Below are 72089 nucleotides of genomic sequence, written 5' to 3'. Positions count from 1 at the left end.
TTTTACAGGAGAAGCAAAAAACGTTATAGATTAAAGACTACTTAAAGCTAAATATCCAAATTGTAGATTTAAGCTTAGAAAACAAAGACGGATTTGTTTCTGAAAACCAAATTAATGGGAAAAAAGCAGTTTTTAAGAAATGTTAGTTACGGCCTTTTGCACTCTATTTTTCTGAAACCAAAAAGCCGTAACTACTTGAAAAAAATTGTGTATAAAATGAAAGCAATGGTTTAAATAAGAGAATGTGCTTTTAGGCTGTAACTAAAAAAAGTTTTTAACAAGTTATGTCTTTTTGTATCTATTTATTGTAAGTATTTTAACACAAAAGAAATTATTTAATTAGTACATTTAATTCGAGAAAATAAAACTAAATTAAACTGGTTAAGAAAAACAAAATAATTCATTTGAAAACAACAAAACCTGCAATACAAATAGTAAATTAGAATAGGTTTACCCTTCTGCTATGTTAGGAAAAAATTACACACATAGTGTTTTGGGTCAATTTGACCCACTTATAAAAACTCCACTAATAACACTATTTTATTGAAAGAGTTCATATATTTTTATTTGAATCAACTTAAGTGTATGTTAATTGTAGAAAATAGTTGAGATATGTATGTTTTAACGGCAATTTTCATAAACTAAGCTGCTGTGTTCCTTGCAAACAAATTTTTGGCACGTACTACAAACAGCTGAATATTTGTTCGAATTTTTTGTATGATAACAGAAGAAACATCCCTGTCGTTTTTGGGTGGATTCATTTCTGGCAGAGCATAGAGCTGGGCAAAAATATACTCGATTTCCGATAACTAGCTTTCTTTGTCGGCGTTTTTGATCGAGTGATGTAATAATAAACGGCAAAATGTTTCAAAATACTAGGTGGGTCAAATTGACCCAACAACGTAATAAGTGTAATGAAATTACATTTGGCATCCTCCAGCAACATAAAAAACAGATATTATTATAATTTTCATATTTATCTATTCCATTTACTTCAGTTAACAAATATAAGAAGAATCAATACAATACGACTAGACTAACAAGCGAATTTCGACGAGTTTTACTGAAAATTGGCTCAAATTGACCCAAACATAGCAGAAGGGTTAAGATGTAAAGGGTATATTATCATAAAAGCTGTGGCAGTCAGCCGGAAGTAAAAATTTAAGTTCCTGCAGGTGTTTCCATTTCTTTTTGGATATTGATATTCTTTCGGTATGTAACTGTGAAGGTTCGATGTCCCTAAATTTTTGTTGTGGACGTTGTGGCAAAACGTTATAATCGCCGTTGATATTTGTTTTATAATAAATTATTCCAGATGGATCATATGCCAAGGCACGGATCATATTAACAGTTGGCTCTCCGGATTTTTTGCCTGTATTGAAGAAAGACAAAACACAATAACACAATTTGATAAAGAATGAAAGATAATGAAAACAACTGTAATTACGGATAACACAATGTGTCACATTGAAATTGAATCAAAGAGAATGAAAAAAGGGTAGTTACGGCTTTTTGGTTTATGAAATTGTTCAAGTTGTAGTTGCGGCCTTCTGATTCTCGCCTATAAAGTCGTTATTTTTGGACATATGCATGTAAAATTTGCTGTGTATACGTGTTTCGGTTAAGTACTTCATAATCAATCAAAAAGTCAATTTTGAATTTTTTGTTAGTTACGGCCTTTTGCATTTTAGGTGACGATATGACGATTTTCGTTATTCTATTAAACTTTATGCCGAATTTATGTGTGTTATCTTAATATAATTACTTCAATAAATTGCGAGAGTATGAAATGTTCGGTTGCACCTGAACTTAGCGTTTCCTTACTTGTTGTTTAATAACTTCGTGCAATCGACGTTGCATTGATTTTTTTCGTAAGTTTTTGGGATAACTTCTTGCACTTGCTTTGCAATGCTTTTTGAAGTTGTTTCCAGCCCCTAATATTGTAAATTTTAAACCCTTTCTTAACGATAGACCATCAATTTTCAATTGGGTTTATATCTGGGCCTTGCGGTGTTGTTTTTAGGTAAAATGGACAGAAGTACAAGTACCAAAGATGGTATGTTTGGGGTTATTTTCTTGGTGAAACAGATATCGACCCCCCAATCCAATGTTATCTGCATTTTGTGGAAAAAATTTATATAAAAATCAACACATTTGTCATTCTGCAGTAATTTTTCATCCAAATCTAGTTTTTGTTTGGTTTCAAAATGTCTATTTTCGCTGAAAAAATAGGGTGTACGAATACTGATTTTGCATACTGTATATGAATCCCTTCTCTACATATTAAGTTGGCTACGCTGCAAGACGGCTAGAGTTACTTACTACACAAAACAATCAAATTTTTCCAGCTGTTTACAGATACAATTACAACATTTACTTTTGTTTACAATTTCCAATAGAATTGGAGAATACTTTAGTTAGAACTAGAGAACATATCGCTACTCTAAGCATATTTATATGATAACATGTTAAAAGAAGAAAGAATAATACACTTGTTTTTCTTGTATTTTCAAGAAATCCCTCGTTGTAGCAAATAGACATTTTGTTAAAAAATTTGGCGTGTAAGCAGGTAATCGGCATTTTTGGGAATTGTTATTTAAAAAAAAAATAATTTACTTTGTTTTATATATAGAAGTAGTACGATGGAAACGTTTCGAAAAAGTAAGTACCCCGATTTATATTGTATTTGTTATGTGTTTATATTACAATTAATATAGTTGCAGGCAAACTAATATCGAGGAGCTATATAATATGAAATTCAGATTAGTAATTTATTTTATATGGACATTATGTTAAATATACTAAATAGTGGAATATTTAAGAACATACATATGTATATATGCATATGCCTTTTAAAATCATTTACAGAACATTTCAGTGGCAACAGACTGGTCAACGTTCACATCGTTGATGGAAACCGTCTCTATAGTCAAAGCTTTTGGTACGTGCAAGCGTTTGTGCTAAATTTAGGAAATGCCACTATATTAAAAATATATGTTTCTTTATTTAATCAAATAATTTACTGCCAACAGTCAATGGCAAACGACGCTTCACAGCAGCTTTCGATATTACAAACATTGCCAACTCTTTCGTGCGCTGTCAATTATGCTAGTGGCGAGAGGTCACTGCTAAGTAAAGTCCTCTTTGGTCTTACTTGTCTTCATCTTTTTCACACTCTAGTCAAACTAATGTGGCGCGTGATAAGGAAGCGAAACGTTTGGGTCTGGTGGTGAACGAGGACAATATACCAAATATCTCCTGTCATCGAACAAACAGTCAGCACATTTGCGTCTTGGCTCCCACGTCACTGTTGACAGTCATAACTTTAAAGTTGTAAATAATTTCGAATACCTAGGCACCAGCATCAACACAGATAATAACGTCAGTCTTGAAATCCACCGCAGAATCACTCTTGCCAACAGGTGCTACTATGGACTGAGTAGGCAATTGAAAAGTAAAGTCCCCTCTCAACGAACAAAAACCAATATCAACAAGTCCCTCATCATTCCCGTCTTCCTTTATGGTGCAGAAGCGTGGACCATGTCAACATTCGATGAGGCGGCACTAGGAGTTTTCGAGAGAAAGGTTTTGCTGTAGATTTATGGTCCTTTAAACATTAGCAACGGCGAATACCGCAGAAGATGGAATATGTAATGTATGTGTTATTCGTCGAAATAGACATAGTCCAGCGAATATAAAGACAGCGGCTACGTTGGTTAGGTCATGTTGTTCGAATGGACGAAAGGGCTCCAAACTCTGAAAGTGTACAATGAGGGTACCCGCTGGTGAAAGCCGTGGAAGAGGGAGGCCTCCATTCCGATGGAAGGACCAGGTGGATAAGGACCTGTATTCACTGGGTATTACCAAACTGCCAAAAGGAGAGATGCGTGGCACGCTGTTGTGGACTCAGCTATAACCGCGTAAACAGTGTCTACGCTAGTCAAGAAAAATAATAATCTGTTTATATGAATAATCTGCCTTGAGTCGCTATTGTTGTACTATAGTTTGTTTCACTATTAAAAGTACTGCAAGTACTGCAGCTCGCTTTGCCTTCCAAGAACAATTTGCTGTAATTACATTCCTTTAAAATACGCTGCAGCTCCCAGTCAAACATAGTATAAATCTGTAAAAATGAAATTTACTATAAATATAAAATAATAATACAAATTATTAATACGCATTTACATCCACTTACTTGATCATTGTAGTACGTGCATATCTCTCTTATAGATTCAAAAACTAGGGTTAATGAATGTTCCCACTTACTACCGAGATCGCCATTTAACAACAAAAAGTTAGTACTTTGTATGTGTTGGTAAAACTGAAATTTTGTATGTGCAGTGGTGTATGAGTTAGGCCACACATTGTCGAATATCATTATTAATCCCTCTTCTACACATCAAATTTCACAGAAAATCGCCGTAACTGTTTAGGCTCTTACAGTTGACCTGACGCTTGGCATAGACAGACCGGCACGGCATAAGATTTAATTTTAATTGTATTCGGTATTTTTGTATAAGTTTAAATTAATAAAAAAACGCAGACTTTGTACCCTCAAAAAAACGGAAATTAATCGATATTTAATATTTAGCAATGGAAAAGTGTAACTTGTATTTGTAAACTATATTTGGGTAGCATTCAAAACCGCGTTATTAAAAGAAGGGAATGTTGAACCAACAGTTAAAGAGCGTTTGGCGGGAGACAATGTTATAGGTGCACCTTTCGAAATGCCTAAAATAGAGTAAGTGTTTTAAATGTACTCGGATGGGATAACAGGCAGCGCGTTGAAATGAGTCTCAGGATAGGATAAAGCCAGAAAAGGCTAACACTCTAGCAAGAAGCTAGAAGTCTGGTAAATGCTTCATATTTAAAATCTTGCCATTTTTTCAATATTTCTCTATTCATTGAATCTGCTCTTTGAAGCCTAACAATAAGTTATAAAATCTTAATTCTAAATAAATCTAGACAAGCTCAATGAAGTGATTGAGTTGTTTTGGTGAATCGTTGCTCTTTAGTGTGCAGGCATATCTCTTCTTTTTAGACCTGATTGATCGGAGGTCGGATACATATTTATTTCTGCTGTTCTTTACTTATTTCTTTACCATAATAATTCCCAGATCTTTATGGATTTCATTACGCATGTACCATGGTGCGCACGTTATTGTCCTGAGCATTTTTGATTGGAATATCTGTTTTAAATCGATATTGGTTGCACAGGTCGTACAACATATAAGTAAATATATAACATATCTTTGTTGTCTAGGCCAAGTTTTGAATTTTGTTTAAAAGCCAATTTAAATTTGCTGCTCTTATCTTCATGCATGTTATTTTGTTCGATATGTGTTTTCTCCACGTGAACCTTCTATCCAAGATATGTTACCTCAGTCGTTTCTTCTTCTTCTTGACTGGCGTAGACACCGCCTACGCGGTTATAGCCGAGTCCAAAACAGCGCGCCACGTATCCCTCCTTCTGGCAGATTGGCGCCAATTGGTTATACCAAGCGAAGCCAGGTCCCTCTCCACCTGGTCCTTCCATCGGAGTGGAGGTCTCCCTCTTCCTCTGCTTCCACCAGCGGGTACTGCATCAAATACTTTCAGAGCTGGAGCACTTTCATCCATTCGAACAACATGACCTAGCCAGCGTAGCCGCTGTCTTTTTATTCGCTGGACTATGTCTATGTCGTCGAATAACACATACAGCTCATCGTTCCACCGTCTGCGGAAAACCGCAAAACCTTTCTCTCGAAAACTCCTAGTGCCGTCTCTTCGGATGTTGACATCGTCCACGCTTCTGCACCGTAAAGTAGGACGGGAATGATGAGAGACTTGTAGAGTTTGGTTTTTGTTCGTCGAGAGAGGAATTTACTTTTCAATTGCCTACTTAGTCCATAGTAGCACCTGTTGGCAAGAGAGATTCTGCGTTGGATTTCCAGGCTGACATTATTATTGCTGTTAATGCTGGTTCCCAGTTAGATGAAATTATCTACAACTTCAAAGTTATGACTGTCAACAGTGACGTGGGAGCCAAGACGCGAATGCGCTGACTGTTTGTTTGACGACAGGAGATATTTCGTCTTGTCCTCGTTCACCACCAGACCCATACGCTTCGCTTCCTTATCCAGTCTGGAAAAAGCAGAACTGACGGCGCGGGTGTTGTTTCCAATGATATCGATATCATCGGCGTACGCCAGTAGCTGTACACTCTTATAGAATATTGTACCTTCTAATGTCAAAACATTACTAGCATATCTTCCACTGTATATATTATGTATAGAGTTGGCCCTAAAACACTGCCCTGCGGTACACCAACTCTTATTGGTCGTTCTCCAGCTATGAAGTCTCCTACTTTGACAATAAACTTTATATTTTTTTATGCATTTCTAGAGGTAAGCATTTTTTAATCTTATATAAAATTCCGTCATGTCACACTTTATCGAACGCCTGAGCCAAATCTAAAAATAAAGCAAAACACTAGTCTCTATACTCGAACGACCTTCTGATTTCGTAATTCTATTTACTTTTTCTACAGTGTCATGTTTTGCACGAAAACAGAATTGGTGCGTTGGTATTATCATTATTTTCATGAAGGAAAGGAGACATCTTTGATAGTAACGCCTTTTAAAACATTTTAGAAAGAGGGAGTAGACTGATTGGTCTGTATGAAGACGGCTTGGTCAAGTCTTTCCCTGGTTTGTCTACCATGAAGATCTGCGACTTTTCACATAAAATTAGTATCCGATGCTGAAACTAGCGTTAAAGAAAAAGGAGACTGTTAAAGCAATATTTGGTAACTCAATTAGCATTTTTGGAGTAATTTTATGTCCTGGCGAATTTTTTTTAATTCAGCTAAGTAATTTCAGAAGTTGATGTTTGTATAGACCCATGCGATTCGTTAGCGGTATTGGAGATGATTAGCAACTTAAAGATGTTCTTTTTTTATGTCTTTATTTATTGAATCTGCTTTATTTAAAGCCTAACAATAAGTATTAAAATCTTAAATCTATATACAACTAAGTAAGTTCAAGAAGGTGGTTGAGCTGTTTTGGTAGAGCGTTGCTCTTTAGGAGGCAGGTAGATCTCTTCTTTTTAAACGTGTTTGATTGCAGAAATGTACCAAGGCGTTTACCAATGGGTTTGGATGTTCACGAAGATTAGAAATATATTTCTTTCTGCTGTCCTCTATCCCCTTCTTTACCATAGGACTATCAAGATCTTTATGGATATTTTCGTTACGCATGTACCATGGTTAACCCGTTATTGTTCTAAGCATTTTAGATTGGAATCTCTGAATTATATCAATGTTGGTGGCACAGGTCGTACCCCACAGTTGAATACCATACATCCAAATCGGTTTTATGATTGCATTGTAAAACAGGACTTTGTTGTCTAGGCTAAGTTTAGAATTTTTGTTTAGAAGCTACTTTAAATTTGCTGCTCTTAACTTCATGCAAGTTACTTTACTCGCTTTATGTTTCCACCACGTAAGCCTTCGATCCAGGTGAATTTCAAGATAAGTTACTTCATTCGCTTGGGGTACTAGTACATTATTTATTTTAACTGTCTGACATGTTTCTGGTCTTAGAGAAAATGTAACATGCTTCCATTTTGCTCATTACGCCAGTTGGCTAGCCATTCTTCGAGAAAAGTTATGTGCTTCTCTAATACTCACTCTTGATGCTCTAATGGGGCATTTGTTACAGCTTACTAGAGCTGTGTCATCCGCAAAAGTGGATGTGAATACGTTATTAGCTATTGGAATGTCTACTGTATATATTATGTACAGAGTAGGGCCTAATACACTGCCCTGAGGTACACCAAACCTTATTGCTCGTTCTTCTGATATGAATCTGCTACTTTAACTGTAAATTTCCTATTTCTTAAATATGACTCCAATGTTTTATACAATTCTTAAAGTAAAACGTTTTTGATTTTCCATAACAAGCCTTCATGCCAGACCTTGTCGAACGCCGAGACATCGAGAATAATAGCTGAACTGTACTCTCTGTGCTCGAATGCTTTCCTGATTTCGTTTGTAATTCTATTCACTTGCTCTACAGTGCCATGTTTAGCACGAAACCCGAAGTGGTGGGTTGGTATTATATTATTTTCGTGGAGGAAAGGGACATTTTTGATAGTAAAACTTTTTCGAATATTTTGGAAAGACAGGGTAAGAGACTTATTCGTCTGTAGTCTTTTCCAGGTTTATCATGATCATGATTAGATAGTACCCGAAACCAAGAATTGCATTAAAGAGCAAAGAGTGCACTAATATAGCAATACTCGTATTTGGCAACTCAATTAACATTTTTGGATTAATATTATCGTGTCTCGAAGACTTTTTCGGACTTAGCTCTTTTAGGATCCTAGTAATTTCATAAGTAGACGTCCTAATAGACATGATTGATTCGTTTGCAGTATTGGGCAAAATTGGCAACCCGAAATTGTTTTTTGGGCCATTGGGTTGAAATACCTTTTCTAGGTGATTTGCAAAGCAATTTGACTTTTCCACATTACTACGCGCCCAATTAATATTCGACTTTCTTATAGGCATGTTGGAATCTACTGGTGGCTTAAAAGACTTTTGGGCTTTCCAAAGGGAGGTTTGCTTGCTAGAATTTGGACACAGTTGCTTGATATAATTTTCAGTATTGTATTTTTCATCGCGTTTTCTTTTAGGTGTTGCCAAGACAGCTGCATTTGTTATTACATCATTGAATTCCGTTACGCTTTCATCAATATCTCTTCCTGTACTTATTTTTAAATCGATATTAATGTGGCTACTGATATATTTTCTATATTTCAACCAGTTAGTTTTAAAAGATGTTAGAGATACTTTTGGCTCAACTATCATGGGCTGTTCGCATAACTTTATTAGTACAGGAGAATGATCTGAAGATAAGTCTGTACATGTATCTGCTGTTATTAGCGATCTATCTATATTTTTGACTACAGCAAAATCTATTAAGTCTGGTATTTTGTTTCTATCACTGGGCCAGTATGTCGGCTTACCTGGAGATATTATATCAAGGTTATTGTGCTTATCTATACTAATATTATAAAGCTGAAGAGTTTGTTTGTTTGAACGCGCTAATCTCCGAAACTACTGGTTCGAATTTAATAATCCTTTTTGTGTTGGGTAGTCCATTTATCGAGGAAGGCTATAGGCTATGCGACATGTAAATGAGTAACGGGGGAAATAATTTATCTTTGAGGGAAGTAGGTATTTTTTTGTTTTAGTATATTACTTTGTTTCTAATAGTTTCACAGTAATTAATACTTTTTTGTTTTCATATAGATTTTAATTCAATAAGTAGGTTAGTACAATATAAATTCAACTTTCTTTTATTTTCAAAACAAATAATTTCACGCATGACAACGACTGCGCGGTCAGCTAGTTTAGAAGCTGTGGTCCTTTCGGACGTGAGCCCCAGTACATGTATTTTGCATTGTAATCTCCACCTGCTAGAAATCTTGGACCTAGCGTTCTAAAAAGTCTTTAAATTCCCAGTCTGTAATTTTGAAACGAGGTGGACAGTATACAGCCGTCAGATTGAGGTCAGAGGCCTGTTTTCTCAATGACATTGTTGTAGTTTGAAACTGCGCTGTAGCATGCGTTTCTAAAGCAAAGTCTATATTCCAGTATAAATAAATTGTTTTTATTTGTTAAATGAGTTTCTGACAGCCGCGTAACATCTATGCTTTTTTCAGTAAGAGCACATTTTGATGGTGGGTGTAAATCACCACATACCACACAAACACCGCGTAGAGTGCAATAAGATTTGGTATGCCCATACTCTTGACAGTTAGCGTATTGTACCGGACCATTTCTTTTATGAGGTTCTTCAACGGTAATTCTACGATTGAGTAAATATTTTAAATTGTATATTGGGTGTGTTTCATTCTTTTTAATTGGATTAGAGTTTGGCAACAATTCGATTTTAAACATTGGTTGTGGTACTTTATTTCTATTGAAGATATTTAACACATTTTTAATTTCAAAGCCGCATTCTTCAAGGACTTCTTTCATTTTATTAGATTCTACCGAATACTCAATGGATTTTACAACAACAACAAGGCCTTTAAAGCTCGTTTGTTCCTACAACTTCACTTCGTTTATCAACAAGTGCATTTGAGCTACCCTCACGCAAATATATTGGCGGCGGCATGGCATTCACGACTGTGGTGGTTCTGCTGATCCCTTCTGCTGCTCGGCTGAACTCTTCGATGACTCATCTTTCTCACAGTTGGATTGTTTATTTGTGAGGGCAAATTTTGCAGGCTCAACAAAGCTGAAGTAGGCGTTCAGAGAATCCCACCGACTTGCTCTGCTGCGCAGCGCCCATGTTTGTTTTTTTTTTGTTCACTTTTAAATGTTTGTGTTTTAATTTTAATTTTCGGTAGCACAATTTATTGGTTGTTCTTTGGGCTCTACTTCAATCTAGTACCTTTTCTAGGTGATTTGTAAAACAATTTGCATTATACACGTCACTTCGTGCCCAGATTCCACCCAAGTCTCTTATAGGCAAGTTGGAGTCGACTGGTCTTCTTTGACTTTTGAGCTTTCCAAAGGGAATTTCGTTTGGTTGAATTTGGACACAGTTCCTTTATATAATTGTGAGTGTGGTATTCTTCCTCGCGTTTAAGCGCTGTTTTTAGTTTCCGTACAGCACATTTTAGTTGAAGCTGAGTAGAAGGGGAGCGATTTAACTGCCATGCATGTCTAGCTGCTTGCAGTTCGTTTTGTGAGATGTTAGACCCACTTTTGGCTCAACGAATATGGGTTGTTCACACAACTTTATTAGTACAGGTGAATGATCAGAAGATAAGTCTGTACATGTATCAACTGTCACAAGCGATCTATCTATATTTTTGGTTACAGCGAAATCAAGTAAATCTGGTATTTTGTTGCGATCACTGGGCCAGTATGTGGGCTTTCCAGGAGATATTATATCAAGGTTATTGTGGTTCATAATGGTTTGGTACGTGTACATATGTTTTGCATTATAATCTCCACCTGCACCTCATAGATATCTTATGACCTAGCGTTCCAAAAATAACCCCGATTTTTGAAGTGAAAACTTCTTATGGCGCGTTAGGCACTTTTGTGGGTGAGCATTTTCAGCCGTTTTCGCGACAAATGAGACTTTACACGATACACCAGATTGAGTACTAATGAAATTAGTGCACTAACTCATGAGCCAAACAAATTAGTGCAAATGAGTACTAAGGCTATTATCAAAAATGGCTAAGACTCATTTCGACGGAACCAAAAAAAAAACTCATAGTATTTTTACACTTATATGTGCCGTCAATTTATGACTCAAACGAGTGTATAGTAACAATTTGATTTTACTCACTTATTCATTGGTCACGATGAAATTAAACTTTAATGAGTTCGGTACACTGATCGGAACGAGTGGAATTGTGACTTCGTAGCTGAGCACGAAAGTTAAGATACCCAGTGAGAATTTTGTCACATTAAATTTTTCATTATTTCATTGAATATGCATTTTCGTGCGTCTTTATTCATTTTCAATATATTAATTTTAAAAGAAATATATTAGAACCTAAAAGTATTAACTTTACTGTCATTAAATAACTTAAAACATTAAATGTAATACACAATATCAACGAACAAAACACATTGTTAGTCAATTCCCACATGCCACTGTTGCCTAGCGGCGGCACAGACTTCGTCAGTTGTACTTTGATCATATTCGTATCACTTTATTCATTCAGATATACTCTTGATGTTTTTTGGTGGTATGGGTCATTTTGGTTTAGCTTGACTGAATTATTGTCTCATGAGACAATTGAGCACTTCAACGAAAAGTATCAAGAGAAACTTACTCATTATTCATACTCTCGCTTTGTGCGCTTTGTCAAAAACAAGCAAAAACCAAAAGAGATCTACAACTCATCGAGATGATTTATCCATCGAACTGAAACGATTACATCACAATAACTTACAAACTGTTACTAAAACATTTATTGATTTAATTTCTACAAAAAAAAAAGGGTTATCTAGTTTTGCATTCAATTGTCAAAGCTTACGACGACATGTACATGACCTATCAGTTGATGCTCTTGTTGAGAAAATGAGTGTGTTAATATTATCAGAAACTCATGTGAGTAACGAAGAAACCAATGACATTCCAAATTTGAACTTTATAACAAGTTTCAAAAGAGACAATCATCCAGCAGGTGGGGTGGCTATTTATCATCGGTCCGATGATACTATACTATTTTCTACAGATCATATAAGCAATACGATCCAATGATCGCAATCTTAGCACAACAAAATACAAAACTACTATTTATGCAGACAGAAATCTTATAAACTCCAATTTATGTTGGTTAATACCGTTACCGTTAATACCGGCTAAACGGTTGAACGCCAATCACAATACCGTTAGCATTCCATATTCAGATATTTAGTACGCTCATTTTTTACTTAATAAAGTTTGCATTTGGTTTTGTCGAAACTGTATTGCCTGCATTCAGCGCTTTCAAAATAAGGTACTAAAAAGTATAGTTAATGCTCCTTGGTATGTTAGGTCTACTGACCTTCACCAAACTTGTAAAAACTCGCGAAATGAGGCTTAGACAGCATGTAAATGAAGAGGCATCCAAACTCATCGGAACTGCTGAACGAGAAAGCAGACTGAAACGTAAGAGGCCTTCAGATTTAGCAAGGCAACTGTAGCAGCAAATGAATTCCTCTAACATTTAGCTTTTATTAATAGAAATGTTTCTAATTTTGCCGACGACAATGGCCGCTGTTGTGGACTCGGCTATCTGTTGTGGACTCGGCTATAACCGCGTAAGCGGTTTCTATGCCAGTTAAGAAGAGAATGGCCGCTGTAGAGCTGCCACTAATATGTGAAATGTAAAATTATTCATAGTTCTAACAAGTATGACTTTATTTTGCCAACAGAAGCATAAAACAGCTTTGATATATCATTTTTAATAACAATCGATTATTTAAAACAAATTAATCAACCTCTTTATACATTTTTTGTACAAAAAATTTCACTTTGAACAAAATAAGTAAAATTTATTGAAGTGAAAGGTTACAGTACGGCAACAATGAAATTGCAGTTTGATATGTCGCTGCCTTCAAAATGTTCAAGACGCTGGCTGCAAGGAGACATTTGTAGTCGACCGTCGCTACGTCGTGTCGTCGTCTTTGTGTTCAGCACTTTAGCAGGGATAAAGGGATATCCAACTTATTCCAGTGTGAGAGCGCCTCAAAATTTGCGTTTTTTATAATATTTTACATTATTACCAGATCAGACAGATTACTAATTTTTGGGCATTTAAATTAAAATACCCAATATTTATTACGACTAATAATATGCATAGCATTATTCTTAATAGGATTTGGATTCTGATCTGTTATTGCTATAATTTCATTACGGGGAGCATGTAACATTTGGTTACGTCGTGCTTGGATTTCCTGTGACAACTCCGATTTCAAATCTTTATAAACAGGACAACCAGTGTAATTGGCAGTGTGACTTCCTCCAAAATTGCTGCATTTTTTATTTAAATCCTCTTTCTTGAGGGTACATTTTGAAATGTAAGTAAATCACCACATACCACACCGTTTCTTTTGTGTTTTTAAAATTATATATTGGATGGGACTAATTTTCTTAAGTTGGTTAGTATTTGGCATCAGTTCTATTTTGAACATTGGTTGTGGGACTTTATTTCTGTTATTTTTAATTCCAAAGCCGCATTCTTCGAGAGCTTCGAGGGAGAGGGATAATAATTTTTGTTATTATATGAAAAAACTTTACAGCATCCATAAAACTTTTCTCAGTGTATGTCTGTATTTTCGTCTCATCTATATTGCCTTTTTTAAAGGCACTATGTGAAAGTTTTTTGTACCTACCTTTCGTATCATCATCAGAACCATTGCTTAGTAAAGCAAATATGTTGCCATTTAAAACTTCAGGTTTATTCTTACTTGGCGCTCCACCTTGAAATATTTTTAGGATTGACCGCTGCCAATCTGAACAGATGGACCTTTTATGTTTGTGCATTCTCACATTGTGTTATGTTTTTCTTCGCTGTCTGTTCGCTTGACGGTACCTGCTTACTTGTTGATGCGTTCATGTTTGTTGCTGGCCGTTGTTGGCTGCCGTTCTCTGCTGCTTTTGTTCTTTCTAAGCTCTGCTTTGGGTGCTGTTCAGTTGGTCGCTGTGATGACTCATCCTCTCGCCTTTGCCTTGTTTGCTGGCAGGAGCTGGTTTTGCAGACTCGACAAAGCTAAAGTAGGCATTCAGAGAAGGTGTAGAAAGTGTGTGATCACGAAGGAAGCTCTACTACTGCTACTTCAGAGGACATGAAAAGATGTCAGATATGAGACGAACGATACGTCAGGATGACCGAATATAAGATTGGGTTGCAGTTTTAGCAGCGATACGGGAAATCTCTCAATAATATAGTACAAAATCTCGCTAGTCAATCGCTGGTTCCAGCGATAGATAATCCTACCAACCATTTTAACAAACCATCTATATGTTTGACCGAATTGCCTTTGAATTTATAAAACTGATCAAACTATGGACAGAACGCATTGAGCCGTCACCAAGCCAGGCTCATTATTTTAATCATTTAAGGTTATTTTTTTATTGTACTTATTATACAATGCTTAAATACAAACAACAATTCAATTCTAATAAGTTAAAAAATAATTAAAAGCTAAATGTTAGAGAAATTCATTTGCTGCAACGTTACGTTTCAGTCGGTTTTCTCGTTCAGCAGTTTCGATGAGTCTGGATGCCTCCAAGTCTCATTTCGTGAGACTTTGTAAGTTTGGTTATTTCGTTTACTACTGAATCTACACCAAGATCACGATGAAGGTTAGCAGATCTAACATGCCAAGAAGCATTAACTATACTTACCTTATTTTGGAAGCGCTGAATGCAGGCAATACAGCTTTGACTTGAGCAACCCCATAGTTGAGCTCCATAGTCCCAAATTGGCTTTAGCACTTGGTTATATTGAAAGCGTGGATCTACCGACTAGGTGGTAAAACTTAGCAAATTTTGTATCAAGCTCACCCCTTTTTTATTGACATGCTTTTTCCAGCGAAACTAAGCATCTAGGGTGATTCCTAGGTACTTAGTATTATTGTAATGTGGTATAGGAGTACCATTTATATAAATGGGATGGTATGATGTTATTTTTTAAGTAAAGTCTACGTGTATTAATTTGGAATTGTTTAATTTAATGCGCCACTTGGACTGCTGCTCGAAGGATAGGGCTGTGTCATCCGCAAACGTCGCTGTCACATAACTTGAGTCATTGGGGATATCACTTGTAAAAAGCAAGTAAAGCATTGGCCCAAGCACGCTTCCCTGGGGAACACCCGCTTCTATGGGTTGCAAGTTTGATTATGCATCCTCTTGTTTTATGCGAAAATATCTACCTTTTAGGTAGGAAGAAATTATTTCGCAATATGATTTGAACAGGCATTTCAATTTGATTAGTAGACCCGAATGCCAAACTCTATCATAGTAAACTCTAGCCATAACACTCTTAGAATTATCTCAGAATCATTATATCTTAAATCTACTTAAATATTACAACATGGAAGATTGCATAAAGGTTGCAACACCATTAGATGCTGGGTTTAAGGTGTATTGTAGCAGCAAACAATGCAAGAAGGTCGACGGGTAGAATATCAGTCAACCATATGTGCTTTGATGTATTTGGCGATTTCAACGAGACCAGATATCCTACATTCGATGAGTAAAGTATCAAAGTATCTGCGAAATATAGATCTCCATGAAGAACTTGAACCAGGAGTGAAACATGTGTTCCGATATTTGAAGAAGATATGAAGTTATAAATTACACTACAGCATAATCGGCAAAGCTTTTGAGGGTTTTGCAGATGCCGACTGGTAGTGACCCTAGTAATAGACAGTCATATTATGGTAATGCTTTTGTAGCAGCTGGTGGCGTATTCTCTTTAGATTCAAAGAAGCAGAGCGTTGTGACCTTAAGCAGTACTGAGGCAGCGGCATACTATATCAAAAAGCTTCTTAATAGAATGGGGTTCGAGCAGAGCGGACCAATGATATTAAATAATGACAATTTGAGTTCGCAAAACCTTTTGAATCACATCTATTATGCAATGAGGAATCATATCGACATCACGTTTCACCACATGCGTCAAATGTTTAGCAAAAATGAAATATATGTATTTTAATTACATTTCAACTAGTAATATTATTTCAGATATGTTAACTAAAAACTTACAAAAGTTAAAGCATGTAAAATTCTCAAGAGATGGGAATATATTAACTAATTGATGTAAGTGTAAAGTAAAGTTTCATAAAGTTTATTGGAGATAAAGTTTCATAAAGTTTGATATGGCAACCCTTCCATCACTATTTCGTTGCCCTCAACTCTTCCTATCATAAGGGGTTAGGTGAGTTTCGAAATTTCAATATTTGAAAAAAAAATATTGTCTTATTAAATAGTGCAATTAGTTAACAATATATCAAATCAGTCCGAGTAACATTCTAAGAGATATACCCTTTGAAAATTCCACCCATCACGCGTTTATCTCAAAACTCAATTTTGTAAGTCGGTGGACACGATTTCTCGAAAAGTTATTAAGCGATTTTGTTCAAATTTTGCAAATATCTTTGAAATAATATTGTCTAATAACGAAGGGTTTTTTTATTTTATTTTTGTTACAACTATTCTTCTAGAGCCAATATATGGTGAAAAAGTGTGTTTTTTAGTAAAAATTGTTAAAAATTCAAATTTCAATATTTTATCTTTAACTTCATTCATGAACTATATTTATCCATGTGCTATCGAAATATTTTTAGTTTATTGTTTTAAGATAAACTAATCAGAGAGATGAGGTTTTCAAAATTTGAAAATAAAAATTTCACGAAATATTGCTTAAATAGGTATTTTTGATATGCTGAATTGTCTAAATGAAATATATGATTGTATATTTAAAATATTCAGTTGATGCTCTTGTTGAGAAAATGAGTGTGTTAATATTATCAGAAACTCATGTGAGTAACGAAGAAACCAATGACATTCCAAATTTGAACTTTATAACAAGTTTCAAAAGAGACAATCATCCAGCAGGTGGGGTGGCTATTTATCATCGGTCCGATGATACTATACTATTTTCTACAGATCATATAAGCAATACGATCCAATGATCGCAATCTTAGCACAACAAAATATAAAACTACTATTTATGCAGACAGAAATCTTATAAACTCCAATTTATGTTGGTTAATACCGTTACCGTTAATACCGGCTAAACGGTTGAACGCCAATCACAATACCGTTAGCATTCCATATTCAGATATTTAGTACGCTCATTTTTTACTTAATAAAGTTTGCATTTGGTTTTGTCGAAACTGTATTGCCTGCATTCAGCGCTTTCAAAATAAGGTACTAAAAAGTATAGTTAATGCTCCTTGGTATGTTAGGTCTACTGACCTTCACCAAACTTGTAAAAACTCGCGAAATGAGGCTTAGACAGCATGTAAATGAAGAGGCATCCAAACTCATCGGAACTGCTGAACGAGAAAGCAGACTGAAACGTAAGAGGCCTTCAGATTTAGCAAGGCAACTGTAGCAGCAAATGAATTCCTCTAACATTTAGCTTTTATTAATAGAAATGTTTCTAATTTTGCCGACGACAATGGCCGCTGTAGAGCTGCCACTAATATGTGAAATGTAAAATTATTCATAGTTCTAACAAGTATGACTTTATTTTGCCAACAGAAGCATAAAACAGCTTTGATATATCATTTTTAATAACAATCGATTATTTAAAACAAATTAATCAACCTCTTTATACATTTTTTGTACAAAAAATTTCACTTTGAACAAAATAAGTAAAATTTATTGAAGTGAAAGGTTACAGTACGGCAACAATGAAATTGCAGTTTGATATGTCGCTGCCTTCAAAATGTTCAAGACGCTGGCTGCAAGGAGACATTTGTAGTCGACCGTCGCTACGTCGTGTCGTCGTCTTTGTGTTCAGCACTTTAGCAGGGATAAAGGGATATCCAACTTATTCCAGTGTGAGAGCGCCTCAAAATTTGCGTTTTTTATAATATTTTACATTATTACCAGATCAGACAGATTACTAATTTTTGGGCATTTAAATTAAAATACCCAATATTTATTACGACTAATAATATGCATAGCATTATTCTTAATAGGATTTGGATTCTGATCTGTTATTGCTATAATTTCATTACGGGGAGCATGTAACATTTGGTTACGTCGTGCTTGGATTTCCTGTGACAACTCCGATTTCAAATCTTTATAAACAGGACAACCAGTGTAATTGGCAGTGTGACTTCCTCCAAAATTGCTGCATTTTTTATTTAAATCCTCTTTCTTGAGGGTACATTTTGAAATGTAAGTAAATCACCACATACCACACCGTTTCTTTTGTGTTTTTAAAATTATATATTGGATGGGACTAATTTTCTTAAGTTGGTTAGTATTTGGCATCAGTTCTATTTTGAACATTGGTTGTGGGACTTTATTTCTGTTATTTTTAATTCCAAAGCCGCATTCTTCGAGAGCTTCGAGGGAGAGGGATAATAATTTTTGTTATTATATGAAAAAACTTTACAGCATCCATAAAACTTTTCTCAGTGTATGTCTGTATTTTCGTCTCATCTATATTGCCTTTTTTAAAGGCACTATGTGAAAGTTTTTTGTACCTACCTTTCGTATCATCATCAGAACCATTGCTTAGTAAAGCAAATATGTTGCCATTTAAAACTTCAGGTTTATTCTTACTTGGCGCTCCACCTTGAAATATTTTTAGGATTGACCGCTGCCAATCTGAACAGATGGACCTTTTATGTTTGTGCATTCTCACATTGTGTTATGTTTTTCTTCGCTGTCTGTTCGCTTGACGGTACCTGCTTACTTGTTGATGCGTTCATGTTTGTTGCTGGCCGTTGTTGGCTGCCGTTCTCTGCTGCTTTTGTTCTTTCTAAGCTCTGCTTTGGGTGCTGTTCAGTTGGTCGCTGTGATGACTCATCCTCTCGCCTTTGCCTTGTTTGCTGGCAGGAGCTGGTTTTGCAGACTCGACAAAGCTAAAGTAGGCATTCAGAGAAGGTGTAGAAAGTGTGTGATCACGAAGGAAGCTCTACTACTGCTACTTCAGAGGATATGAAAAGATGTCAGATATGAGACGAACGATACGTCAGGATGACCGAATATAAGATTGGGTTGCAGTTTTAGCAGCGATACGGGAAATCTCTCAATAATATAGTACAAAATCTCGCTAGTCAATCGCTGGTTCCAGCGATAGATAATCCTACCAACCATTTTAACAAACCATCTATATGTTTGACCGAATTGCCTTTGAATTTATAAAACTGATCAAACTATGGACAGAACGCATTGAGCCGTCACCAAGCCAGGCTCATTATTTTAATCATTTAAGGTTATTTTTTTATTGTACTTATTATACAATGCTTAAATACAAACAACAATTCAATTCTAATAAGTTAAAAAATAATTAAAAGCTAAATGTTAGAGAAATTCATTTGCTGCAACGTTACGTTTCAGTCGGTTTTCTCGTTCAGCAGTTTCGATGAGTCTGGATGCCTCCAAGTCTCATTTCGTGAGACTTTGTAAGTTTGGTTATTTCGTTTACTACTGATCACGATGAAGGTTAGCAGATCTAACATGCCAAGAAGCATTAACTATACTTACCTTATTTTGGAAGCGCTGAATGCAGGCAATACAGCTTTGACTTGAGCAACCCCATAGTTGAGCTCCATAGTCCCAAATTGGCTTTAGCACTTGGTTATATTGAAAGCGTGGATCTACCGACTAGGTGGTAAAACTTAGCAAATTTTGTATCAAGCTCACCCCTTTTTTATTGACATGCTTTTTCCAGCGAAACTAAGCATCTAGGGTGATTCCTAGGTACTTAGCATTATTGTAATGTGGTATAGGAGTACCATTTATATAAATGGGATGGTATGATGTTATTTTTTAAGTAAAGTCTACGTGTATTAATTTGGAATTGTTTAATTTAATGCGGCACTTGGACTGCTGCTCGAAGGATAGGGCTGTGTCATCCGCAAACGTCGCTGTCACATAACTTGAGTCATTGGGGATATCACTTGTAAAAAGCAAGTAAAGCATTGGCCCAAGCACGCTTCCCTGGGGAACACCCGCTTCTATGGGTTGCAAGTTTGATTATGCATCCTCTTGTTTTATGCGAAAATATCTACCTTTTAGGTAGGAAGAAATTATTTCGCAATATGATTTGAACAGGCATTTCAATTTGATTAGTAGACCCGAATGCCAAACTCTATCATAGTAAACTCTAGCCATAACACTCTTAGAATTATCTCAGAATCATTATATCTTAAATCTACTTAAATATTACAACATGGAAGATTGCATAAAGGTTGCAACACCATTAGATGCTGGGTTTAAGGTGTATTGTAGCAGCAAACAATGCAAGAAGGTCGACGGGTAGAATATCAGTCAACCATATGTGCTTTGATGTATTTGGCGATTTCAACGAGACCAGATATCCTACATTCGATGAGTAAAGTATCAAAGTATCTGCGAAATATAGATCTCCATGAAGAACTTGAACCAGGAGTGAAACATGTTCCGATATTTGAAGAAGATATGAAGTTATAAATTACACTACAGCATAATCGGCAAAGCTTTTGAGGGTTTTGCAGATGCCGACTGGTAGTGACCCTAGTAATAGACAGTCATATTATGGTAATGCTTTTGTAGCAGCTGGTGGCGTATTCTCTTTAGATTCAAAGAAGCAGAGCGTTGTGACCTTAAGCAGTACTGAGGCAGCGGCATACTATATCAAAAAGCTTCTTAATAGAATGGGGTTCGAGCAGAGCGGACCAATGATATTAAATAATGACAATTTGAGTTCGCAAAACCTTTTGAATCACATCTATTATGCAATGAGGAATCATATCGACATCACGTTTCACCACATGCGTCAAATGTTTAGCAAAAATGAAATATATGTATTTTAATTACATTTCAACTAGTAATATTATTTCAGATATGTTAACTAAAAACTTACAAAAGTTAAAGCATGTAAAATTCTCAAGAGATGGGAATATATTAACTAATTGATGTAAGTGTAAAGTAAAGTTTCATAAAGTTTATTGGAGATAAAGTTTCATAAAGTTTGATATGGCAACCCTTCCGTCACTATTTCGTTGCCCTCAACTCTTCCTATCATAAGGGGTTAGGTGAGTTTCGAAATTTCAATATTTGAAAAAAAAAAATATTGTCTTATTAAATAGTGCAATTAGTTAACAATATATCAAATCAGTCCGAGTAACATTCTAAGAGATATACCCTTTGAAAATTCCACCCATCACGCGTTTATCTCAAAACTCAATTTTGTAAGTCGGTGGACACGATTTCTCGAAAAGTTATTAAGCGATTTTGTTCAAATTTTGCAAATATCTTTGAAATAATATTGTCTAATAACGAAGGTTTTTTTTATTTTATTTTTGTTACAACTATTCTTCTAGAGCCAATATATGGTGAAAAAGTGTGTTTTTTAGTAAAAATTGTTAAAAATTCAAATTTCAATATTTTATCTTTAACTTCATTCATGAACTATATTTATCCATGTGCTATCGAAATATTTTTAGTTTATTGTTTTAAGATAAACTAATCAGAGAGATGAGGTTTTCAAAATTTGAAAATAAAAATTTCACGAAATATTGCTTAAATATGTATTTTTGATATGCTGAATTGTCTAAATGAAATATATGATTGTATATTTAAAATATTCAGTTGATGCTCTTGTTGAGAAAATGAGTGTGTTAATATTATCAGAAACTCATGTGAGTAACGAAGAAACCAATGACATTCCAAATTTGAACTTTATAACAAGTTTCAAAAGAGACAATCATCCAGCAGGTGGGGTGGCTATTTATCATCGGTCCGATGATACTATACTATTTTCTACAGATCATATAAGCAATACGATCCAATGATCGCAATCTTAGCACAACAAAATATAAAACTACTATTTATGCAGACAGAAATCTTATAAACTCCAATTTATGTTGGTTAATACCGTTACCGTTAATACCGGCTAAACGGTTGAACGCCAATCACAATACCGTTAGCATTCCATATTCAGATATTTAGTACGCTCATTTTTTACTTAATAAAGTTTGCATTTGGTTTTGTCGAAACTGTATTGCCTGCATTCAGCGCTTTCAAAATAAGGTACTAAAAAGTATAGTTAATGCTCCTTGGTATGTTAGGTCTACTGACCTTCACCAAACTTGTAAAAACTCGCGAAATGAGGCTTAGACAGCATGTAAATGAAGAGGCATCCAAACTCATCGGAACTGCTGAACGAGAAAGCAGACTGAAACGTAAGAGGCCTTCAGATTTAGCAAGGCAACTGTAGCAGCAAATGAATTCCTCTAACATTTAGCTTTTATTAATAGAAATGTTTCTAATTTTGCCGACGACAATGGCCGCTGTAGAGCTGCCACTAATATGTGAAATGTAAAATTATTCATAGTTCTAACAAGTATGACTTTATTTTGCCAACAGAAGCATAAAACAGCTTTGATATATCATTTTTAATAACAATCGATTATTTAAAACAAATTAATCAACCTCTTTATACATTTTTTGTACAAAAAATTTCACTTTGAACAAAATAAGTAAAATTTATTGAAGTGAAAGGTTACAGTACGGCAACAATGAAATTGCAGTTTGATATGTCGCTGCCTTCAAAATGTTCAAGACGCTGGCTGCAAGGAGACATTTGTAGTCGACCGTCGCTACGTCGTGTCGTCGTCTTTGTGTTCAGCACTTTAGCAGGGATAAAGGGATATCCAACTTATTCCAGTGTGAGAGCGCCTCAAAATTTGCGTTTTTTATAATATTTTACATTATTACCAGATCAGACAGATTACTAATTTTTGGGCATTTAAATTAAAATACCCAATATTTATTACGACTAATAATACGCATAGCATTATTCTTAATAGGATTTGGATTCTGATCTGTTATTGCTATAATTTCATTACGGGGAGCATGTAACATTTGGTTACGTCGTGCTTGGATTTCCTGTGACAACTCCGATTTCAAATCTTTATAAACAGGACAACCAGTGTAATTGGCAGTGTGACTTCCTCCAAAATTGCTGCATTTTTTATTTAAATCCTCTTTCTTGAGGGTACATTTTGAAATGTAAGTAAATCACCACATACCACACCGTTTCTTTTGTGTTTTTAAAATTATATATTGGATGGGACTAATTTTCTTAAGTTGGTTAGTATTTGGCATCAGTTCTATTTTGAACATTGGTTGTGGGACTTTATTTCTGTTATTTTTAATTCCAAAGCCGCATTCTTCGAGAGCTTCGAGGGAGAGGGATAATAATTTTTGTTATTATATGAAAAAACTTTACAGCATCCATAAAACTTTTCTCAGTGTATGTCTGTATTTTCGTCTCATCTATATTGCCTTTTTTAAAGGCACTATGTGAAAGTTTTTTGTACCTACCTTTCGTATCATCATCAGAACCATTGCTTAGTAAAGCAAATATGTTGCCATTTAAAACTTCAGGTTTATTCCTACTTGGCGCTCCACCTTGAAATATTTTTAGGATTGACCGCTGCCAATCTGAACAGATGGACCTTTTATGTTTGTGCATTCTCACATTGTGTTATGTTTTTCTTCGCTGTCTGTTCGCTTGACGGTACCTGCTTACTTGTTGATGCGTTCATGTTTGTTGCTGGCCGTTGTTGGCTGCCGTTCTCTGCTGCTTTTGTTCTTTCTAAGCTCTGCTTTGGGTGCTGTTCAGTTGGTCGCTGTGATGACTCATCCTCTCGCCTTTGCCTTGTTTGCTGGCAGGAGCTGGTTTTGCAGACTCGACAAAGCTAAAGTAGGCATTCAGAGAAGGTGTAGAAAGTGTGTGATCACGAAGGAAGCTCTACTACTGCTACTTCAGAGGACATGAAAAGATGTCAGATATGAGACGAACGATACGTCAGCATGACCGAATATAAGATTGGGTTGCAGTTTTAGCAGCGATACGGGAAATCTCTCAATAATATAGTACAAAATCTCGCTAGTCAATCGCTGGTTCCAGCGATAGATAATCCTACCAACCATTTTAACAAACCATCTATATGTTTGACCGAATTGCCTTTGAATTTATAAAACTGATCAAACTATGGACAGAACGCATTGAGCCGTCACCAAGCCAGGCTCATTATTTTAATCATTTAAGGTTATTTTTTTATTGTACTTATTATACAATGCTTAAATACAAACAACAATTCAATTCTAATAAGTTAAAAAATAATTAAAAGCTAAATGTTAGAGAAATTCATTTGCTGCAACGTTACGTTTCAGTCGGTTTTCTCGTTCAGCAGTTTCGATGAGTCTGGATGCCTCCAAGTCTCATTTCGTGAGACTTTGTAAGTTTGGTTATTTCGTTTACTACTGAATCTACACCAAGATCACGATGAAGGTTAGCAGATCTAACATGCCAAGAAGCATTAACTATACTTACCTTATTTTGGAAGCGCTGAATGCAGGCAATACAGCTTTGACTTGAGCAACCCCATAGTTGAGCTCCATAGTCCCAAATTGGCTTTAGCACTTGGTTATATTGAAAGCGTGGATCTACCGACTAGGTGGTAAAACTTAGCAAATTTTGTATCAAGCTCACCCCTTTTTTATTGACATGCTTTTTCCAGCGAAACTAAGCATCTAGGGTGATTCCTAGGTACTTAGTATTATTGTAATGTGGTATAGGAGTACCATTTATATAAATGGGATGGTATGATGTTATTTTTTAAGTAAAGTCTACGTGTATTAATTTGGAATTGTTTAATTTAATGCGCCACTTGGACTGCTGCTCGAAGGATAGGGCTGTGTCATCCGCAAACGTCGCTGTCACATAACTTGAGTCATTGGGGATATCACTTGTAAAAAGCAAGTAAAGCATTGGCCCAAGCACGCTTCCCTGGGGAACACCCGCTTCTATGGGTTGCAAGTTTGATTATGCATCCTCTTGTTTTATGCGAAAATATCTACCTTTTAGGTAGGAGAAATTATTTCGCAATATGATTTGAACAGGCATTTCAATTTGATTAGTAGACCCGAATGCCAAACTCTATCATAGTAAACTCTAGCCATAACACTCTTAGAATTATCTCAGAATCATTATATCTTAAATCTACTTAAATATTACAACATGGAAGATTGCATAAAGGTTGCAACACCATTAGATGCTGGGTTTAAGGTGTATTGTAGCAGCAAACAATGCAAGAAGGTCGACGGGTAGAATATCAGTCAACCATATGTGCTTTGATGTATTTGGCGATTTCAACGAGACCAGATATCCTACATTCGATGAGTAAAGTATCAAAGTATCTGCGAAATATAGATCTCCATGAAGAACTTGAACCAGGAGTGAAACATGTTCCGATATTTGAAGAAGATATGAAGTTATAAATTACACTACAGCATAATCGGCAAAGCTTTTGAGGGTTTTGCAGATGCCGACTGGTAGTGACCCTAGTAATAGACAGTCATATTATGGTAATGCTTTTGTAGCAGCTGGTGGCGTATTCTCTTTAGATTCAAAGAAGCAGAGCGTTGTGACCTTAAGCAGTACTGAGGCAGCGGCATACTATATCAAAAAGCTTCTTAATAGAATGGGGTTCGAGCAGAGCGGACCAATGATATTAAATAATGACAATTTGAGTTCGCAAAACCTTTTGAATCACATCTATTATGCAATGAGGAATCATATCGACATCACGTTTCACCACATGCGTCAAATGTTTAGCAAAAATGAAATATATGTATTTTAATTACATTTCAACTAGTAATATTATTTCAGATATGTTAACTAAAAACTTACAAAAGTTAAAGCATGTAAAATTCTCAAGAGATGGGAATATATTAACTAATTGATGTAAGTGTAAAGTAAAGTTTCATAAAGTTTATTGGAGATAAAGTTTCATAAAGTTTGATATGGCAACCCTTCCGTCACTATTTCGTTGCCCTCAACTCTTCCTATCATAAGGGGTTAGGTGAGTTTCGAAATTTCAATATTTGAAAAAAAAAAATATTGTCTTATTAAATAGTGCAATTAGTTAACAATATATCAAATCAGTCCGAGTAACATTCTAAGAGATATACCCTTTGAAAATTCCACCCATCACGCGTTTATCTCAAAACTCAATTTTGTAAGTCGGTGGACACGATTTCTCGAAAAGTTATTAAGCGATTTTGTTCAAATTTTGCAAATATCTTTGAAATAATATTGTCTAATAACGAAGGTTTTTTTATTTTATTTTTGTTACAACTATTCTTCTAGAGCCAATATATGGTGAAAAAGTGTGTTTTTTAGTAAAAATTGTTAAAAATTCAAATTTCAATATTTTATCTTTAACTTCATTCATGAACTATATTTATCCATGTGCTATCGAAATATTTTTAGTTTATTGTTTTAAGATAAACTAATCAGAGAGATGAGGTTTTCAAAATTTGAAAATAAAAATTTCACGAAATATTGCTTAAATATGTATTTTTGATATGCTGAATTGTCTAAATGAAATATATGATTGTATATTTAAAATATTCAGTTGATGCTCTTGTTGAGAAAATGAGTGTGTTAATATTATCAGAAACTCATGTGAGTAACGAAGAAACCAATGACATTCCAAATTTGAACTTTATAACAAGTTTCAAAAGAGACAATCATCCAGCAGGTGGGGTGGCTATTTATCATCGGTCCGATGATACTATACTATTTTCTACAGATCATATAAGCAATACGATCCAATGATCGCAATCTTAGCACAACAAAATATAAAACTACTATTTATGCAGACAGAAATCTTATAAACTCCAATTTATGTTGGTTAATACCGTTACCGTTAATACCGGCTAAACGGTTGAACGCCAATCACAATACCGTTAGCATTCCATATTCAGATATTTAGTACGCTCATTTTTTACTTAATAAAGTTTGCATTTGGTTTTGTCGAAACTGTATTGCCTGCATTCAGCGCTTTCAAAATAAGGTACTAAAAAGTATAGTTAATGCTCCTTGGTATGTTAGGTCTACTGACCTTCACCAAACTTGTAAAAACTCGCGAAATGAGGCTTAGACAGCATGTAAATGAAGAGGCATCCAAACTCATCGGAACTGCTGAACGAGAAAGCAGACTGAAACGTAAGAGGCCTTCAGATTTAGCAAGGCAACTGTAGCAGCAAATGAATTCCTCTAACATTTAGCTTTTATTAATAGAAATGTTTCTAATTTTGCCGACGACAATGGCCGCTGTAGAGCTGCCACTAATATGTGAAATGTAAAATTATTCATAGTTCTAACAAGTATGACTTTATTTTGCCAACAGAAGCATAAAACAGCTTTGATATATCATTTTTAATAACAATCGATTATTTAAAACAAATTAATCAACCTCTTTATACATTTTTTGTACAAAAAATTTCACTTTGAACAAAATAAGTAAAATTTATTGAAGTGAAAGTTTACAGTACGGCAACAATGAAATTGCAGTTTGATATGTCGCTGCCTTCAAAATGTTCAAGACGCTGGCTGCAAGGAGACATTTGTAGTCGACCGTCGCTACGTCGTGTCGTCGTCTTTGTGTTCAGCACTTTAGCAGGGATAAAGGGATATCCAACTTATTCCAGTGTGAGAGCGCCTCAAAATTTGCGTTTTTTATAATATTTTACATTATTACCAGATCAGACAGATTACTAATTTTTGGGCATTTAAATTAAAATACCCAATATTTATTACGACTAATAATACGCATAGCATTATTCTTAATAGGATTTGGATTCTGATCTGTTATTGCTATAATTTCATTACGGGGAGCATGTAACATTTGGTTACGTCGTGCTTGGATTTCCTGTGACAACTCCGATTTCAAATCTTTATAAACAGGACAACCAGTGTAATTGGCAGTGTGACTTCCTCCAAAATTGCTGCATTTTTTATTTAAATCCTCTTTCTTGAGGGTACATTTTGAAATGTAAGTAAATCACCACATACCACACCGTTTCTTTTGTGTTTTTAAAATTATATATTGGATGGGACTAATTTTCTTAAGTTGGTTAGTATTTGGCATCAGTTCTATTTTGAACATTGGTTGTGGGACTTTATTTCTGTTATTTTTAATTCCAAAGCCGCATTCTTCGAGAGCTTCGAGGGAGAGGGACAATAATTTTTGTTATTATATGAAAAAACTTTACAGCATCCATAAAACTTTTCTCAGTGTATGTCTGTATTTTCGTCTCATCTATATTGCCTTTTTAAAGGCACTATGTGAAAGTTTTTTGTACCTACCTTTCGTATCATCATCAGAACCATTGCTTAGTAAAGCAAATATGTTGCCATTTAAAACTTCAGGTTTATTCCTACTTGGCGCTCCACCTTGAAATATTTTTAGGATTGACCGCTGCCAATCTGAACAGATGGACCTTTTATGTTTGTGCATTCTCACATTGTGTTATGTTTTTCTTCGCTGTCTGTTCGCTTGACGGTACCTGCTTACTTGTTGATGCGTTCATGTTTGTTGCTGGCCGTTGTTGGCTGCCGTTCTCTGCTGCTTTTGTTCTTTCTAAGCTCTGCTTTGGGTGCTGTTCAGTTGGTCGCTGTGATGACTCATCCTCTCGCCTTTGCCTTGTTTGCTGGCAGGAGCTGGTTTTGCAGACTCGACAAAGCTAAAGTAGGCATTCAGAGAAGGTGTAGAAAGTGTGTGATCACGAAGGAAGCTCTACTACTGCTACTTCAGAGGACATGAAAAGATGTCAGATATGAGACGAACGATACGTCAGGATGACCGAATATAAGATTGGGTTGCAGTTTTAGCAGCGATACGGGAAATCTCTCAATAATATAGTACAAAATCTCGCTAGTCAATCGCTGGTTCCAGCGATAGATAATCCTACCAACCATTTTAACAAACCATCTATATGTTTGACCGAATTGCCTTTGAATTTATAAAACTGATCAAACTATGGACAGAACGCATTGAGCCGTCACCAAGCCAGGCTCATTATTTTAATCATTTAAGGTTATTTTTTTATTGTACTTATTATACAATGCTTAAATACAAACAACAATTCAATTCTAATAAGTTAAAAAATAATTAAAAGCTAAATGTTAGAGAAATTCATTTGCTGCAACGTTACGTTTCAGTCGGTTTTCTCGTTCAGCAGTTTCGATGAGTCTGGATGCCTCCAAGTCTCATTTCGTGAGACTTTGTAAGTTTGGTTATTTCGTTTACTACTGAATCTACACCAAGATCACGATGAAGGTTAGCAGATCTAACATGCCAAGAAGCATTAACTATACTTACCTTATTTTGGAAGCGCTGAATGCAGGCAATACAGCTTTGACTTGAGCAACCCCATAGTTGAGCTCCATAGTCCCAAATTGGCTTTAGCACTTGGTTATATTGAAAGCGTGGATCTACCGACTAGGTGGTAAAACTTAGCAAATTTTGTATCAAGCTCACCCCTTTTTTATTGACATGCTTTTTCCAGCGAAACTAAGCATCTAGGGTGATTCCTAGGTACTTAGTATTATTGTAATGTGGTATAGGAGTACCATTTATATAAATGGGATGGTATGATGTTATTTTTTAAGTAAAGTCTACGTGTATTAATTTGGAATTGTTTAATTTAATGCGCCACTTGGACTGCTGCTCGAAGGATAGGGCTGTGTCATCCGCAAACGTCGCTGTCACATAACTTGAGTCATTGGGGATATCACTTGTAAAAAGCAAGTAAAGCATTGGCCCAAGCACGCTTCCCTGGGGAACACCCGCTTCTATGGGTTGCAAGTTTGATTATGCATCCTCTTGTTTTATGCGAAAATATCTACCTTTTAGGTAGGAGAAATTATTTCGCAATATGATTTGAACAGGCATTTCAATTTGATTAGTAGACCCGAATGCCAAACTCTACCATAGTAAACTCTAGCCATAACACTCTTAGAATTATCTCAGAATCATTATATCTTAAATCTACTTAAATATTACAACATGGAAGATTGCATAAAGGTTGCAACACCATTAGATGCTGGGTTTAAGGTGTATTGTAGCAGCAAACAATGCAAGAAGGTCGACGGGTAGAATATCTGTCAACCATATGTGCTTTGATGTATTTGGCGATTTCAACGAGACCAGATATCCTACATTCGATGAGTAAAGTATCAAAGTATCTGCGAAATATAGATCTCCATGAAGAACTTGAACCAGGAGTGAAACATGTGTTCCGATATTTGAAGAAGATATGAAGTTATAAATTACACTACAGCATAATCAGCAAAGCTTTTGAGGGTTTTGCAGATGCCGACTGGTAGTGACCCTAGTAATAGACAGTCATATTATGGTAATGCTTTTGTAGCAGCTGGTGGCGTATTCTCTTTAGATTCAAAGAAGCAGAGCGTTGTGACCTTAAGCAGTACTGAGGCAGCGGCATACTATATCAAAAAGCTTCTTAATAGAATGGGGTTCGAGCAGAGCGGACCAATGATATTAAATAATGACAATTTGAGTTCGCAAAACCTTTTGAATCACATCTATTATGCAATGAGGAATCATATCGACATCACGTTTCACCACATGCGTCAAATGTTTAGCAAAAATGAAATATATGTATTTTAATTACATTTCAACTAGTAATATTATTTCAGATATGTTAACTAAAAACTTACAAAAGTTAAAGCATGTAAAATTCTCAAGAGATGGGAATATATTAACTAATTGATGTAAGTGTAAAGTAAAGTTTCATAAAGTTTATTGGAGATAAAGTTTCATAAAGTTTGATATGGCAACCCTTCCATCACTATTTCGTTGCCCTCAACTCTTCCTATCATAAGGGGTTAGGTGAGTTTCGAAATTTCAATATTTGAAAAAAAAAATATTGTCTTATTAAATAGTGCAATTAGTTAACAATATATCAAATCAGTCCGAGTAACATTCTAAGAGATATACCCTTTGAAAATTCCACCCATCACCCGTTTATCTCAAAACTCAATTCAATCAAAACTCAACTATATTTATTCATGTGCTATCGAAATATTTTTAGTTTATTGTTTTAAGATAAACTAATCAGAGAGATGAGGTTTTCAAAATTTGAAAATAAAAATTTCACGAAATATTGCTTAAATATGTATTTTTGATATGCTGAATTGTCTAAATGAAATATATGATTGTATATTTAAAAAATGTGTAAAAATACCTCTTAAACCTATATTCTTTTGTGCACCCGTTTTATGAGTTCAGTCTATTTGAATAAATCAAGCTTACATTTTTAAACAGACATTTAAAAAATCAAACTCTTCCTCTGAAAAAACTCCACTCTGACTTCAACAAAAATAAGCCATTTTGGGAAGATACAATCCGAAAATTTTTAAACAGAAAATAACCCCAAAACATAGATTACCCCAGTAGCTTCTTTTCCTTGATTTCCTTTCCATCAGTCCAGGCGCTGCTTAACATCCTTAATGTGATTAGGTTAGATGAATAGCATGACCTCGAAAATAGCTTAGTCCTTCTAAATATTCTGGGCATTAAGACTACTGATTCAACGGAAATGACAGGCATTTATGTTTTCTACTATTAGCAAAAATTATATTTTATTCCACACATTTTTGAAAAAGTAATCTGTGAAAAAATAGTAAAAATATGTGTAGTTCAAATTCGGATTCCATCAGCTCTTTGGAATGTTATATGATGAAATCTCTTGGGAATATAATATTCAAAAATATTTTTTTTCATTCTCTGCTCTTCATTTTTATAGTTCTATATATATTATAGTATAGTTACAATTCCGAAATTAATAAATACCCTGTGTATTATATTGCATAGGTAACAATCCAAGTTACATATGTTAATTAATACTGTAGCCCACATTGACGAATTTAACGACACAAATTGTATTCTGTTATTTATATTTAGTATTTTATGAATTAGGTATTTGACAAGCTCTTATTGCAACCAACTGAAGTAAAACAAAAATTGGAGAAAAAACTTCACTATATTCAAGGCCAGTTTGACCAGATAATTTTAAACATAATAAATATTTAAATATCGATATAAGTACCAAGAAGTATGTACTCCACATAACTCTATGAAGTGCTTTCCGCTTGTTATCAGAATCAAGATACATTCGAATGCCCACGATCACACAAAAGTATGCATTAAAAATATCAATACAAAATAAAGGACTAAATGTTGTAAACCAATCGATTACAGAATTTGAGGAAGATGCAGATATTTTAAACGCTAATATGATCGTAAAAGTAAGCATTCCGCATAAGTTAACTAATATTTCAAACTCTGTAAGACCAAGCCAACGTACGAGTTCTGACAATTTAAACATAGTTAATAAGAAAAACTTTTATTCGGTTATATGGCGTGATAGCTTTATATGCACAGCAGAATTGTTACGTGTTCTCAAGGCAATATCTTCGTACTCGAGTAAAGGATGAGCTTCATCTGAAAAAAATAAACGAACATAAATGTATATAAATACGTTCATACATGCATATACAGTGTTTTGAATAAAAAACAACAAAAATTATTTGACTAATAATATATATAAGTAGGCAAATTAAGATTGATCAAATAGTTGACCTTTAACCAAAATAGTTTTAATATTTAAAGTTTCCGCATTTGGCATTACATGATAATATTTAGTGTGAAAGAATCCTAGACATACTCTCGACAAGATTTTGGCACACCTCTTTTATATGTTGTACCACTAATCTTCACAAGAGATATCTTGTCAACAGACAGTTTTTTACTCTTACTTTTCCAAACTAACTGTCGTCCGTCAGAAGTCGTTTTGTTGTACACAGCTGTCAACGCATTCAAAAGCGCATCAAGAAATGATCAGCTGAGCAAAAATTTTAAAATTAATGACGAATAAACTTGAAATAAGTGAATTATTCCCTTTAATGAAATTGTACACAAACTGTGCATTTTATGGAACATGAATCTTCCGACGTATCTACAGAATGATTTAAAAATAAAGACTTATGAAACCATTTTGGCGATAAATGGAAACAGTTTTCTTGGCAACGGTATCTTTGTAACAATAATTGAATATTAAGTTGCTAGCAGCCTACGCCATAGCTTTCAATTTATGTCATATGTCATAAATGTAACATTTCAAATATTTACAGAAACGAAACAAAAAGCTCAAACTTGCTGATCCATCCAAACTCCACCTTTATTAAAACATATAATGGATGGAAACATTTTAAGATCAGACTAAAAAGGTACAGAGAAAATGCGTTACATGGTCCTTTGTTGCAAAGATGATGAGTCAAGTGAAGTTCAGATAGAAAAATTCAAAGTGTATTCAACAAAGTGAACTAATGTCATATACATTTAATTATTCTTTACCCGAATTTGACATTTGACATCAATGGCAACAATTGATTTAACCCTTGCATTTATTCATAAATTCAAATTTTGAAATTCAAAAGTAAACAAATTTCAAACCAACAAAAATATTTTTTAAATGAATAAAAGAAAATGCCGAATACTTTCTGCTTGTGCAAAACAATCATGGCAGCAATTTACTAATGTTTTGTGCTCCAACTGAAAAATTGCAAAATATTTTATTTATATATATTATATTGTACAAGATAAAAAATACGGGTTAATGTATACAAATACATGAATTGTTTACTATTTTATTGTCAAAAACAGGTATGTCAAATACTTAGTTCACTTTGTTGAATACACTTTGGAAAAATTAAATCACTCAAACAGAAGTGCGCTACTTCTCGTGAAAACTGATTGATGCATCATGTATGTTTTTACATGTCATTTCAAGTTCAATACCGAATGGTCCGAGAAAGCATGGTCATCCGTTCAATCGATAGTCGGTTCTACGTAATCGGAACCGCTAAAACAACTTTATTATTAAAACGTTCATTGAATTCAATAAATAATTAAAAAAACATAAAAATTAACACATTTTAGTATGTATAAGTATGTATATAATCAATAAAAACGAACAAAAAAGTGTCTTATTATTATATTGGAAAAAACTCTTAATCGCGTAAAAAGAGTTTTCTGTTCGCTAATTTTAATATAGAAAATTATTAATTTAAAACTATTAATCAAATTTAATAGTCTAAATGAACATAAATTCAAAAGACTCTAAATCAACTCAGATTTTAAAAATTCCTAAGATGATTACAGACGATAAGAGTCCATGGGGGGAAAGACATATCGTACACTAAAGTCATTTCTGAGAGTGACTGTCTAATAAGATACTGCACTCGATTTGCATCTTCGCCGATTCAAGACAATTCTGAATCGACACTAGAAATAAAATGCCAAACAATTGACAACTTTGGGCCACGGCTTCAAGCTGCATATGACGCAATAGTAGATTCTGACGATTCAGTTCTACCAGAAAACTTTGAATCTTCGGCTTACGCCAAATACTAAAACTACTTAGTCCAGTATGTAGTCACAAAAATTATGATCTCAGATCAATTAAAACTTATGAAGTCAATCGCACCTACTCCCCATTCGAGAGTAGAGTTGGCACAAGAAGAAATTTCAGACATTTACCTCAAAGTGCCAACATGCGATACAGAAATATTTCACTTAGGTTATGAACAATGACCGTCCTTCCGGGACAAGTTTACAGCCGTGCACATAAACCATCCTAAATTATCGCAAGAGCAAAATTTGTATCACCTCAGATACAAAACTTAAGATCAAGCAGGCGTAATAGTCAAACAGTTCGCGTTAAATAACGAAAATTTCAATTTGGCTTGGGAAGCTCTGAAATCAAGGTATGAAAACAAAATAATATTGGTCGACAAGCAAATAACGATACTCATGAACTTGCCGAAAATTCAAAGAGAACCCAGAGAAGAATTCATAAAACTAGAAACCACTGTTTCCAATTGTTTGTCGGTTCTATCGACACAAAATATTCCCACAGACAACTGGGACCCTATTCTGGTAAACATATGCACCGCAGCATTATGAGAAAACTCACTACTTTTCTGAGAGCAATTGCTCTCATCAAGAAGAACCTGCCCAACGTGGCAACAAATGAAAGATTTCTTAACTACCCAATATGTAAATTGTGGAAAGTGTAGATAAAATAATAATCAGAACAAAAAACGTTCAAAACAATATAAACCGAAGCTTCAGTAGACCCCAAGCTAGTAGCAACAATAACTCAAACAGAAGTTTTTTCAATTCACATACATTCACTTCTGAACAAAACAAGCATCCGTCATGCGAACTATGTACAGGAGAATACACGCTTAAATCTTGCGAGAAATTAAAAAAATTAAATATTAGTGAAAGGAACAACTATGTCAGATCAAAACGACTCTGTACAAACTGCTTGTCCCACACACATAATATAAATAACTGAGCATTATCCGCCATAACAAAAAGACACATTTTATCCTCTGTGCCAAAACTTTTCGACCCCGAAGGATGGCTTTCGCCAATTATGATACAAGCGACAATTCTGATTCAAGAAGTATGGCTAGACGGAACCGATTGTGACGAACAAGTGAAACCTCTTCGCTTACAAAAATTGTACCAGTTTGCTAATAATCTGAACGACATTTCTCAGATACAAATATCACGGTGGGTACACTATTCCCCCGAATACAAAGACGAACACGGCTTTTGCGACGCCTCTGAAAAGGCATATTGTGCACTACAAGTCACCTACTAGTAGCAAAAGCGAAAGTTGCTCCTCTAAAAATGCTTAGTCTACGACTTGAACTCTGTGGCGCACTGCAACTAGCCAAACTAGTATCGGTTGTGCAGACCCATTTAAACATGGCGATAAATAAATTATATCTCTGGTCCGATTCAGAAATAGTTCTAGCCTGGTTAGAAAAACCACCACATGCGTGGAAAACGTATATTTCTAACAGAACGTCTCAAATACTTGGCCTAGTAGGATCAGCCACTTGGCGACACGTAGCCAGTGCTGACAATCCTGCTGATCTAGGTACAAGAGGATGCAAACCTTGGCCACAATCACCTATGCGCAACATAATTGCCACAGAAGGTCGAAAAATCGCTACTTATCATACCACACTGGATGATGATGACATCTTTGAACGATTTTCATCGTTCCCAAGGGCACTCAGAGTAGTCGCCTATGTTTTCAAATTCGTAGAACGGCTCAAACTTAGAATTTAAGGAGCAACATACCCTCAATGCGGAACATTGACGCACTTTGACTTACAAAAAGCAAAGGTCGCTCTTATCGCATCGACTCAAATGCGCTACTTCATCCGCGAAATAGCACAACTGAGAGAATCAAATCCCATCGATAGAAAAAGTTCACTTTTAGTTTTAAATCCTTTCCTAGACATGAAAGGTCTACTTAGAGCGAATGGTCGGCTTGAAAACTCAAGCCTAACATACAATGAACGCCACCCTATAATCATACCAGAGAAGTCTCCATTTACCACACTCTTCCTTCATTATATCCACATACTAATGCTACACACCAAACATCGCCTCATGCAACAGATAGTCCGTCAAGAGTACTATATTCGCCGTCTTAAGCCCAAAATAAAGAAATGTATTTTCATGTGCAAGATCTGCACTATGCATAAGCATAAAATGCGAACACAGATTATGGCAGCACTTCAACCTGAACGCTGCAATTTCGCTCAGCCCTTCACTATCACAGGTGTCGATTTAGCTGGGCCTTTTCAGATAAAGGCGTCCATGCTAAGATCTCCCACCCTCATGAAAGGCTATGTGGCTGTTTTTGTCTGTTTTACGACAAAAGCAGTACCCCTTAAGCTATGCACCAATTTGACGACAGAGGCTTTTCTCGTCGTCGCCTTACGCAGGACTGCACATCTATCAATAGGTGCATGGTATGTATGCTATCGATTACTGCACCGCATCACCAAACCCGTCGTCGGGCAACAACCTGCCCCATGCAGTTGCAGTGCACGCCAACGACCGCGGACAAACAAAACACCACGGTCACGTCGATCGACAACCCCAGAATCCCGGCGATCGTCACCACGACGGCGCCAGGCGCGATCTAATTCCCGCCGTTCAACCGGCCTCAGCAACGTGGTTGCCACTTTGCAAAAACTTCAACGACTACTACTAAATCTTCGCCTAGGGGTGGCATAATGTATAAATGAGCCCCCTACGCAACACACTACTAATTACCCCGGACACACACCATTCAACAAAGTCAATACACATCATTTAACACGCTCCAATACGCATCCCTGACACTTCACCATCTCCATACTTACCATAGCATCACCTACCATTCACATTAACACACACGCATATGTAAATCTCTCACGAGAACTTCACACTTCGACACACACAAACGCACACCAACTTGAACATCAACGAAGACTTCGTCGTGTTTTTTTATTACACTCCTCCATTTCATATAATTTGCTAAATAATCCGTGATTAATCTGTATCGGAATTATTGTAAAAAACTATTGTAAATAATATCCGGAAATTCACGCGTCTACGGACATATTTCTAAACTCTATTCTATTACGAAACTAAAGGCATTTTTTAGTGTTGCGGAAGAAAAGCAACTTTTAGTTTATTTTTTAAGAGTTTAATAATTTATTTTGTGCTTGTGCTTCGCTAAAAATTAAATATGCCGAACAAAAAAAATTTCCGAAATGCAAAAAAGTAATATTTTGATGTTGGAAAACCGCAACTTTAAAGTCGATCTGAATCGTTAACTTTACGATATATAAAGTAAAAACTAGTGAAGATATCGGAACAGAACTTTGCATAAATACTGCATTTATAGTGTGGCACACGCTTTCTAAACATCGCTGAAATCGGACCATAGGTTTTCTAGGACCCATATACACGAGGACCTCAGTGCTTCTAATCTTTATTTAACCAAAAAATAGGTAATAGAATTAAATAAATAAATTAGGGAGTATAAAATGTTCGGTCACAACCGAACTTAGCCCTTCCTTGCTTGTTAAAAATAGTTTCATGTATAGGTATCTATCGATTTCTCCATATTTTGCACAAATATTGGCGATACTACTTTTGCAACGTTAGAAAAATTCTATTGATTCCGAAACACAAATACATGTTTGTGCTTATATAATAAGTAAATTACATACAAACATATTAAATGTATTGACTGTTATTTCGACGATCTAACCCTGATCGGTAAGTTTTATGTTTTTATCTGTATTGTATATTGCCACAGATATACAGTTTGTCAACTAATTCTTTGCAAAATGCAAATTGATACAAAGAATCAACTTTGACATATGCAAAAACAACAAAACACCAATTGTCAATGAATTCTTTGCAAATGCAAGCACAAGTTTTTTTTTTCAATATTTCTTTATTTATTGAATCTGCTTTGTTTAAAGCCTAACAATAAGTATTAAAATCTTAAATCTATTTACAACTAAGTAAGCTCAAGAATGTGTTTGAGCTTTTTGGCAGAACGTTGCTCTTTAGTAGGCAGGTAGATCTCTTCTTTTTAAACGAGTTTGATTGGAATGTACCAAGGCGTTTGCCAATGGGTTTGGATGTTTACGAAGTTTAGAAATATATTTCTTTCTACTGTCCTCTATTTCCTTCTTTACCATAGGAATATCAAGATCCTTATGGATATTTTCATTACGCATGTACCATGGTGAACCCGTTATTGTTCTAAGCATTTTAGATTGGAATCTCTGAATTATATCAATGTTGGTTGCACAGGTCGTTACCATACATCCAAATCGGTTTTATGATTGCATTGTATAACAGGACTTTGTTGTCTAGGCTAAGTTTAGAATTTTTGGTTAGAAGCCAATTTAAATTTGCTGCTCTTAACTTCATGCAAGTTACTTTACTCGCTATATGTTTCCACCACGTAAGCCTTCGATCCAGGTGAATCCCAAGATAAGTTACTTCATTCGCTTGGGGTACTAATACATTGTTTATTTTAACTGTCCGACATGTTTCTGGCCTTAGAGAAAATGTAACATGCTTTTTTGCTCATTAATTTTTATACGCCAGTTGGCTAGCCATTCTTCGACACAAGTTAAGTGCTCCTCTAATACTCTTGATGCTCTAATGGGGCATTTGTTTCGGCTTACTATGGCTGTGTCATCCGCAAAAGTGGATGGCAATACGTTATTAGCTATTGGAATGTCTGCTGTATATATTATGTACAGAGTGGGGCCTAATACACTGCCCTGAGGTACACCGGCCCTTATTGCTCGTTCTTCTGATATAAAATCTGCTACTTTAACCGTAAATTTCCTATTTCTTAAATATGACTCCAATGTTTTATGCAATTCGTAAGGTAAAACGTTTTTGATTTTCCATAAAAGGCCTTCATGCCAGACCTTATCGAACGCCTGAGCTACATCGAGAAAAATAGCTGAACAGTACTCTCTGTGCTCGAATGCTTTCCTGATTTCGTTTGTAAGCACTTGCTCTATTCACTTGCTCTACTGTGTCATGTTTAGCACGAAAACCGAATTGATGGGTTGGTATTATATTATTTTCGTGGAGGAAAGGAGACATTTTTGATAGTAAAACTTTTTCGAATATTTTGGAAAGACATGGTAAGAGACTTATTGGTCTGTAGGAAGATGGTTGTGTTAAGTCTTTTCCAAGTTTATCTATCATGATGATCTGCGACTTTTTCCACGAAATTGGATAGTACCCGAAACCAAGAATTGCATTAAAGAGCATAGAGAGCACTGATATAGCAATATTTGACAACTCAATTAACATTTTTGGAGCAATATTATCGTGTCCTGAAGACTTTTTCGGATTTAGCTCTTTTAGGATCTTGAAAATCTCATAAGTAGACGTCCTAATAGACACGCTTGACTCGTTTGCAATATTGGGCAAAGTTGGCAACTTAAAGTTGTTTTTTGGTCCATTGGGTTGAAATACCTTTTCTAGGTGATTTGCAAAGCAATTTGACTTTTCCTCATTACTGCGCGCGCAATTACCATTCGACTGTCTTATAGGCATCTTGGAATCTACTGGAGGCTTAAAATACTTTTGGGCTTTCCAAAGGGAGTTTTTCTTGCTAGAATTTGGACACAGTTGCTTGATATAATTTTCAGTATTGTATTTTTCATCGCGTTTTCTTTTAGGTGTTGCCAAGACAGCTGCATTTGTTATTACATCATTGAATTCCGTTACGCTTTCATCAATATCTCTTCCTGTACTTATTTTTAAATCGATATTAATGTGGCTACTGATATATTTTCTATATTTCAACCAGTTAGTTTTAAAAGATGTTAGAGATACTTTTGGCTCAACTATCATGGGCTGTTCGCATAACTTTATTAGTACAGGAGAATGATCTGAAGATAAGTCTGTACATGTATCTGCTGTTATTAGCGATCTATCCATATTTTTGACTACAGCAAAATCTATTAAGTCTGGTATTTTGTTTCTATCAGTGGGCCAGTATGTCGGCTTACCAGGAGATATTATATCAAGGTTATTGTGCTTATTTATAATAGTGATACGTGAATGGCAGTTAAATCGCTCCCCTTCTACTCAGCTGCAACTAAAATATGCTGTACGAAAACTAAAAACAGCGCTTAAACGTGAGGAAGAATACCACACTCACAATTATATAAAGAAACTGTGTCCAAATTCAAACAAAGGAAATTCTCTTTGGAAAGCCCAAAAGTCAATGAAGCCTCCAGTCGACTCCAACTTGCCTATAAGAGGCTTGGGTGGAAACTGGGCAAGAAGTGACGAGGATAAGGCAAATTGTTTCGCAAATCACCTAGAAAAGGTATTTCAACCTAATTGCCCAAAGAACAGCTTTAAGCTGCCAATCATCTCCAATAGCGCTAACGAGTCGCTTGGGTCTATTCAAACGTCATCTTCTGAAATTATTAAAATCATAAAAGAGCTGAATCCTAAAAAGTCGGCAGGACACGATAAAATTACTCCAAAAATGCTAATTGAGTTACCAAATATTGCTTTAACAGTACTCTCCTTGCTCTTTAACGCTATTCTCAGTTTCGGGTACTATCCAAGTTCATGGAAAAAGTCGCAGATCATCATGATAGAGAAAACAGGTAAAGACTTGACACAGCCGTCTTCATACAGACCAATCAGTCTTCTACCCTGTCTTTCTAAAATATTTGAAAAAGTGTTACTATCAAAGATGTCTCCTTTCCTCCTTGAAAATAATGTAATACCAACGCACCAATTCGGTTTTCGTGCAAAACATGGCACTGTAGAACAAGTAAATAGAATTACTAACGAAATCAGAAGGGCGTTCGAGTATAGAGAGTACTGTTCTGCTATATTTCTAGATGTGGCTCAGGCGTTCGATAAAGTGTGGCATGACGGGCTTTTATATAAGATTAAAAAAAGCTTACCTCTCGAAATGCATAAAACCTTGGAGTCTTACTTAAAAAATAGAAAGTTTACTGTCAAAGTAGGAGACTTCATATCTGAAGAACGACCAATAAGAGCTGGTGTACCTCAGGGCAGTGTTTTAGGGCCAACTCTATACATAATATATACAGCAGACCTTCCAACAGCTAGTAATATTTTGACATCAACTTTTGCGGATGACACAGCTTTAGTGAGCCGAAACAAATGCCCAATTATAGCATCAAAAGTATTAGGAGCGCATTTGATTTTTGTCGAAGAATGGCTAGCAAACTGGCGTATAAATGTAAACGAACAGAAGTGCAAGCATGTTACATTTTCTCTAAGACCAAAAACGTGTCCGGCAGTTAAAATGAACAATATTTTAGTACCCCAACCGACTGAAGTAACATATCTTGGTATTCATTTGGATAGAAGGCTCACGTGGAGAAAACACATATCGAGCAAAATAACCTGCATGAAGATAAGAGCAGCACATTTAAATTGGCTTTTAAATAAAAATTCAAAACTTAGCCTAGACAACAAAGTTCTATTATACAACGCGGTCATAAAGCCGATTTGGATGTACGGCATCCAACTGTGGGGTACGACCTGTGCAACCAATATCGATATAATTCAGAGATTCCAATCAAAAATGCTTAGGGCAATCACGTGCTCACCATGGTACATGCGTAATGAAAATATCCATAAAGATCTTGGTATTCTCATGGTAAAGAAAGAAGTAGAGAACAGCAGAAATAAATATTTGTCCAAACTCCGCGATCACCCAAACCCATTGGCTAATGCTTTATTACATTCTTGTAATCAATCACGTCTAAAAAGAAGAGATATGCCAGCACACTGAGGAGCAACGTTTCACCAAAACAACTCAATCAATTGGTTGAGCTTGTCTAGTTTTAATTAGAATTAAGATTTTATAACTTATTGTTAGGCTCCAAAGAGCAGATTCAATAAATAAAGAATTATATGAAAAAAAAAAAATAATAATAATAGTGTAGTACAGCTGTCGTCCTTTCGGATTAATAAGACGTGAGCCCCAGTACATGTGTTTTGCATTATAATCACCACCTGCTAGAAATCTTGGACCTAGCGTTCCAAAAAAATCTTTAAATTCGCAGTCTGTAATTTTAAAACGAGGTGGACAGTATATAGCCGTCAGATTGAGGTCAGAACCTCGATTTTTCAATGATATTGTTGTAGCTTGTAGCTGCGCTGTAGCATGTGGTTCTAAAGTATGGTGGTTTAGCCGATTTCTAACCAATACTGCTGTTCCACCGTGCGCCTTTCCATCTGGATGATTTGTAACATGAAGTCTATATCCCGCTATAAAGAAATTGTTTTTATTTGTTAAATGAGTTTCTGATATCAGCATAACATCTATGTTTTTTTCAGTCAGAAATCGTATTAACTCCAGTTTGTGTTGGTTTACACCGTTGGCATTCCATATACAAATATTTAGTATACTCATTTTTTAGATAATAAGGTTTGTAACATTTGATTTTGAGATTTGATCAAATCTTGGATCATGTTTTGCATCGTAGACATGAATTGTGTCATACATTGAGTCACATTTAGAATCATATTTTCAATACCTCCACTTGGTGGATTTTGCGGTTGTTGCATTTGTACAGCGTTGCCTTTTACCACATTTGCATAGCTTCCCTGGACAAGGATATCCTTAGAATTACCAGGTTTCGAAATCTGGTCTGTAATTACTACATTTTCGTTACGAGGGATATTCAACATTTGGTTACGACGAGCTTGAATTCCCAGTGACAATTTTGATTTCAAGTCTTTATATACAGGGCAGCCCCTGTAGTTAGCAGTATGATTTCCTCCACAGTTACTGCATTTTTTATTTGTATCCTCTTCTTTAAGAGTGCATTTTTATGTTGGGTGCAAATCACCACATACCACACAAACACTGCGTAGAGTGCAAAATGATTTGGTATGCCCATACTCTTGGCAGTTAGTGCATTGTACCGGACCATTTCTTTTATGAGGTTCTTCAACGGTAATTCTACGATGGAGTAAATATTTTAAATTGTCTATTGGGTGTGTTTCATTCTTTTTTATTGGATTAGAGTTTGGCAACAATTCAATTTTAAACATTGGTTGTGGTACTTTATTTCTATTGAAGATATTTACCACATTTTTAATTCCAAAGCCGCATTCTTCAAGGGCTTCTTTGATATCATTAGATTCTACCGAAGACTCAATGCCTTTTACAACAACTAGGCCTTTAAAGCTCTTCAGTTGATAAGAATAATAATTCTTGTTGTTATTTGACAAAAATTTCACTATATCCATAAAACTTTTCTCAGTGTAGGATTGTATTTTAGTTTCATCTATCTTGCCTTTTTTCAAAGGCACGATATGAAAATTGTTGGTACCTACAATTTCACTGAGTTTATCAACAAGTGCATTTGAGCTACGCTCACGTAAATATATTGGCGGCGGCTTGGCATTCGCGACTGTGGTGGCACCCTTCGCATCGTCGTCCAAACCATTGCTTAGTATGGCAAATCTGTTGCCATTTAAATTTCCAGGCTTATTTGTATTAAGCGTGGCGGGTTGAAACTTTTTGGCATTAACCGCTGTCTTGATAGGACTTGATTTCCTTTTTATGTTGACGTAGCGGTCAATGCCAGTCTGTACAGATTGTACTTTTCTCTTCGGTACATGCTCACCTTGCATTGTTTTTTCCATTGTTGTCCGCTCGTTTGCTGATACCTGCTGGGTTGATGTTGCCTGCTGATTTGTTGTTGCGCACTTGCTGGTTTTTTCAGTTTCTGCTGATCCCTTCTGCTGCTCGGCTGAGCGCTTCGATGACTCATCTTTCTCACCGTTTGATTGTTTATTTGAGAGAGCAGATTTTGCAGGCTCAACAAAGCTGAAGTAGGCGTTCAGAGAATGCCTACGACCTTGCTGTTGAGACTGCGCAGCGCTAGCGCTCATGTTTGTTTTTTTTATTTGTTTGTTTTGTTCACTTTTCTATGTTGTTTGTTATTTATTGTTATTTTAAACTAATTTGTTTTGTTTATGTTTTGTGTTTTGATTTAAAATTTCGAATACACAAGTTATTGTTTGTTTATTTTTTTTGTTTTGCTTTTATTATTAATTTATTATGAAAGTTTTCACGAAGCGCATTAAGCACGTCCGTACTCTTTGAAAGCTTACCCTCAAGCACAAGTTGAAGAGAAATTCGTGAGAAATGAACGGGAAATTCTTAAAAAAAAAACCAACACGTGTTCTTCTGGGCACATTCTGGCATATATTCGAATTCCACAGATCTAATTGGATATAAGTCTTGTCATGCAAATGAGTTCACGAGAAATTTAACCAATTGGTATATTTTCATTATTTCAAAAAAAAAAAATAAAAATAGGTGTCCAAAATTTTTAATATTAAGCTAAGGACAATATTATTTAGGTGCAAAAAAAAATAAAATATACTGCACTGGAAGAACTCTGGACTCAAACTTTCAGGGCATTCACTTTGGGATTTTTCTAAAATATCACAATAAGTAGATAAAATCCCAAATACTTGCCTGAAAGAGATGGGTAAAAATAAAAAAAATATTACAGCAACAACGGTAACAATGAGGAAGTGAGAAAAGAGTCAGTACACGTCCCAAGTAGCGTGGAAAAAGCCACCGCTTTCTGTCATTAATATTAAAAAATGTATAAAATTCGCTATAGATAAGGATAATATCATTATAAGAATGTCCCGTTCATTTCTCATGAATTCGTTCTTCGACTTGTGCTTGCATTTTGCAAATAATTCATTGACAATTGGTTTTTTGTTGTTTTTGCTTATTTGGGGCCTATCTTATATTTTTGTTGTTTTTTAACAAATTCTATTACTAGATATATATCTTATAATTATCATAAAAAACTAAACCTTTGTTAAAGAAATTTAATGTCAAAGTTGTTTTTTAGTTTACGTGGACGTGTATTTATCATTGTAACAGAAAATGGCCTAACTCACTAACAGCGATATGTTTACATGAATAGTGTCATAACTTAAAAAAACACGATTTTCCGGGTGAGTATGCGGAAATGTGGGCAAAATCTATATTGAGTAAAAATATAATTCTAATGCGTAGAAAAATAGACAGTCGAGATAAGAATGTGTCGTTATGCCACTAGTTATGACACATTATTTTGAACCACAATAACGACACATCTCAGTTGTGCCAGGATTTGTAATGTTTTGTTTTTCTGAAAAATTTACATATTTTGTATTGAACGTATTGCCAAATGGTTGGTTTTCCTTTCAGAAGGAACGCATATTTTGTGTTACAACGATATTGGTGAAAACGTAATTAATGGTCACGCAAAATGTAACGATATCTTCTATAATATAAAAATGAATCGCTAAATGTGTTGCTAAGCACATAACTCGAGAATAGGTGAACCGATTTCGCCAATTTTTTCTAGAATATTCAATGTACAAGGATGGTTCTTATGGAAAAATTTAAAAAATTGCCCGAAAAAAGTATTAGAAAGTTAGTAAATATGGAAAAATTGCGAGGAAGATAATAAGAGAATTTTATTTGAGTTGACACCAAAATTATAAAAGAAGGAAACCAAAAAGTAATAATATTTTGAAGGTTGTCATTGTTGCTTTGTTAAAATATTTTTGTCATTGTTCAATTGTATAAGGTTGTGTCGATAGCTCAAAACAATTTGTAATAAGTAAGGAAAGGACATTTTATACGAACATTCTATACTCTCGCAATTTATTGATGTAATTTTATTAAGATAACACTCAATTTGACCCATATATTCAGCATAAAGTCCAATAGAATAACGAAAATCATCGTATATAGTATACGAGGGCTGAGGTAATTCCTGAACCGATTTCACTCATTTTCGCCACCAAGGTATAACGGGAATAGGGGCAACAAATGGCACATTCGGCCTTGAAATTACTGATAAACTTCAAATCAACGAAACAACAGTAAAAAAAAGCGCTTTAGCGAAGAATTTTCAGATATTCTAGAGGCATTGCACATGACTTTAAAAGATTTACGCGATAAAGAAACCATTTTTGGTGAAGCCATGATTCTGTGCAGGTTATTCCTGGATCAACTGTTGCTGACGAACTAATCGCATGCCTAAAATCATCTAATTTATGGCGGCACATGAAGAATCGCCAATTAACAACTAACTTACGAGTGATTTTGCACCAATATCAAATTGCGATTGTAGAAGCAGTTGGAAATGGTAGCGACGGAGTGGACACCTCGACGGATTAAATCATTTCCAACAGATTTCTGTAACTTTATGGCATCGAAAGAGAGGTTGTTCATCGTGTTTTTCCTGACATGAAACCCCAATATAATAACCATAAATGGCTGATTGAATGACCTATATTGGTGGTAAAAAACAAAGATGTCTATAATCTCAATACGACAATTTAGGATTTCGTTCTAGGAGAGTTGACACAGCTACAAAGATGGATGACGTAGAATTCAAAGTTTTCAAAATTTGACAAATTATGAAGATTTACGCTTAATACAGATCTACAATAATGTCTATCAATCAAATTTACCGGCTAAAACGTTTTCGTCTTTATGCGTAAGAATTTTTTCACTATATTGAAGAGTTTACTAATTTAATGTATACCTTAGCCACAAATACGTGTGGCCGGGTCTGCTAGTATTTGCATAAATATCTTAAAAGCTACAGTACAAAATTACAAACTATACTGTCAAACTGTCAAAAAGAAAGGTGCAAAAATCACGTTTTTCGATAAACTATAAAATGTGACCTCAAATTTGTCGAAAAATAGTTTTCTTTTACTATTTTAGTTTACGTTACTATATGCTAACCGTGGGTCGCTTAGGGTACTGGTTTTTTATTCACGTTTCATGCATTTTGAATCGCGTGCGAATTTTTTCCCTACTTCTTTTAAACAAAAATAGGAATATTTCCTGCTTTTTTATTTTTTGTTTAGTGGTTTGTCGTTGCACCAAATTAATGAATTTATTCAAGAGCTTGACGAAGCCAGATGAATTACCAACCAAAATTTATATTGAGATTCCTTTGCATGGCAATAAATCTGGCGAAGATCATGCGGAAGACAAATCTTGAGCAACACCAGATAGGTTTTGTCCTCCTCAGCTATAGGCGGATGACCAGTGGACAAAAAAAAGCATATTTGAAAATAATATTGCGTTATATATTTGGCGTAGGAACCGCTTTAAGCGATTATAGCCGAAACCAAAAGAACGCGCCACTCATTCCTCCTTTTTGCTTTTTGGCGCCAACTGGAATCACCAAGTGACGCCAGGTCACTTTCCACTTGGTCTTTCCATCGGAGTGGAGCATTGATTAGCATCTGAAAAATTTGGAAGAGGTTTTCCAACGCATAGCTAGCGCTGGTTTAAAACTGAGCCCAAAGTAGTGTTCTTTGTTCAAGAAGGAAGTGGGCTATTTAGGACACAAGGTGACAACGAAAGACATTTGCACAGCTCAAGAAAAGATAGAGGCAGTGAAAGATTGCCCCAGACCTAAAAATTTATAGCCTCGACAGATGAGCAAAATTAATGCGCCTTAAGAAATGCCAATGCGCATTGAAATTTTATGGTGACAGATGACAAATTTTGGGTATTTAGACAGCGGATTGAGAAATTTGACTATTCATTAAACAAAGTAAACAAATGTATCATCACATTTTCGTCGCTGGTTGTCGTTGTTTTTGAAACTGCTCGCTGTTTGCTTTCTACCATCTGAAAACATTAAAATTAGTTATTTTTAATATATTTGTAAATAATTTAATTGGCAAAATAGAAACATAAATTATTTGTTTATGTTTTTTTCTTCTTCCTTGTATAAATTAGCATTCACAATAGCAAATATTGGCCATTTTTGTGCAGCGTTGCCAACTCAAATTTGGTAAATTCAGTTAAAAGCACGGCATTACTATTTTGCTATAAAATGGATAAATGCGCGAGTTAAAGCAAATCAACTCCGCTAATACTAATTAGCACTGTCGTCTGTCTAGGCTATTACACGAGTTGCGGAGTTTCCTTGGACTGTGTACCTATTACCGACGATTCGTTCCAAATTTCGCCAGGGTAACTAGTAGCCTCCACGAACTCACGAAGAAGAACAAAGCCTTTGAATGTTCTGAAGGACAGTATTATAGGCAGACAATAAGTAAGCCAGAGAAGAATTATTGCATAACGCGAAGAGAATTACTGGCATTGCTGAAGTGCAACAAACATTTTCCTAAGGACCTTTATGGACAACGATTTCGAGTAAGGACAGATCACGCAGCATTAAAATGGCTTCTGCAATTCAATAATCCAGAAGGACAGTTGGCACGGTGGATTGAGGGACTCCAAAGTTATGACTATAGAACATCGCAAAGGTAGTCGTGGGAATGCGGGGGCGATGTCCCGTCGTCCTTGTAATTTAGAATGTAGACATTGTTCAAAAACAGAGGCCAAGGAAGACATTGTAGATATCCGATTAATGGCAATAGCTTCGACAGAAGGATGGGATCCAAAGGAATAGCATTATCTGGCTGCTTGCATCCAGTATGGGAAAGCGAAGATGGACAAAGTTCCCGAACTCTTATAATCGTTCCGAAAGTAAGAATTCCCGATGTTCTCAAGGAGATGAATAACGGTGCAATTGGAGGGCATATGGGATTCACACAAAAACCTTGGAAAAACTAAAGAAAATATTTTATTGGGTTGGTTGTCGGCAATCAGTCACGGAGTGGATTGCTAATTGGGAGTGCATTACAGCTAAAGGGCCGAAATACAGGGGTCACGGCCAGATGAAGCAGTACAATTCGGGTGCGCCATTTCCCACCAGTAAATTACGCAACAAATACGTTTTAGTAGTCATGGATTATTTCAGCAAATGGCCAGAAGTATACCCAATTCTCAACCAAGAAGCTGAAACAGTAGCAAATGTATTCATAGCCTTGTTCCAGATGGCTTACGGAAGAAAGGATTGTCTCCTAAATTTCAATGTAGTTGGGAAGGAGCGTACCAGGTTGTTAAACGGATCAATGATGTGGTGTATTGCATACAGACAATTGGAAGACCCAGGAATAAAATGAAGGTGGTACATCTAGAACGGCTTGCAGCATTTGGTTCTGGAAGTGTGCCTAATCGGGACCAGAGATAAAGAGATGTACAACTCTCATATCACTGGAAGTGAGAGCGCAATTGTAAACGTCAAAACCACCTAAACTTTGACAGTTTGTCGAGATGAGGAGGTTTTGACGTTTCGCAATTGGGAAACTGGAAAGGCCATATTGAAATGTTGCAAAAAAAATAAATCGATGGAGACATTTTTATCCGCCTTGCAAGATCACTAATAAGAACTTAAAACAATAAATATAAATGAAAACGCGTAATTTAAAAGTGGTATAAGAATATTTTTCTGAATTGCAGCAGCGAGAAACTAATTTTTCATGGAAAATTATAAAAGAAATTGATTTATTTTCAGTTGACACTTAATAATTGACCATATTTATTACTGAAACTTCGAAAACCGGCTATTTTAATATACCATTTTATCACTAAATGAAACTGAAATAAGTTATTTTATATTAAACATTCAGTATATAATAATTTTTAACCATAATAAATGTTGGGTATTTTAATTTAAATGCCCAAAAATTAGTATTTTGTCTGATCTGGCAATAATGCAAAATGTTATAAAAAACGCAAATTTTGAGGCGCGCTCACACTGGAATAAGTTGGACATCCCTTTATCCCTGTCGGGACGATCAGACTTAAGTGGTGGGCAGTGTGACGAACATGTATGCTAGAATAAACTAGAATTGACAATCGAAATCAATAACTTGCCAGATTTATCCAGACATCGATATTCGTAGTTGCCAGAATATTCGAGTGGTGATATATTGCTAACAATCGACTATATAAGGGCTGCTGGACTGGCAGCAAGACACAGTTCTAATTAGAGAGTTGCCGAGTAAAGTGCAAGAAGTTATAAGTAAGAAGTTGTAAACTCGTATAACGAGTAATAAAGTGTTAAGTTCTTTGAATTAGAAGTAAACATAAGTGTATCACCACTAAATAGTGACTATTATTTGACAATCCAGTGATCGAACTGAGGGCAGAGTTTCAGCGTAAACGGTTTATTTTAGAAATCCGTTACAGTATAAATAAAGAATATTTTTTGAAGATATTGATATGTTATTTAATATTGTAGTACATTAGGCCACTTTTTTTACACCTTGGATTACGTTAGTTAAGTTTGAATAAGGACCCCTAATAAAAAGATCGGCACAGTAGTTTTGAGTTTATTGCTTACAAACACATACAAACATTTCCTCTTTATAATAGTAGTATAGATATTACATAGCGATAGTTTATTCAATAAACTTATGGCGTTTTTCTATATTTACTAAATAATAGACAATTGAAAACTTTAAACCGCTCTCCTGAAAAATCGACAAACCTTTTTGAGTTGTGACACTATTCATGTAAATGAGCGGTATGATTTATTCAACAAGTACAAACTTTTTAACCTGTCACCTCTAGGTATGTTATTTATATATTTTACACATTTAAGCTTATACTTACCAATCAACTGGATGGTTGAAGTATGTATGGAGTATGATAATTTCTGACCGTAGTTCTTGATAATGTGTAGGGCTAAGTTAAGGCAACGGTTAATAGAACTCCCCATGCAATGGAGATAAATATCTTTTTCGCCTGTATTGAAAATATCTTTGCAATATTTAAGTTGTGTCTGTAATCGAAAAATAAAACAAAAAACATTGTAACGGAAAGATTAATTTGGTTATAAAAATGATTACAGTACACAAAAAATCTGTCTTGCTCAGGGAATTATGCATATCTACTTGATATATATAGTATATATTAAACAAGTTAAAAAAAAAAAAACAAGTAAGGAAAGGCTTAGTTCGGGTGCAACCGGACATTTTATACTCTCGCAATTTATTGCAATAGTTTTATTAAGATATCACACAATTTGACACATTTATTCGGCATAAAGTCCAATAGAATAAGAAAAATCATCATACAAGCTTTATGAGGGCTGAGGCAATTCCTGAACCAATTTCCCTCATTATATGCTCACTTAAGAAGAAATCTCCAGCGATTATTAGTGTTAGTTAGTTAGTTATTATAGAGAACTTACATAATTAAGTTCTGCTTTCAAATCTCTGACAGAAAAATCTGAATTTCTATAAAATACTAATGTTGAAGCATTTAAAGAAACGAACAGACAGACATCCGGATTTCAATCCTTTTGGTCAAACTGGTCATTCTCGATTAAATATACAATATGATTAGTTTATAGTTCTTAAAAATTGAAGTCTATTTATTGAATAAAGTAAATAATATAATTAAAATTCCTATTAATGATATATGGCTTAATCTCTTCTTGCTCTTATGCATGTATGTCTTTATTTGTAAGTACGTGTAATTCTTCTAAACAACTAATATAACAAGTAACATTTTATACTCTCTCAATTTATTTATTTAACTTTATTTATATTATATAATACACAATTTGACCCACATATTCGTCATATATATTGTATAAAGTCCATTGAAAGTTGGAAACCATATTAGGTAAGAAGCACCGAGGTCCTCGTGTTCGATATATGGGGCCTTAAAAAGCTATGGTCCGATTTCGGCAATTTTTAGAATGTGGCTGCCACACTATTAACATAGTGTTTGTGCACAGTTCTGCACCGATATCTTCAATAGTGCTTATTTTATATTTTGTAAAGTAAACGATTCAGATCGTCTTCAAAGTTCTGGTATATAGGAAGTAGGCGTGGTTGTGAAGCGATTTGGCCTATTTTCACAACATATCATTGGGATGTAAGGAAACTATTACAAACCAAGTTTCACTGAAATCGGTCGAGTAGTTCCTGAGGTATGGTTTTTGCCCCATATGTGGGCGATGCCACGCCATTTCTTAAGTGACTTTTAGTAATTGTCAACCTAACCTTTGTATGGGAGATGGGCGTGGGCGATTTCTTTCATTTTTGGACTGTATTAAGTGGCTAAAACAACGACTGCAGAAAGTTTGGTTTATATAGCTCTATTGGTTTGCGAGATATGTACAAAAAACCTATTTGGGGGCGGGGCCACGCATAGTTCATAGTGCGATCCTTCATACCAAATTTTATTTCCATAGCTTTATTTATGGCCTAGTTATAGCTCTTTAAATGTTTTCGATTATCCCATTTTGTGGGCGTGGGAGTGGTCCGATTTTGCCCATCTTCAAACTTAACCGTCTTATACCCAAGACACACATGCAGTAACAATACTATTGTTCATACAATTACCAGATGTGTGTCACCAACTACTAGCACTTTACCATGTGAGCAATGTAGTATTTTGCTGGTAACAATTTGTGGTATTTCACTAAACACAGCTAAAAATAGGTAAGAAACCTGCGATAGAGCTTATATACAAAAGCTTTTTAAAATATTTTGTCAAAATGACTCTTCAAACAAAAATTTTCACAAGTTTTTTTTCACAACGCCAGGGTCATGTATGACGTTATTTTGATGGCCGTAAGCGACGGGCTTTTAAGATACATTTCAACTACTTCTGTTTTTTGTGCAGAAAATACATATTTTAGCATTTTTTTGTAACTTTAAAAATTGATTTCTCCATTACTCATATGTAAATATTTATTGATTACATTTTTTTTGAAATATCTGATGTCTGTGAAACTAAGTTTTTACTAAAAATCGATGTGTGTCAATGTATGTAGTAAACACAATACCATAATACTTTTATCATGGTATTGTTACTACATGTGTGTCTCGGGTATTATGGTGCCAAGAAATACGTGTACCAAATACGTAAATTTTTACTCAAGTTACAGTTTGCACGGATGGACTGATAGACATCCTGATTGGAACTTTACTCGTCAGCTTGATTATTTTGATATATATAATCCGATATCTAACTCGTTTAGTTTTAGGACTTACGACCAACCGTTATGTGAACAAAACAAATAATATCATCTTTAGCAACTTTATTGCTAGAGCATAAAAATAAGAAATTTAAAAGGCAAAGTATTGTCATTATGTGCTGGTGCAATGTTGGCTTATTTTTCTATTTTTGTAAACAATCAGCTGTTATATCGAGCCCAATATAATCAGTAAAACATCTTTAAATGGGAATATAATTCGCAACTTTTAAAACGCTTGTGGTTGGACTTTGAGCTTAATTTATATTTGTTCCCTTATCATATTGGCTATTAGCTGCTAAAGCGTATATTTTGTGATAAGCCTCGACCTCTTGTGTCAGAGTAAAAGCATTCGTGCTTTGCCACAAACATCACGTCTGTAAGGCTTTGCAAAAGCCCTGATAATATCCCCAAGTCAGCGTCTTAATACAATTTTATGTTATAACACATATTAAATAATTATCCTGATTTTGATTCTTCTGCCGCTACTACATACCACTTATCTGCTTAAATAAATATATTAAGTTTCACTAACCTCGAAATTAGACTTCGATGTAATATAAACATCACGTTTACTTTTGAATTGCTTTCTGAAAATTCTTTTTGCTTGGTTACCACATTTATTGTTTCCCATGGTATGCAATGCAATTCGTAAATATAAAATATGTACGTTGTAACAAAACAAAACTACAATACTGTGTCATACATGTATGCCGTGTAAACAAGAATCGATATCGATAACTTGACAGATTTATCCTCAAATCCATATTCATAGTTGCCAGAATGTTGGAATGGGAATGTTTTGTAAGCATCTACCATATACGAACCTCCGACATGATACGACTCTTTTTCATTCTAGATAGAGCTGTCAAAATCGGCATTTTTTATAACATTTGGCAGTGGTGCCACTGGGGGAAAGCATAAGTTATGAGATTTTTATTCGATTTCTTGGGTATTTATTTATTTGCAATTTACGCTTTATAGAAATTTCTTAGCCAATACTACGCCAGCACATATATTTATAAAAATATATTTTAAGATAAACAATAAACATTAAAACAACAAAATATTATAATATATTTTATAAGCAAGTAAAAACCTTAATATATTCTCTAAAATTTGAAGAGAAACTTTGTACCCAGATATGTATTTACAATATAAAAAAGGAGTTCATAGGCTCTCAAGCAAAAGAGAAGAGTTTCGAATCATGTTATCCATGACTCCGGACTGGCAGCAGGACAAAGTTCCAATAAGAGGCCCTGCAAGTCAGGTACCGGCGAAATCTTCGGTAAAAGGCGAGGGAGCGGTACCAGCCATTTCAATGAAAGTTTCTATGCGATTCTTAAGGGCGAATTGACATAAGTACCCGCAACTGTTGAATACGAGTGATCGTTCATCCCTTTCTTGCACATTGCATTCATCATTTTGCAATGTATGTATATACACCTCTTGTACAATTTTGGGAATGTTCTTGGTACAATCACGGCTGAAAGACCCAAAACTGCGAACGAAAACTATACGTTCACTTTCAGTACTGTTCCTCGTACATTCACGGATGGAAGACCTAAATATGCGAACCACAACTTCTCGTGCACTTTCAGTACTGCGACCCACAAAAGCCCCAAAAACTATACCTGTTATTTTCGGGTAGTTCGACCAAAATCCCAAATGCGAATTAGGTGTTTATTGTTATATTTACTTTGAACAATTTTTGAAATCGTACAAAGGCTGGAGAAAGAGTGGCAAATGTCAAATTCTCCGTGTGGCCTGGAAGTGTAGACGGCGCATATGTTATGAGGACTTTTTTGGTTTCTTTAGAAATTGTTTTTGTTGGTTCTGTGTTTTCATTAACTTCACTAGTACTATACTCATCCAATTTCTGGGAGGAGAGTTTCTATAAAAAATAGGAATTCTAAATCTAGCACGGGTAATGTTCTAGTCTTAACATAATGCTCCTGCTGTAGTATTTCCATTGAAGGAACTTCGGTGAATCCATGTTTTTGTAAAACGATACAATAACGTTGTGATTGGTGAAATTTTTATGATCACAAACATTCACTTAAATTTACCCTCGGTGTTTTAACTGCTAATTTCAGTGTTTTAACTGCTAATGGTACGGCCAACTGAGTTGCCGGTAAGTCCAAAAATACTGCTTTGCCCTCCAGCTCATTGGTAAACCCCGATACACAGCACGTAGAACAAAGTTTCTATCATTTTCTTAAGGTCATCGTGAAAAAACTGATGTAAACAAGCGTATACGTGTGAGAGTGCATCTTTCTCTAACACATTGGTATTTGGAATAATTGAACTATACATCTGTACTGTTCACTCTCATGTCTTTCACAGGGTTAGTATTGACTATAAATTTATCATAGATGAAAATTGTCAGTACTGACCATAAATTTATCATAGCTGAAAATATTCAGTTATGACTGAAAACCTACCACAACTGAAAAATTATTTTAACATGTAAAAATTTGATTTTGATTTTTTTAAAACAATTAAACTTTTAATTAAAACCCGCATAGCTTAAAGTAACATATGAACATAAAAAAGAAATAATATTAGGAAGAAAAGAATTAACAAATTATAAAGAATACATTTCCTTTCATGCTACGCAGGCTTCTTTCAATAGAATTCCGTACTCCTTTCTCCAAATTCAAAGTAATTTTCCGCTTTTAACTCCTATTGAATTAAAAATCAATTAAAATATGTCTATTTAGTTATTATTTCAAACATATTTACCTTGTATATTGTATATTTATTTTACTTATAATTTATCTTTATAATATAATTCCAAAATATATAATTGGGAACGTGCGAAACTTTTGAGAGATCGCAAAGAACAAAGTAATTCTGTTGTGAAAATTTCTGTTGTCTCTTTCTGTCATATACAAAATATGTTTATAAAAAAAGTGATAACTATTTCTTGTTCACGCGCATAAATACTGACTATCATTTTATAGATCATTGGACCGGTAATGTTGATAATACCAAATAATTTAGTTATTTCATTCTTACATATGTAAAGCATTATACATCGTATGTCTGTCTTTTTAAAAACCATTGATAGTCAATTGAACATAAACTGATCGTCAGTACTGACTTAACAAATGTAAGTGTATTGGTGAACCCATCAGCAGTTTTTTGTAGGGATGTCGTTCCAATTCATCAAGTCCCAGCGAGTCATGGGTACTGAAACTCCAACACATTCAAAGAGATTTCAATAACACCACTACATACATACATACGCAACAAAGGGTAAAATGTGTGTAAACATTTAACTCAACTCTTTTCTCGTACAGCACCCTGGATAAGAGAAAGAAACAACCAAAGTTCTCGTGTGTTTGAACAATTTTTGTTTTGAGCCATGATTCAATTATAAAAGGTTTGGTAAGTAGTGACAGCAAAGTTTTGACACTGCGTTACAAAAGGTTGTATTTGCGAAGGAAAGAAAAAAGGGAAAAAACTATTCGCTTTTTTTGTGAACGTAGTTAAAAATATATTCTAAGTAGTATAAAATATACTACTATTCTCGAACCAAAATTAATAATTAGCATGAAAATATATCCGCTTTTCTTCTAATAATGGTTTTAATTTTTAATTTTTATGTACGTGAGTCACAGAAAAGTGCAGAAAGTTAATATCTATTTTATATTAATAGTCATAGAGAATAGAATATTTACATGTTTTCTTCATGAAACAAACATTTAATTTTATTTTCGGAAATTAGTATTAAAATTATATAATAAATCATCACACAGATTATGCAGAATTTGACCTACACATTATGCTTTCGCTTCAAGTGAAGCGCGAGAAAGATTTTAACGATGGATAAATAACGTTGATTCATTACATAATCTTATCATAAGAGCCAGAGTTGAAGATATGGACCCAATTTCCTTCTGTGAAATAAACAATTGTAAAAACAAAGAAGTACTGTAGATGCATTGTGCGATTGTTCTGAAGAATTCTAAGAAAAATCTCAAACTGTACTATTCAGCTGTTATATATTTATTTAATTTTATCATTGATCAAATATTAAGTATACATATTTTTCTACTAGACTTGACGGTGTTAATTTCGGGAATATATATGAAACCTATGAAATAAGTCCTCAGACACCTGAAAATCGCTTGGTTTTCACATACATACATGTACATATGTCTAAATTTTACGGTTCCGCTTCAAGGAGAAGGAACATTGAGATCAGTAAAATAGTATAAGGGTGATTGATTATATAACTTTTTATTGGGTTAATTACAAAACACAAAGGAAAAACTAGAGTTCGAAATATATTCTTTCATAAACAATGCACACTTTTTATTTAAAATTAGATTTTAACAGTAGTTACGTAACAAAAATTGAAGATAACTGGACTTTATTTAACTAATTTGTTCTTCCAACCGTGCCAGTCAAATTAATCTTCTTATAACTTCATATATTTACTTGATACTTTCTGTTTTGAATTCTCTTTTGAGACGAAATCTCGGTCTCCAATACAGAAACCAAACTGCAATCTTTGCAATCGCGCCTTTTTGACAATCGACTGTTTTGATTTCTCTTCAATTAAAATTGAAATTGAATTATCGTCTCGATATATATAACCGCATATGTATGTAAACGGAATGGTTATGATGGCTTTAATATTAAAAATATATTTGAATCGAACAATTTATTCGAATTTCTGTAATATAAAATTCGGATGTCAATAAAAAAACTGGAGAAAAACATATGAAAATTAAACAATATTGTCTACCTCTTGCGTTGGTAAATATCTGCTACTATTTACAACTTTTTGAACAATTTTCCGGATATATTTTGAAAAAAACATTATTGTTTTGCTAACGCAGAAGGGTTGTCAAAAATGAGTGAGAAAGCTGTTTACTTATCAAACCTTTAATAATTGAATCATGGTTTTGAGCTATATCATGGCTGCTTGTGGAATATTATTTTGCGTGTTTTCTTTAAATCAGTGATCTGCAGTCTAATTTAAGTTTAAATTATTGAAACACACATTTTAAATAAGTAAAATGTAAAATATGAGTTGAGCTAAAAGATGGAATTGAATGGTGATACAGTAATACTTCATCTAACTGTAAATGCGATGTACGCAATAGAAGCTACAACAACAATAGTCAACAAAAAGGGCGAAACCATGAAATATTTAAATAATTGTTGAATAGAATAATATTATCTTGACTAAAGTAGCAATTAATTTTCCATACAGATATTTCAAATCTCACACGGCGCGCTAAACGTACGCAACCTATTTGATGTCACTTATGGTAGCTGCGCAGAACTCTCCAAGGGATGGGAGTGTGTGCTGTAAGCAAATCCAGAATTATGGACGCAAACGCTGCTACATCGAACACAAACCATTTACACACCAGATATTAGGTTTAATATCACATTTTTTTCGTTCAATTAAACCTTTTGGTTAATACAAGCACGTGAAGAATTGGAACGACATGGTTTAGGTGATATTGTAACCGTTTATCATCGCGACGTGTGTCAACCGGGTTTTGCCAATGAGCTAGAGGGCAAAGCAGATGCAGCATTTTTTGACTTACCGGCACCTCAGTTGGCCGTACCATTAGCAGCTAAAACATAGAAATCGAAGGGGAAATTTAACTGAATGTTTGTGATCATAAAAATTTAAAAACTTCTTGTATGTTTAATTAGGAGGACTTTTTTGATTCATTTTCACCTTGTATTGAGGAATCAAAACGTTGTTGTATCGCTCTACAACGGACATGTATTTACCGAAACAGCAAAAGCATGGATGTTAAGACTAGAACGATGCCCGTGATAGATTTAGAATTCCTGAAGTATACATAAGGTAATTATCATTTATGTAGTGAAAATTAAAGTTTTACTTTATATTTTATTTAGAAACTCTCCTCCCAAAAATTGGATGAATCTAGTACTAGTGAAATTAATGAAAAATCAGATCCTACAAAAACTCCTAAAGAAACCAAAAAAGTCCTCACATCATGTCAGCTGCTTACACTTTCAGGCCACACGGTGTAGCCTTCGCCCGATAGCAAGAATTGTTCAACTACTCAGAACTATATACATATGTATAAAGTGTAGTACGATAATTCTTGTATAAAGTAAATATAATAATAAACACCTAAATGGTATGGTATTTTCAATAAATATGAAATATAATTAATATGTTATAATAGTGCAAGAGGTATATATACATTAGACTTGTTTTATTTGACCAGCAAATTAAGCTCTAATAGCTTATTTTGTATGAAAGATAATGGTTGTAGATTCCTTAAAATGTCAGAATATTGTAACGGATTTCCAAAATCTGTCGTTTACTCTAAAACTTTACCCTGAGTTCGATCACTGGATTGTCAAATAAAAGTCACACTTTAATGGCTATACACTAATCTTTATTTCTAATTCTTTAAAACTTAACACTTTATTACTCAATACTCTAATTTACAACTCTAACTTATAACTTGTTTACACTTTGGATGTCAATAAAAAAACTGGAGAAAAACATATGAAAATTAAACAATATTGTCTACCTCTTGCGTTGGTAAATATCTGCTACTATTTACAACTTTTTGAACAATTTTCCGGATATATTTTGAAAAAAACATTATTGTTTTGCTAACGCAGAAGGGTTGTCAAAAATGAGTGAGAAAGCTGTTTACTTATCAAACCTTTAATAATTGAATCATGGTTTTGAGCTATATCATGGCTGCTTGTGGAATATTATTTTGCGTGTTTTCTTTAAATCAGTGATCTGCAGTCTAATTTAAGTTTAAATTATTGAAACACACATTTTAAATAAGTAAAATGTAAAATATGAGTTGAGCTAAAAGATGGAATTGAATGGTGATACAGTAATACTTCATCTAACTGTAAATGCGATGTACGCAATAGAAGCTACAACAACAATAGTCAACAAAAAGGGCGAAACCATGAAATATTTAAATAATTGTTGAATAGAATAATATTATCTTGACTAAAGTAGCAATTAATTTTCCATACAGATATTTCAAATCTCACACGGCGCGCTAAACGTACGCAACCTATTTGATGTCACTTATGGTAGCTGCGCAGAACTCTCCAAGGGATGGGAGTGTGTGCTGTAAGCAAATCCAGAATTATGGACGCAAACGCTGCTACATCGAACACAAACCATTTACACACCAGATATTAGGTTTAATATCACATTTTTTTCGTTCAATTAAACCTTTTGGTTAATACAAGCACGTGAAGAATTGGAACGACATGGTTTAGGTGATATTGTAACCGTTTATCATCGCGACGTGTGTCAACCGGGTTTTGCCAATGAGCTAGAGGGCAAAGCAGATGCAGCATTTTTTGACTTACCGGCACCTCAGTTGGCCGTACCATTAGCAGCTAAAACATAGAAATCGAAGGGGAAATTTAACTGAATGTTTGTGATCATAAAAATTTAAAAACTTCTTGTATGTTTAATTAGGAGGACTTTTTTGATTCATTTTCACCTTGTATTGAGGAATCAAAACGTTGTTGTATCGCTCTACAACGGACATGTATTTACCGAAACAGCAAAAGCATGGATGTTAAGACTAGAACGATGCCCGTGATAGATTTAGAATTCCTGAAGTATACATAAGGTAATTATCATTTATGTAGTGAAAATTAAAGTTTTACTTTATATTTTATTTAGAAACTCTCCTCCCAAAAATTGGATGAATCTAGTACTAGTGAAATTAATGAAAAATCAGATCCTACAAAAACTCCTAAAGAAACCAAAAAAGTCCTCACATCATGTCAGCTGCTTACACTTTCAGGCCACACGGTGTAGCCTTCGCCCGATAGCAAGAATTGTTCAACTACTCAGAACTATATACATATGTATAAAGTGTAGTACGATAATTCTTGTATAAAGTAAATATAATAATAAACACCTAAATGGTATGGTATTTTCAATAAATATGAAATATAATTAATATGTTATAATAGTGCAAGAGGTATATATACATTAGACTTGTTTTATTTGACCAGCAAATTAAGCTCTAATAGCTTATTTTGTATGAAAGATAATGGTTGTAGATTCCTTAAAATGTCAGAATATTGTAACGGATTTCCAAAATCTGTCGTTTACTCTAAAACTTTACCCTGAGTTCGATCACTGGATTGTCAAATAAAAGTCACACTTTAATGGCTATACACTAATCTTTATTTCTAATTCTTTAAAACTTAACACTTTATTACTCAATACTCTAATTTACAACTCTAACTTATAACTTGTTTACACTTTGGTCGACAACTCTCTCCTTAGAATTGTCCTCACTCGACAACTCTCTTATTAGAACTGTGTTTTGCTGCCAGCCCGGCAGCCCTTATATAGTCGATTGTAAGCGATACATCGGCACTCGAACATTCTGGCAACTACGAATATCGATGTCTAGATACATCTGGAAATTTGTCGATTGCTCTTCCAAGTTTGTCAATTCTGGTTTGTTCTAGTACCATTTTCGTTACAATATTATGGAAAAGCGGTAAGTAAATGTAAAATTTGTTAAATTCAACCGTTTTTTTTTTCAAATAAATTACGTATCAGCTGAGAGTTCTGGCTCACATTACCAACACCATTCCATAAATGCATTTCATTTTGTATGAAAGAAAACTAGCGAGAGGGAAAGGATAAAAATATGGTGGAGTTACCAACAGTTTCTTAAATTCACATTTTATAAATTTATTATGCACATTTTATAAAGCAAAGTCCAAATCAATTATCATTTCAGGGTTTCTGACGGATTGATATCTATAATATTTACAATTGGATTATGATAACTAAAATACGATATGAAATGTCTTATATCTATTTTATCTATATGTCTCGCGAATACCGCATCAATAATCGTACCTCCTCTTGTCGTAGGATCATTTCTTCCATTGATCATTTCTAATGAAAATTTCGCTCTGAGGAATGCCAGTAATAGTTCAGCTTCTGGCAATGAGAAATTTACATTGAAATCTCCGCAAGGAGTACCGGTTTTTCGCTATACTCTACTGGTTCTCCGATAATATCTGCAAAAGCTTGCGAACCTGCAGTTGACAACGGTAATAAAGCTTTACCGATGAACAATTGTATATCTCTCATCGATGAATTTGGTGATACATAAATGACAATTAAATTCAATTTTTTACTATTATGAACCCTAGCGGATTCATTTTGCATTCTACCGCACACAAATCGCCAATTCTTGTTGATGTTGATATCGTCACATCAGCATCACTCGCGTACGGAGCCTTTATATCTAAATGAGGAGTGCGAATATGACATTTGTCTTGCTCATTGTGATAAATAGCTACGCCTGAATTTCTTGTTTCATTTCGTTGAAATCTTACAATGAAATCAAAATTTGGTACGGATACAAGAGGCTCGTTGTCGTTTATAAATGTTTCTGATAACATCAAGATGTTTGACTGTTTAAATAGGCAAGACCATTTGCACTAAATTGTGAATTGCCCTACTGTACTTATTGACTGCATTATTATATATAATTATTTGTATAAAACCTTTTTGTATAAAACCTTGAAATTTATTCACTAAAATTACCACTCAGAAGTCGTTTTATCCGTTGCAACCGAGCGATCATCGAAGAAACATCATTTCTAATATGCCACAAGACAAAATTAGAAATGAAGTTCATAAACCTCACGCTGTCAGATAAAACGATATACCTCCTCATCGCGGGTGCTAATACTTTCGATTTGCAAAGAAAGTAAATGAAGACTGACTACAGAAACGATCCTGTGAAGTATAGGATTATATTCAACGGCCAACGCAAATTATTTCAACCAAAAGTAACACAAAATAGTTGAGAATTCGCAGAAATGAAACAGAAACGAAAGAAAAATAATGCGCAAGCATACAATCATACATATGCGTACACATGTGAATATGTCACCAACCTAAAATTTAAACATTGTTCTACAAAAACAAGAATTGCTCAAATAGCATAAGCATGGCAAGTGCTTTAAGTTCTCTGCTTTACCCTCATTCACTCTCTCTCTCTCTCTAGCGTTAATTGTTCAACGCTATTCCTCTTCACTGAAGCGTTAAACAATTATTGCAACCTTTTCCGAAGTCGTATAAGAAGTATAACTTCAAAAAAAATTTGTTCATATATTGTAATATCTAAATATAGACAAATACATAAAAATGCTAATGTAACAAATTTGTATCATTACTAGCAGACCCGGCCACACGTTTTTGTGGCTAAGGTATACATTAAATTAAGTTAGTCCAATCTTGGCTTCGGCGACGATATTGATTACTGGAGGTTGATTTATGTTACGCAGCATGATTACAACTCACACTACTTTTAATAGCAAAGTGAATGGTGATAGTACAGGCAATTTTATATAGTTTGGGATAATTGACTACGTCATCCTGGTTTGTAGCTGTGCCAACTCTCTTGAACCGAAATTCTAAATTGTCGCATTAAGATCATCGATATCTTTTTTACCACCAATATGGGTCATTTAATCAGTCATTTATGGTTATCATATGGTGGTTTAATGTCAGGAAAACTTCTCTTTCGAGTCAATGAAGTGACAGAAATCTGTTGGAAATGCTATTAATCCATCGTGGTGTCAACTGCGACCCTACCATTTTCAACTGATTCTACAATCGCAATTTGATATTGTTGCAAAAACACTCATATGTTAGTTGTTAATTGGCGATTCTTTAATACAAATTAAATGATTTTAGTCATGCGATTAGACCGTCAGTTGATCCAGGAATAATTGGAAGAGTCTGGCGTAAATCACCCGCTAAAAGAATCCTGCCTCCACCAAAAATGTTCATCGACAATAAAGATCTTTTAAAGTCCTGTGTAGTACCTCCAGCGACTTCTTGAATATTTGGAAAATCTTCGTTATAGCGCTATTTTGGCGATTTTGCCAACTGGTGTTTCGTTCATTAGCAATTTAGAAGTAATTTCAAGGCCGAATGTGCCGTTTGTTTGCTTACTAACAGGTGCCAAGTTGCCCCTATTCCCGTTAACATTGGTGGTGAAAATGAGTGAAATTGGTTCTGGAATTACATCAGCCCTCATATACTATATATGATGGCTTTCTATTGGACCGTATGACGAACATATATGTCAAATTGTGTGTTATCTTAATAAAATTACATCAATAAATTGCGAGAGTATAAAATGTTCGGTTGGACCCGAATTTAGCCTTTCCTTATTTTTACAAATTGTTTTGGGCTATCAACAAAACCTTATACAATTGAACAATAACAAAAATATTTTAACAAAGCAACAATGATAACCTTCAAAATATTATTTTTTTGTTTTCTCTTTTTATATTTTTCTTGTCAACTCGAATAAAATTCTCTTATTATTATCTTCCTCGCAATTTTTCCATATTTATTCACTTTCTAATCTTTTTCTGGCCTTCCACGAATATTTCAAGACTAAATTTATCCAGATCGTTTGCCCGTTCTCGTTTTTTTGCGGCACAAACGAACAGCAATTCATTTTATTACTCTCGCAATAAAAGTTGCTAAAGAGAGTATTATAGTTTAATTCACATAACGGTTGTTTGTAACACCCAAAACTAAACGAGTTAGATATAGGGTTATATATACCAAAGTGGTCAGGGTGAAGAGTGGAGTTCAAATCCGAATGTCTGTCTGTCCGTCCGTCCGTCGTCTGTGCAAGCTGTAACTTGAGTAAAAATTAAGATATCTTGATGAAACTTGGCACACTTATTTCTTGGCACCATAGGAAGGTTGCTTTCGAAACACATAAAGTGCCATAACTAAGCCATAAATAAAGCTATGGAAATCAAATTTGGTATGAAGTATCGCACTATGAAGGGGCATATTTGTATGTAATTTTTTTGTGGGCGTGGCCCCGCCCCCAAATACGTTTTTGGTATATCTCGCAAACCAATAGAGCTATATAAACCAAACTTTCTGCAGTCGTTTTTTTTTAGCCATTTCCTTATACAGTCCAAAAATGACAGAAATCGGATAATAACACGCCCCTACCATACAAAGGTTAGGTTGAAAATTACTAAAAGTGGGTTAACTCACTAACGAAAAACGTCAGACACACTAAATTTCACATAAGAAATGGCAGATGGAAGCTACACTCAGATTTTTTTACAAAATGGAAAATGGGCGTGGCTTCGCCCACCTATGGATCAAAAACCATATATCTGCAACTACTCGACCGATTTCAGTGAAATTCGGTATATAACACTTTCTGACACCCTGATGACGGGGAATATGGGCGAAATCGGTTCACAACTCGTCTACTTCCCATATAACTCAATTTTGAATTCTTTTGATTAGTTCACTTTATAATACATATATAGTGCCTAAGGGTAATTTTTCACCGAAAATATAGATAAATCCCACAGATATTTTTATGTAATTCATTCCCTCTGAATTTTTTTTCTTATAACAGTTTCTCTCTGTAAAAATCGGGTCATAACTTCCCCCAGATCCCATATACCTAATTATAAGTAATATTAAATTAAGGGGGCGTATAGTCTTCGATACATTGTATCTTGGTGGTGAAAACGAGTGAAATCGGTTTAGGAATTACCTCAATCCCCATATACTATTTATGGTGATTTTCGTTATTCTATTGAACTTTATGCCGAATATATGGGTCGAATTGTGTTGTCTTTATAAAATTACATCAATAAATTGCGAGAGTATAAAATGTTCGGTTACACCTGAACTTAACCCTCCCTTACTTGTTATATTATATTATTATCAAGCGACAATTTTTTTTAATTCCGCACACAACCATTCAGTGTAGTAGGGAGCCGACCGCACGAGTGATCTTAACCCCCCTCCCGTACCTCCGTGCCCGAGTCACGCCTACAACTCTACAACGCATAGTTAGCCGCCGAAAAATTTCAAAATTTTTAACTCGTGATATCTTTTGAATGAAATGTCAGAATCTAATAATTCAAAAAGTTATATAAAGTTTTTGAAGCGATCTTAAATAATAAATCATTTATTTCGATAAGGATTAATAATAAGGTATAAATAAAGAGCCTTTTCAAGTAGTGGTATTTTAATTAATTTTTTTTTATAGAAAATCGCTTATTGTGACAGAACTACAATAGTTAGAGATATGATATTATTTTTTGTAGATAATGATAAGTTCTACAAAATTGTAGTACATCACTTTGTTATATCTTCAATCGTTCTCGCCGCATTCGCGATTAAAGTAAGTTGTTTGGTATTTTTTTACATTATCGGAGTTTTGGTAAGGAACCCTATTTTTTTTAAACTAAATATAGCCTATGTCACTCAGGGATAGTATAGCTTTCCTACGGAGAAAGAATTGTTTCAAATCGGTTCAGTAGTTTCGGAGCCTATTCGAGACAAACAAACAAAAAAAAAAAAAAACATTTCCTCTTTATAATATTAGTATAGATTACAAGAAGGGTTATTTTATTATCAGCTTGATCTCTCCGGTCTTTACATGTTTGTTTAAATGTAATCGATTTACTACGTATGTGAACACAGTGTTTTAAATAAACGCACTGTAAATGTAAATAAAATGGAAATATTCTTGTGGATTTGGAGAGAAAATATTAATGAAAAATTTAATTCTAAACAATAATTAAACAATGAAAATTTACATAACACGGTTGCACGAAATACAGATTTTACAAGTCGTTACTTAAATATTTGCGAAATATTTTATATAAATTTGAAAACATTTAATAATGTTGTGACACAAAAAACAAAATTGTCATCAAAACCGTATAAATTATTCTTTATAATTTTTTTTGGTACCAATAAAACTCCCCGTGGATCAAAGACCTTTAAGATTCAGCAAACCGCTTGAAATCCGTTATAAATTTCTTAAGACTGGTAATATCGATTCTAGCCAATTTACTAGGATCGTCGAAAAAGGGCTTTCGGAGGTGTTTCAACCTCAGTCTGGCAAAAGCTGGACAGTGCAGTAGGAAATGCTTAGATGATTCCATCTCGCCTTCCTCCATACAGCTTTGGCAACTAGCATCTGCCACGACCCCAAGTCTAACCGCATGGGTACCCATTGGACAATGACCAGTAAGTACCCCTATGATTGCGCTGAGATGGACCTTGCCCAGAGAAAGCAGTTGAAAGGACCGTTTACGCTCCACAGAGGGCCAAAAGGACCTCGCCACTGCACAAGTACTGGTAGTTGACCAGCGCTTGACGAGCTCATGCGTAGTCTGCATGTCCAGCGCTTTTGCGCAGGTGGACCATGGACTACCAATGCACTCCCATTCCGACGTCAATGTAGCTAGGGTACCCTCTCTTGCAAGCTTGTCCGCTATGCAGTTACCAGCGATCCCGCGGTGACCGGGTACCCACACTAGTCGGATTGCAAAATAGCTGGAAGCTATTGATAAGGATCTAAGACACTCCTTAACTAGCACAGAGCGTGCCGTCATCGATTCCAATGCCAGTATTGCCGCCCTGCTGTCGCACAGTGATTCGCTAGATCATAGTAGGCGGACAAAAGTCAATGTACACAATCAAATAATTGACAGTACTCTGATTATAACAACCCTTGATATGTCACCATTTTAAGTAAGAATTGCGCAAAATATTCTAATACGGTTAACTACAATAAGTTTAAACGAAGTGATACAGTGTTATCATTTTTATGTTTTCACTTTAAATAAAAAATACAATATAAATAGTGATTTAACAAGGTTTTTAGAGGAAAACACGACTTTTGATGAAATGGAATTGAATTTAAAAGGTATGTATGTATATTTTATGCAATTTAATATTTGGTTTGCGTTTTGCTAATACGTTTTACGGGGTTTTTAAAACTCATATAAAAATGTTTGTGTTCTTTTTATTTTCAAGTTTTTAACGTATGCAACTTTTATTATCCACATATATCCAAGCTAATGTTTGAATATTGTATAACAACAACCTTAAGCTATACAATGACCTTTGATCGAGTATCACATCTTTCCCCCATTATTTTTAATTATTTTTTTTCTAGATCGAGTCTGCTCTATTTCAAAGAAGAATGGCGAACATGTAAAATAGAACGAAGTTCCCGGTTAGTTAATTATGTTTTGACAAAATTTAGTGCTACAGATGTAACTCCTGATACAAAGAAGGAGATAAAGTTAAAAATTTCGAGGGTTTCGTCAAAATTTTCCAAAAAATGGACTGAAGCAAATATGATGATTGAACGTTTTTAAACAAAAATCGCAGTTGGTTAGAAGGAGCAGATTTACAATTTCACCTACAAATGGAACATCCCTGTCCTACCTCATCAACTGGAAGAAATCGACCTCAAGGTAGACCAAAAAAAAAGAGGAGGGTAATAGAAACATAGCTACTTCGATTAAAAAAAGTTTAAAATCTACAGAAAAAAAGTCTGGTAATACTACATGCAAAGGCAGGCAATGGACAAGTGATGAGGCATTAGCTTATTATGTGGATTCTAAGTGCAGGTTCTTTATGAAATATAAATTTATGTAATAAGGACTGTCGTAGATTTCGCGAACTCCACACCAGAAAGCAGTCACGCATAGCAACGAGTATAAATTTTCTACATATGCTTTTAATAACATCCGATCCGGTAATCAACTCACTCAGAGAAGTTCCTAGAAAGAGAACAGATAAATTACAGGTGGAAGTTCTAAATTTAATTGTCCCGCCTTCAATACCATCAAAAGTACCACGTCAGGTAACATGTGACCATGACGATAAAGATTACCTAGTATCTGATGAATCTAACAGTGATGATAAGTCATTCAATGAGTAATGATATAGTAGCAATAAACATTTTGTTGTTGTGTGTTATTGTTATTTTTAAAATTTTTTTTTATTATAAGGTCTGTTGGTAAAAAAATCCCTTACTAATCATCGCGTTTTTCATTAGTTTAAATGTAGTGGACTTATGTATTAGTACGTATTTTATACATTAAAATAAATGTTATTGTATGTTCTGAAATTTCAAAAAATAATTAAATATATTTTTTTACACAATTTTTTGTTTTCTATTCCTAAATCTAAAAAAATATATTAATTTGTCAATGAAACTTAAAATAATTAATCAACAGGACCAAAACAATTAAATTTCAAACTAAAATATTTTTGTCCCCCTAGCTTGTATTAAACGATACACTGTGTGTCCCTCGTAGGTACATGTGTAGAGAAGAAGCCTCTAGGGGACGGTTCCGCAGTGCAGTGGTCCAAGTTGTCAGGGATGCAATCGAACCGACGGAGAATCTCAGAATGCCCCTGCTTGGGACCGATCATGTACCCAGCGTCTCTGAGTCTGACAGCGACCTTTGCCGCAGTGCACCTACCGGCGATATCAACAGGTGCGACGTGTAAAATGGCATTTAGAGCCATTGTTGGTGTTGTTCTTAGCGCTCCGCTGATTCCAATGAGAGCCGCTCTTTGGACACGCTCCAACTTTCTCGAGTGCCCTCCACCAGACCACAACGCCATAGAACATTATAGGTTTAATAATGGTCTCATACAACCATAAAACCACTTTCGGTGAGAGACCCCACCTTTTTCCAATAGCCCCCCTACAGCAGTAAAGAGCTACCGAAGCCTTTCTTACCCTCTCCTCAATGTTTGGCTTCCATGAGAGCTTCCTATCAAGAATAAGCCCCAGGTATTTCACCTTATCCGCAGGTTGCAGACTGGAGCCTCCCAATGAGGGGAGAGTAACATTTGGAATTTTGTATCTTCTTGTGAATAAGACGAGTTCCGTTTTACTCGGGTTTATGGCTAAGCCACTTCTATGCGCCCAGCGGGTTACCATTTCTAGGTAACCTTGGGTCATTTTATATACGGTGTTTAGGAATTTTCCTTTGACCAAAAGGGCAACATCATCAGCATAGGCCGTCACTCGACAGCCCTCATTTTCAAGTTCCTCCAGTAGGTCGTTCACCACCAGGATCCAGAGCAAAGGGGAGAGAACGCCACCTTGCGGGGTACCCCTATTTACAGTCCAGCTGAGCAGACCGTAAATGAGGTGCTTAAGGTTCGCTTCTACCCCAAAATCGTTTAATGCAGCAATGACCGCTTCCGGTCTTATATTGTTAAAGGCCCCCTCGATATCGAGGAAGGTACCTACCGCGTAATCATTATTTAAAGGGCTTCCTCTATCCACGACACTACAGAGTGCAAGGCGGTGTCCACCGACCTGCCCTTACAGTAGGCGTGTTGAGCTTTTATAAGCTTATTTCTAGGAATTTTGTTCCTGATGTACAGATACATGAGCCTCTCCAGCGTCTTCAAGAGGAACGAGGAGAGGCTAATAGGCCTGAAATCTTTTGCAGTAACATGAGAGCTTTTACCAGCTTTTGGGATGAAAGACACCTTAACCTGTCTCCAAGCCTCCGGAATATGACCCAGTCTGACGCAGTTCGCGTAGATCGGTGCCAGCCAGCTGCATGATACCTTGGCAGCTCGCTGTAGCTGCTATACCTGCGCCGTCTAGTCCGGGGGACTTGAAAGGTTTGAAAGAATTCAACGACCAGGTGAGGTGGCGATCATCCAGAAGGTTTACGAAGGCGCTTTCGCCCCCTTGTAGCTCTCCGAGGGAAGCTCTTTCCACAGATTGGTTTTTTGGGAAATGAGCATCCAAAAGTAGCTTTAGTGACTCCTCACTGCTCGAGGTCAAGTAACCCACGGATATTGGGCTGTTGGACAGAATACGCCTAAATCTCGAGGACTCCTGGCAGCCTTCCACGCTTTCGCAGTAGGCTCTCCAAAAAGACCGTTTGGTCTTTTTCATTTCAGACTTAAAAATGGCAAGTCCCACCTTATACAAAGCCCAATCGTCACCTAGACCACTTCTACGGGCTTTAAGCTTTAGTTAGAACAAGAGAAAATATCGCTACACGAAGCATTTTTATATGATAACATGTTAAAAGATGAAAGAATAATTTACTTGTTTATTTGTATTTTAGGAGCAACCCTGCCAGCCAAAGTTAGTGAAAAAGCTGGTAAAGCCGAAGCTTTTCAAACCCACAAAAGTGGTGAGTTTGCCATAGGCCAGCATAACTGCTTGTGCATTTTTTAACCGTACGTATACATGTGATCTTACGTCTCTGTTGCGTTCATTACGCAGAGTCATATAAATTATATACATACAAATATAGTTGAACTGCTCTAATATCCCTAATCGTCAGCTGATGCAGATTTGCATTTTTTTATCCCTATTTATAAATTTTTTAAAATTTCAAAGAAATTATTTTAATTTCAAAATTATTTCTTTAAACTTTATTTATTTATATGTCAATATATTTACAATTCATTTTTACAGTTATTTAAAAAATATTAGTATAATTAAATATTTATTATATAAAATATATTTTGTTAAATATGTTATTAAAATCTGAAAAAAAAGAATAATATTGGTTGAGAAATATATTAGTTAAATAAAAATAGTAATAATATCTAAAAAATATTAATAAAAGCTGAACAAAATATTTGTAATTATAAAATCTGAAAAAAAATTAATTGAAGCTGGAAAAAGATTAATTAAATAATAATAATTATAAAATCTGAAAAAAGGTTAATTAAAGCTGAAAAAATGATTGATAAAAGCTGAAAAACAATTAATCAAATAATAATTGTTATAAAATCTGAAAAAAAGATTAATAAAAGTTGA

General features: G+C 34.9%; 2 protein-coding genes, 2 long non-coding RNA genes, 1 other non-coding gene and 1 pseudogene across 7 annotated transcripts in view; 3 read left to right on the top strand and 3 right to left on the bottom strand.

The window, feature by feature from the left end:
- The window catches only part of LOC114805205 (uncharacterized), a 5557-nt gene extending 400 nt beyond the window's left edge, over window positions 1-5157 (top strand). The window contains exons 1-4 of one of the 2 annotated variants that reach the window (XR_003753287.2): window positions 1-2569; window positions 2633-2661; window positions 2718-2941; window positions 3033-5157. The exon at window positions 1-2569 is cut by the window's left edge and continues 396 nt beyond it. This is a non-coding gene — a long non-coding RNA (uncharacterized LOC114805205). Of the gene's footprint in view, window positions 2570-2632; window positions 2662-2717 lie in introns of both variants that reach the window. The other variant, XR_008471279.1, reaches the window with a different exon arrangement.
- A 26842-nt stretch (window positions 5158-31999) lies between these two features.
- LOC114805282 (transmembrane protein 203) lies at window positions 32000-32447 on the bottom strand. The gene has a single exon (XM_029045903.2). It carries the CDS (start codon window positions 32445-32447, stop codon window positions 32028-32030), a length of 420 nt encoding a protein of 139 aa, XP_028901736.1. The 3' UTR covers window positions 32000-32027.
- On the bottom strand, window positions 32439-54110 carry LOC105220416 (ribonuclease P protein subunit p20). The gene is made up of 3 exons (XM_054232256.1): window positions 53966-54110; window positions 51054-51222; window positions 32439-32563 (listed from the first exon to the last, which is right to left on the bottom strand). Exons 1-3 carry the CDS (start codon window positions 54062-54064, stop codon window positions 32466-32468), a joined length of 366 nt encoding a protein of 121 aa, XP_054088231.1. The 5' UTR covers window positions 54065-54110; the 3' UTR covers window positions 32439-32465.
- Window positions 54111-54252: 142 nt separating this feature from the next.
- LOC128922294 (uncharacterized) lies at window positions 54253-59781 on the top strand (annotated as a pseudogene).
- A 3227-nt stretch (window positions 59782-63008) lies between these two features.
- On the bottom strand, window positions 63009-63222 carry LOC128922384 (small nucleolar RNA U3). The gene has a single exon (XR_008471623.1). It is a non-coding gene; the product is annotated as a small nucleolar RNA U3 (small nucleolar RNA).
- Window positions 63223-72000: 8778 nt separating this feature from the next.
- LOC128922297 (uncharacterized) overlaps window positions 72001-72089 on the top strand; it is a 4710-nt gene continuing 4621 nt past the window's right edge. Inside the window, exon 1 of one of the 2 annotated variants that reach the window (XR_008471519.1) lies at window positions 72001-72089. This exon is cut by the window's right edge and continues 500 nt beyond it. This is a non-coding gene — a long non-coding RNA (uncharacterized LOC128922297). The other variant, XR_008471518.1, reaches the window with a different exon arrangement.

This window comes from Zeugodacus cucurbitae, chromosome 5, assembly GCF_028554725.1.
Source record: "Zeugodacus cucurbitae isolate PBARC_wt_2022May chromosome 5, idZeuCucr1.2, whole genome shotgun sequence".
Classification (NCBI taxonomy): Eukaryota; Metazoa; Arthropoda; class Insecta; order Diptera; family Tephritidae; genus Zeugodacus; species Zeugodacus cucurbitae.
This window is presented reverse-complemented; position numbering and strand designations above follow the sequence as displayed.

Coding starts and splice junctions, on each gene's coding strand:
- LOC105220416 (XM_054232256.1), bottom strand. CDS start 54,064: ATGGGAAACAATAAATGTGGTAACCAAGCAAAAAGAATTTTCAGAAAG. Junction 51,223..53,965: donor CATCGAAGTCTAATTTCGAG/GTTAGTGAAACT, acceptor TTTCGATTACAG/ACACAACTTAAATATTGCAA. Junction 32,564..51,053: donor TTCAACCATCCAGTTGATTG/GTAAGTATAAGC, acceptor TATTTTTTTCAG/ATGAAGCTCATCCTTTACTC.
- LOC114805282 (XM_029045903.2), bottom strand. CDS start 32,447: ATGTTTAAATTGTCAGAACTCGTACGTTGGCTTGGTCTTACAGAGTTT.